Source organism: Dreissena polymorpha, chromosome 14 (assembly GCF_020536995.1).
Source record: "Dreissena polymorpha isolate Duluth1 chromosome 14, UMN_Dpol_1.0, whole genome shotgun sequence".
Taxonomy (NCBI): domain Eukaryota; kingdom Metazoa; phylum Mollusca; class Bivalvia; order Myida; family Dreissenidae; genus Dreissena; species Dreissena polymorpha.
The window spans coordinates 17,020,375-17,092,463 of record NC_068368.1 but is presented as its reverse complement, the minus strand read 5'-3'; the positions used below and the strand labels follow the sequence as shown (position 1 = coordinate 17,092,463).

Here is a 72,089-nt window from a genome sequence, read left to right as displayed (position 1 = left end):
CAAGGAAAAATATAGTGATCAAGAACAGTAACTGTTTATAGTCTTCTTTTTTAATTACCTCCCTTTCTTTCGTTTCCATATATTTTATTCTCTACAGCATAAGCCCACCACTATATAACTAATTGATCCTATGAAATATATTTAGGATTTTGGTAAGGTGACAAAAACATTTGTTGGGTTGTTCAAAAATAGGTCCGCAATTACTGAAGAGAGTGAACATTTACATTAATTGGTTAAAATTGTCATTTGAAAGAGGTTACAGTGCTTGTTTATCTAGAGGCTGAAATGTGTCATTGTAAGCATTTAATTTGGAATGTTATTCATTAATCAAATGTCTTAATAGTTTATGAATAAACCGTATGCATTATATTTTTTTTAGAAATTGTAGACGGTAGATTATACATGGATCTTCCCGTAGATAAAAATATACAGTTAAACTGTGTATTAAACTGTGAAAATTGTTCTACAAGTACATGCTATGTCACATAATTAATAGTTATATATGCCTGAACAGTTAATGTTTTTTGATGTTGTCTGATGTTTTGTGTTCAAATTGGTATGAATTCTTTCCATTTTTAGCTCACGTGATCACAACGTGCTCATGGTGAGCTTTTGTTATCCCATTTTGTCCATCGTGCGTCGTGCGTTGTTCGTCGAACGGCGTCAACATTTGCCTTGTTAACACTCTAGAGGCTACATTTATAGTCCAATCTTCAAGAAATTTGGTCAGAAGATTGGTCTCAATGATATCTTTGATGAGGTCGCAAATGGTTACGTTTGCTTGAGAAAAAAAGGCTGCCAAGGGGCGGGGCATTTTTCCTTATAATGCTATATATGGCTATAGAGAAACCTTGTTAACACTCTAGAGACCACATTTTTTTTACCGATCTTCATGAAACTTGGACGAGTTCGAAAATGATACCAGTTAGTTGAAAAGCATGGCCGCCGGGGAAGTTGATCATTTTCCATATATGACTATAGTAAAACATTGTTAACACTCTAGATTTATTTTCCATTCATCATGAAACTTGGTCTGAAGATTTATCCCAATGATATCTTTTACAAGTTCAAAAATGGTTCCGGTTGCTTTAAACATTGTCAAATGTGGTGGGGCATTTTTCCTTATATGGCTATAGTAAAACCTTGTTTAAACTCTAAAGGCGACATTTATTGTCCGATCATCATGGCACTTGGTCAGAAGATTTGTCCAAATGATATGTTGGATGAATTGAAAATGGTGCCGGTTGGTTGAAAAATATAGCCGCCAAGGGGCGGGGCATTTTTCCTTATATAGCTATAGTAAAACCTTGTTTACAATCTAGAGGCCACATTTATTGTACGATCATCATGAAACTTGGTCAGAAGATTTGTCACAATTATATCTTGGACAAGTTTGACAATGGTTCCGGTTGTTTTAATACATGGCCACCAGGGGGCGGGGTATTTTTCCTTTTATGGCTATATTTGGCTTTTGTAACACCTTGTTTACACTAAAGAGGCCACATTTATTGTTCGATCGTCATGAAACTTGGTCAGAAGATTCATTATAATTATATCTTGGACGAGTTTAAAAATGGTTTGGGTAGGTTGAAAAACATGGCCGCCAAGGGGGAGGGGCATTTTCATTATATGGCTATAGTAAAACCTTGTTTTTACTCTAAAGGCCTAATTTTTTGTTCGATCATCATGAAACTTGGTCAGAAGATTTGTCCCAATGATATCTGAGATGAGTTGACAAATAGTTCCGGTTGGTTCAAAAACATGGGCACCACGGGGCGGTGCATTTTTTTTTATATGGCTCTATTGCTTTAATTAAACCTTGTTAAAAGTCTAGACGCCACATTTATTTTCTGATCTTCATGAAACTTTGTCACAAGAATTCTCCCAATGATATCTTGGACGAGTTCAAAAATTGTTTCAGTTGGTTTAAAAAAAAGGCCACTAGGGGGGGGGGGCATTTTTTCTTATATGGCTATTGTAAAAACTTTTTAATACTCTTTATGTCTTATTAATTGTCCAATCTTCATGAAACTTGGTCAGAATATTTGTTTAAAGGATGTTTTGGTTTCGTACACAAATGCATAAGGTCTGTTGAAAAACGTGGCCGCAAGTGTTTCACTTTTCATGAAAGTTGGTTAGAACATTGGTTCGTGTATGACATCTTGGGCACGAGCGACTTTGGGCCTTTAAGGCCCGCTTGTTTATAATATATCTAAGAATTTATTAAATCTTGAATTGAGCGTCGCTTTGGAAAAACAGTTTGCACAGGCTAATTTGGAAAGGTCACTTTCTGCCTGTATGGTATTTTTCATTTGAAGGATGTCTTATCTAAGCGACTGCACCGACTTATATTTTGCCTCCACAAAGTGAATGGGGTTAAACATTGCCCTTGTCCATACAGATGTGAAGTGAACTTCTTTTTTACTTTTGGGTGGATTTCGCAAAAACTTTGAGAGCTAAATGTCCATAATTAAAAGATGATTTGAAGATGATTCTAAAGAAAATGATTTTGTTGCGACCAATTTAGGCAGAATTATGGCCCTTTGCTTTTTTAGCAAACCTAAGCGCAACGTTTGTTATCAATTTCTATCCGTGTTACATCGTGTCTGTTTGTGCTTAATGAAACTTGGTGAGATTATTTGCCCCAATGATATCTCATTTTTTCATAACCTGTTTCATGTGGGGTCAAAATCAAACTTACTAGGTCAAATCAAAGTTCAAGCTTTGAACAGTCTTGGAGGTTACTTTTATTGCCAAATCTTCATTAAAATTTGTCGCACAATTTGTGTCAAAATCTCTTCCTATTTTGAGACAAGGTCATGTGCGATAAAAATAGGTTCAACAGGTAATATTTAAGAAAAAGATAGTGAACACTAAATATATCACATTTATTTCCATTGTTCGTAAAAGTTGGTCAAAAGATATGTCATTATGATTTCTAATCTGAGTGGAAAACTAGGTAACATCATAGCAAAAACTAGATCATACGAAGGATTGAATGAAAAGATTATGAATACTCAAAACATTACAATTGTTGTCCATTTTTTATGAAATGTGGTCGGTAAAATATGTCTCAGTAAAATTCGAAACACGCTTTTTGAGAGGTTAAATAACAAGGTCACAGAGTTAGAACTAAGAAAAATATTATGAACACTCTAGAGGCCACATTTATTTTTCCAATCATAAAAAAATTGCGAAAAGATTAGTCCCACTCGCCAGTGGGTCACATTGGGTCAACATCAAGGTCAGTTTCAAGAACAATCGTGTTAACACAATATTGTGCATATATTGCCAAATCTTCATTTAACTTACTCAGAGCATGTGTGCCAATGGTATGGGCTCGGATCTGTGCGACGTGGGGTCAAAAACAAGGTATCTATTCAGAATAAATGAAAAAATAATACTATAGTTTCAACATTTATTTTCGAATCTAAATATAATTTGATAAGAAAATATTTTCTTTCACAAATTATATATGAGCCAAATGGAAACTGTGTAACATGTGTAAAAACACAAGGTCACTGGGTTAAAATGAAAGCTTATTTACTCTACATATTTCGGGGAGGGGGGCGGGGCAACAGTGTTTGTTTGTGACACATACATTTTGTTTGCTGTCTTTGAAGTGTTAAGTGGTTTGTTTTTGTTTTCTCAACTTTTCTGAGACTGAGCCGGCTAGTTGATTGAAGGCTGAAAAAAAACAACTATGAGGATTGTTGGTATATTTCGTTTAAAAATGCTCTTGGGGTCTGTTCGTTTGCTTCATTTGATTAGATTTGCCCACGCTGGTAATGCGGATACTTCGATAACACATGGCACTTTGATTACAGAGAGCAACAAAAGGCACGCGCGAGAGGTAAGTTCCTCAGGGTTATTTAAGTTTATATCCCAAAGATAAATGTTTTAGAGAAGGCACATGGTCGATTTGATAAATGGTGTATCCTTTTCAATTTGGAAGAAAAAAATCACGGACTAACAGAAGATTTTTGTCAAAGATAAAAAATTCGGGCGGAAAACAACATGAACTGAATTAAAAGTAAACATTTCAACGAAATTAAACTACTTAAAAATGTTGCAAGACATTTTTTTTTGATATTCCAGCATGTAGAGTAATCACTGTGCTTCAAAAACTGAAATTTTGATAGTATTCAATAAAATGTCAACGAAGATAAAGCATGTTCTAATAGATGGTATTCATGAACTTGCAGACACTTTGATTCCCGATACAGGACACTTCGGATAACAGAGACTTTCAACTAATTGGGCACTTTGTTAGCCGAGTTTAATCTTCTACTTGAAATGTATTTATGTTTATTATGGCTATTTTTACCAAACATGTTGAAGTATCAATTAATGTGCATATTCAAGCGCGACACATTGGGAAAAAATAGCATAACTTAATTTCAAATACACGTTAAATATAACCAATTGCGTTGTTCACAAATATCATTACTATTAATTAACACTATTAATGTAAGCATTGACATTTTTAAATAAGATTTAAATGCTTATTTTTGAAGAAATATATTTCAAGTGACGACCGGAAATAATTGTCTTAACAATGAACTTGTGTTTATTGGTAACTTGAGATCCAGAAAGATGAAAATAAAACGGGTCATGTAGATCAACACAATCGTGTTAAATGTTACTTATAGCAGGGCTCTAAATAAAGGGCGCGAAGGGGTCTTTAAAAGGCAAATACACATTTGTTCTTCATAAAATCCTATGTCGTTGGTGCTCATAAGAATCGCATAATCAAGACGATAAAATGAATAAGAGAATGGAAAACTCCCTTTATCTCGAACTTTAATTAGAGGGAGCACTTACTTTTGCACAATGATAACGTTAGCTCGAAGTGTGATTCACCTGACCCTAACTCACTTTATTGGTTGAGTTAAAAGAATTTCGACCTGAATTGCCGCTGATATATCTCTAAGTAGCAGTTTTAGCAGAGGCCTTAGAACCTTCATTAGTACATAATGCAACATGCTTTAGAGCAACCGTTCCGCTACAAAGAACGTTGGTTAAAAATGTTTAAGCTCATGTACTATGCGAAGATCCGGCAGTTGGGTGACTCGACAACTGGATAAAATATGGGCATAAAGACTTCTCATCAGACATGTTGAATGAGTTTCACACTTTTCTTTCACATTTATACAATATTATTATCATTTTCCAAAGGGGTGAGAAAATGTTTCAGTAATTCGTATATAATTTACGTCAGAAAATACATGTTTATGTATTGCCTGCACACTGTAACAGTATTCCACAGCGAATTCTGCATGTCTGATGCACTAAAAGAGAGTTTTATATCTGGTAAAAACTACCGAGTAATCGGGAACAGATGTGCCATTGTCATTGCAATGTTCGCCTCAAACAGTGTCCATGAAAATTTTGCATACGCCTCTTTAAACATTTGGATTTTCTAAAATGCGTTAGTAAACTGAAATGTAACATGGTGTAACATTTTATTTGGTATAGTAAGCACGTTCTTTATTTATTTCGAAATATTTTTATTTTGCAAAAATATGTACTTATCATCCAATTCATGCTGATTATCGCTGGAATTTTATCATTTTTTTTAAATATAATCCACCATTTTTTCCGCGAATTTATTTCTTCTTAATACGAAGTGCTAGACCATAAATCGACCAAACAATATTCCGTGTCTGAAAACCAAATGAACAGAAAATAAATGCAAAATGGCTGAAGAATTCTTCTCTCGCGCGTGACGTTTGTTGTTCTCTGTTATCGAGGTACCATCTGTTATCAAAGTATCCGCATACCGTTGCCATTGATCACTCTTATTTGACACAGTATGATGTAAAACAATGGTCCAATATATTCACACGAATTTCAAAGAAACCAATTGCCAAAATAAAAAGAGACATAATGTTGTTATTTTGTCTAAGTTATCTCTTTAACATAAATATGAGGATAAACAGTGCACACACATCTCGATCTGTGCTTTAAGACACACTCCTTAAAAATGTTTTGTGTTCATTTCAAACTTGCGATGTAAAAAGCTTAAACATAATTTTGAAAACTGAGTTGCGTCTAAGATTATGCAATGGCGAAAAACTCCAGTGCCCTAAGCGCTTTGATTATGACATTCAATTGTGTGCGAAGCAGTTAAAGCAACATTATCGGAATTCCATAGGATTTTCGAGCACTGACATTCATTAACATACTTTGTCTAAGAAGTACAATGATCGAAATACTTCCTGTAAAGACAGTTGTATTGGGGACATATTTTCTGAAATCCCTCACAAAAACAACAGCACTTTCATAGGGACATACTTCTGACTGCCATGGCAAAAAAAGAACTGGTTTGTAAACGCTTTTATCTGGCGTATGTTTTACGGTTACTTGTAAAAACATGTATATACATCATCAACATATTTCTGTTGTGGAAAAATACAGAACAGGACATACATTTATTACGACTTGTACATAAAATATTGTCAGTCGTAACACACATGTCATAATACACATATCAAAAGGTCCTGTTCAGAGGAATTGTGGATACAGTAATGAGTAGTGTGTATTCAATCTAACGCAATACAGGACAGGAGTTTGGAAAACAAAATCGCCTTTTTACAAAATATATATGCGATAGGGTGGCTATCATGCTTTTAATATTTAGTGATGTCAACTAAAATGTAGAATGTCAAATGTATTATCTTGCCCATACCATGCGGATTATATGTTTACATGTATATTTCTTGGTCAAAGGTCGTATGCAACTTACTCCTATAAATATGAGGTCGATATATATTCTGTGTATACGAATTGATTTGAATGTAAAATATATCTGTTTAAACCTGTATCTCTTGATAATGCAATATTGTTCTATCGAAATGTGATTTTTTTTATTCTTAGCACTTTGCTCGTTCGAGAATTTTCCTGTTTTCATTTTTTTTTCGCTCGCCTCTTCAACTTAAAAAAAATCCGTAGACCAACAAATCAATTATACCGAATTCGATTGATTATCATCTTTAATGTTTTTAACATTTATCTTAATTGGAGTTTCAGGAATGTTATGTGTTCTTGTTTAAACATAATGCATATATAATTTTTAAATATATGACAATTACTTAGAAATCGTCACTTGCCCAAAATGTGAACAGGTCCTCATAAAATATTCGTAGAACACTTAACAAGCTCAATTGTTGTTTACATTATGCCGATTGTCACACACGTTTAAACATAGGCATATTGAACATATTCTTCCGTGTCATACATGTATTCGGTTTCGTACAGCTTTGATAGTACATAAATATAAAATATGCTAACCGCACGTTGGGTTATCATCCTGTTTTGGGCAGTAGCACCGAAGAAAACACATACTGAACACAACAACTGTTAACAATTGAAACAAAAGTCCACTAGCTTGTCCGTTTCAGTCGGCTATTTGCATAATCTGTAATTAATAGTGAAACAACAAAATATAGTCCAGAATTTCGATATTATAATTCTTCAATAAAAGTCTAGCAAATGAGTTTTTCCATTTAATGTACAGTACCTGCAGCCCACAATCTTTAAGGATTATAGAATACTTAGAAAACGTTAAGAATGGTCGCCGTGGCGTAGTGGATATGGTGTCCACATAGCGATCGGGATGTCACGGGTTCGTTCCCCACTCGTGTAGCTTCTTTCGATCTCCCCCAAAGACACCATGTACCCAGGTCCGAAGACTCATTGTATAGTCAAAGTGCGTTGATGCTCCAGAAGAGCTCTGCACTTTATTGGATAGAAGAAGGTACTTTACTTTGAAGAGAAAACATACGATCCAACTAAATAAATCATAACAGTTAACATATTGATTAATATAAAATCTAGATAACGTTCAGAATAAGTCGTACAAGAAAATCAATAAAAGCAGAGTTTAATAACAAATAATGTTCGTTTGTAAACAAAAAAACAACACTAATTCATGTACAAGAGCATGTAAACATTTAGAAAATATACTTTTCTGTGTAGTTATGTTCATATAAAGCCTTTTATACACAAGTGTTTGATGCTAGTGCGAACCAAATAATGCGAACATTTCTTAGAAGATTGGGGCGTCATTGCTCGACTTAGATTGTACATTTGTATTGAAAACAAACAGCTCATGGTTTGCTCAAAGAATAACAGTATGCGTATTATTGTATTTATAAGTACACATTTAATTTATTTTCAACCAGCACAATAATAAATCAGTTTTCCACAACATCAATAATTGTATTGCTGTACATTTTCAACACACCACAAAAGCAAGTGATACACGTTGGCTTTTAGAATATTTACACATGGCGTATATTTCAAGTGCCGATGGGCGTATTCCGTCACCATCGCTTACCATGTAGGATGGATTATTGTGTGTACATTATAGACAATTAATGTGGTCTGTTGAACTGCGCCTTTCAATTTCTAATTGGGTCACGAATAATATAGCGGCGGGTTTGAGTGAGTGACAGCCGATGGCTATGGTACATCCTTGACAATGCCTAGTGGATTGTCGGTTATCAAACGAGCAATTACATTTAAAATATTTAGCGTCGGAGTTGAAGATTGATATAAATGAGATGTTAATGAGTTTTAATTACGCTAAAAGTTCTTAAGCACCCAATGTTTACAACAAAATACACATTTTAAAAAACATCATAAGCGTTCTGAATAAAAAGACAGCGTTATGTAATGTAAACATAAATCATCAACATAACCAAAAATAAGGTAAAGGATATATGATCGCAGTTTTCCGTAACACAAGAATCTGATGTACTAAGTAATCACGTTTTCGCCTACACATAAAAGGTACGAGAGTACCGACGGCTTGGATATTTATATATTTAATTTGGTTATCAATGTAAACGTATTTGTGTCTGGTCGCATTCTTCGAAAGCCTTGTTGAAACATACTCAAATCAGCTGCCTGGGAAGAAGAAGTTGTGCGTATTTTAGTGGAAGATTTGAAAGGCCCCCTATGCTGCGGATCGAACCCTGGTCCAAGTTATCGGTATGCTTACACATTATACACTACGCCAAAGTTACCTGACATACATTTGCAGTAAGGTTTATAAATCATGTAGAAAGTATGTAAATTTCATTCAATAACAGATGTTTCTCAGCAATTCATTTAAATTATGGTTCATATGGCCTATTTTACGTACATGAATTACTAAAAAATAAATATTTGTTAAGTTTCAAAGCAACAACTGACAAAACACATGCACGAAAATGGCTGTGAACTTATCAATAGCTTCCTTCAGGATTGCTGTTAGACATAGCGTGTTTTGTGCCTGTACAATTAAGTTGCCGCGATGCGCTGCGTATTCGTGAGTGTCAGATTCTGTACAATGGACATTTTACCAGGGCAGGTCCATTCATATACAGGAAATTGATAGCTTTCACTAGTGCTTGAGATCGTTAAGTATCTCATTGTATTACGCTTATAGAGTAATTAATGGGATTTTCAAGATACTTACATTATGATTTTCGGGGACTGTCTAGATAAACTATTTGACCGACATTGCGGCAACATTATCGTCAAGTCTCGTTTCGCTTTCTTAAAATAGTTTACGTAAATGTCATACAATAAACACACACAATGTTAACCATCGTATGCCTTGATTCTACGCGAACGCTTATACTTTGAGTTGCGAAGTGTAAGTGTGCCGTTAAAAATGTACTTGACCATAAATTTTAAACGAGAAAGTGGTGATGTGATGTCCTTTGCGTTGGCCCTGCTTCCGGTCTAATATTGAACCTTTTCAAAAGAGTTGGGGATATAACAATAGGTGTTGAACAGAGAAATGGACGGCATGTTATTGTCTTGAGGCATGGTCAAGTAAGATACAGAATTTTCCTTGCATTAGTATATAAGACCAAAAACTCAACCACATCCATTAATTTATTTGTGGGCTTAAGTTACACACTTATCTTTAACTATATGTAATCACTTTATAATAAAAACCATTTTATAAGGACTGAATGCTTTTTTATTTTACAATATTAACTAAATGAAAGTTGAACAAATATTAACATGTCAAAAATCACAATATATATGTAATAATTGTCAGTAAGGAAATACATATGAAGAATGGAAGTATGATCTTGATATTGGTATTTAGAAGTCTAACACAATATTAAAATCACAACACAATAATGGAACACATACGGGTTCGTATTCAAAAAGAATAAAAAAACAAAACAATATCAATTTATAGGGCATTTCCATTTACTAGAACAAGAAATTTAACTCTTAAAAGGCTAACTTTACGCAGTGCATTACGTACTATTATTTTGCGACTCAAATGCAAGGCGGCTTAATTTTTTAATGTTGACGATAGTCGTTAAATTTTTGGTAGATAAATAGCAGTTTTGACAAGGAAGGCCACCTAAGATTTTATTTAGGTTAGTGTTGATTGTTTATATCTCTATAACACGGCCATACTCATAAAATTTCATTTTCGTTTTCAATTACATTCATATTACACTAGGTGAACATTATTTCATTACTAATTTTTCTTGTTCCAGTAATAGTTTATGAGATGAACAATTGAACTTTAACATTAACACTCTATCATTATCCTTAACAGTAATTTGTAAATACCTCTCAAACTATTATTGTAGTCGAAGTCTATTATTTATTTGCCTTGTTGAAAAGTACCCCAAGAGCTCGACTATTTACTTCTGGTAATGTGTTTGCTTTTTTCCGTCAAGTATCAGTTAAGATACATCTCAAGTATTTTAGCAATTATCTACGCTCATAATATCGTTTCCTATTTCGAATATGAATTATTTTTTATTATGGCTAAATTTTCAAAAGTGCACGACGTTTTTTCGACAAAGCTATTTAGCCAAGCTTTTCACCTTAACTGACCTTTTACATTACGCCAGCAAACCCGAATGAATACACTTTATTTATTATCTTGGCTGATTTTTAGCATAATCCCCCAGATCGTTGGCAACATAACCGCGTCGTTGTTGTATAGGATGTAACACTGTACAGTGTAGGGAGATGCAGACTTATCTTCATGTTCAAACATGATAGAGACACATATTTTAGCCTAGTTAAAATTACGTAAATTCCATCCCCAAGACTTTCAGGGTCATTGCAGGGTCAGAAAATCGCAAGAGGAAGGCGGAATTTACTTTCGATTAACGCTTTATGTTGATAACACATTACTTCTTTCAAGGTATCAAATAAAACGAATTTACGGGAAATGAAAACCTATCGGTAAATGCCGTTTGTCATGTGTTGTGAGAAAATACTACCGAAATAGTATAGTGTCCATGATATTAGGGGAATCGTTTACTTATCTAGCAACACATATATTACGTATGTAAGCCAAAATAGGCTTCCGACACGTGTTGCCAGTTTGTTACAAATAAGACCGTGTGACCAAAATGGAAAGTATCGCGGTTCGATGTTCAATTAACAAGACGCAATAAGATTATTTAAAACCCGCGTCAAGCGAAAATGGGTTTTATTCAAAATGCTGCCAGTGCAGCTCCGGCCCGGCCAGAGCATCCGCGCAGTATTGTCAGGATATGAATATTAAATGGAGATACAACGAAACCTTTCATGCTTTCTATAGCGGAAAGCGTAGACCCTTACCAGACTTCACAAATGCGCAGGCTGGACTTTAGCTACGCTGGCCGCATATGACATAAGACCGATTTTCGCCTGACAGTGTTATTTGCACGTTTGGAATTAAATATCAACATACCGTATGTTTCGATGACGAAGAAATAAATTCATAATAAAACATGTGAGGACACTCAACCACATCCATTAATTTATTTGTGGGCTTAAGTTACACACTTATCTTTAACTATATGTAATCACTTTATAATAAAAACCATTTTATAAGGACTGAATGCTTTTTTATTTTACAATATTAACTAAATGAAAGTTGAACAAATATTAACATGTCAAAAATCACAATATATATGTAATAATTGTCAGTAAGGAAATACATATGAAGAATGGAAGTATGATCTTGATATTGGTATTTAGAAGTCTAACACAATATTAAAATCACAACACAATAATGGAACACATACGGGTTCGTATTCAAAAAGAATAAAAAAACAAAACAATATCAATTTATAGGGCATTTCCATTTACTAGAACAAGAAATTTAACTCTTAAAAGGCTAACTTTACGCAGTGCATTACGTACTATTATTTTGCGACTCAAATGCAAGGCGGCTTAATTTTTTAATGTTGACGATAGTCGTTAAATTTTTGGTAGATAAATAGCAGTTTTGACAAGGAAGGCCACCTAAGATTTTATTTAGGTTAGTGTTGATTGTTTATATCTCTATAACACGGCCATACTCATAAAATTTCATTTTCGTTTTCAATTACATTCATATTACACTAGGTGAACATTATTTCATTACTAATTTTTCTTGTTCCAGTAATAGTTTATGAGATGAACAATTGAACTTTAACATTAACACTCTATCATTATCCTTAACAGTAATTTGTAAATACCTCTCAAACTATTATTGTAGTCGAAGTCTATTATTTATTTGCCTTGTTGAAAAGTACCCCAAGAGCTCGACTATTTACTTCTGGTAATGTGTTTGCTTTTTTCCGTCAAGTATCAGTTAAGATACATCTCAAGTATTTTAGCAATTATCTACGCTCATAATATCGTTTCCTATTTCGAATATGAATTATTTTTTATTATGGCTAAATTTTCAAAAGTGCACGACGTTTTTTCGACAAAGCTATTTAGCCAAGCTTTTCACCTTAACTGACCTTTTACATTACGCCAGCAAACCCGAATGAATACACTTTATTTATTATCTTGGCTGATTTTTAGCATAATCCCCCAGATCGTTGGCAACATAACCGCGTCGTTGTTGTATAGGATGTAACACTGTACAGTGTAGGGAGATGCAGACTTATCTTCATGTTCAAACATGATAGAGACACATATTTTAGCCTAGTTAAAATTACGTAAATTCCATCCCCAAGACTTTCAGGGTCATTGCAGGGTCAGAAAATCGCAAGAGGAAGGCGGAATTTACTTTCGATTAACGCTTTATGTTGATAACACATTACTTCTTTCAAGGTATCAAATAAAACGAATTTACGGGAAATGAAAACCTATCGGTAAATGCCGTTTGTCATGTGTTGTGAGAAAATACTACCGAAATAGTATAGTGTCCATGATATTAGGGGAATCGTTTACTTATCTAGCAACACATATATTACGTATGTAAGCCAAAATAGGCTTCCGACACGTGTTGCCAGTTTGTTACAAATAAGACCGTGTGACCAAAATGGAAAGTATCGCGGTTCGATGTTCAATTAACAAGACGCAATAAGATTATTTAAAACCCGCGTCAAGCGAAAATGGGTTTTATTCAAAATGCTGCCAGTGCAGCTCCGGCCCGGCCAGAGCATCCGCGCAGTATTGTCAGGATATGAATATTAAATGGAGATACAACGAAACCTTTCATGCTTTCTATAGCGGAAAGCGTAGACCCTTACCAGACTTCACAAATGCGCAGGCTGGACTTTAGCTACGCTGGCCGCATATGACATAAGACCGATTTTCGCCTGACAGTGTTATTTGCACGTTTGGAATTAAATATCAACATACCGTATGTTTCGATGACGAAGAAATAAATTCATAATAAAACATGTGAGGACACATATGATGTGATATCACGCAGTAAAATGTGTATCTACGAACACTATTATGGGGTTTTTTTATACGTACATTTCATAATAAACATTTCATGTGATGGATATGCGACTATTAAGTGAACAAACAACAACAACAATACTACACCTTTTGTTTATAATCCAATAACTTCAAAACGTCAATTGTGTACCTTCATTTCACATTCAGGATATACTCCGAAAATCTTTTTAAAAGATATTTCTTGTTTATGTAGCGTCTATTTTCATGCCCGATTTAGTACACCATTCGTTTACATTATTAAGCATGAATTGTGCGTTTTGCTCATTTGCTCAGAAAAATAATGTCTTTATAATGCAGAAGAATGCATATATTTCGATTCTGATAATAAGCCCGAGGTACATTTTATTAAATGAATCATTAATATGCAGCCCGAACAAGATTGGTGAGCTTTTAAATCCCTGTTCTACCAAGCATTATATGTCATATTATTTGTTGCATTATGAGTACATTAACATCAACTCTTGCTCGAGACATGATTAAGAAATGTCGAAGAATTTTTGGAACTGGTCTTGCATTCCGACGGACAACAGTTATGCAAGCAAGCAGTCTTTATCAACCCGGTAAAAAGCTACTATCGTGTTTATGAAACATCCATATGGCGGTTGGCTGTTAAAATTTCGAATTTTGTGGCATTACGTAAATAGTTGGTTTGTACAGGAACACAATGTCCGGAATCCATCGTGTTCATCTACGAATATATTGTTAATGACTTAGACAGCATAAGACTTATCGTTCAGTAGTTAAGCGGTATGCGTCGGTTACTCGTGTGAGTTTTTGGTATCGGTTTTATAACAGACATTGGTCAAACCGAACCCAGAGATTACACATTTAATAGAAATTTCAAGAAATTACCTTATTTATTCTAATATTCTAGCAATGAAGTCCTCACACCATGCTTTTCCCTTTCTGTTAGCAATACAACCTTTTGTTATTCGAAGCTTAATTTAAGTTTCACATGCTTTTGATTTTTTGAAAACAATTTTAAATTCAGTCTTTCATGTGTTAAGGACAAAAAATGATGGGTCGTTTACAATAGCGCCGATTTCGACAAGGGCTTAACTCGACATAGACGAGTCGCGTTTTTTTCCTAATACGTAAATGTGCTGCAAAAATACATAAAAATCCTCTGCGCCTGTAGATTCATTGCTGATGTCTCTCATACGTTTACGAATGTTGATCTCTCGATCCGTATAGTCTTTGTTGCTTCCGATACAGTTGTCTAAGTTGGATTTGTTTATGTTTTGTCACGTTGCATTTCAAAAGGTCTTCACTTTAGCTTGTTGCTTTGTATAATACATATTGCTTGTTATCCCACCAGGGCCAACATTTATTTCGGAAGGATTTTCTTAGAATTCTGTATGTGTACTTAAGTTTACTTTTTCGATGAGTTCATTGTAATAAAAGTTCCACATATTATTTAAAAACGCGTACACGGTACTTTGATTGCCTAGACAGTTTTGAACGTGTTAAATTATGGTCGATAATTTATAAATATCATTGAAATCAGCAGCGAAAATTTCCCACTAATTGAATTATTGTTGCTCATTCCATATTTATCACTCCTACTTTTGACATCGCAATGTGTGTTTGTTTTGTGTGCATATGTCGATCATTGACCAGTCCGGTTTTACAAAAAAAGTCACACATAATTCATTTGAAATAAGTTCTTCAAATGATTTTAATACTTAACAGTTTAAGTTTCGGTGAACTCATAATCTACAACCGCTTTTTCTTTCGTGCAAACAGACGTGGAAGTGTCATTTTCCGGTATTATTCTTTTATTTAATAAACATAATATTCTATATTTTGAATCAACAATTGACAGAAATACACTATATTGTACTTTAATTTTATTTCGGAATCCAATATGAAAATAATTATGTACTTTATTTATTGACAACCACACGAGAATTGTGTTGTCTAATTTAATGGAACATCTTTCAGGAATTATGCTTTCAAGGGTAATTTTTTTATAAGTGTTGACGTGGCTTATGACACCTTTTAGGCTAACATTTTATATGTAATAAACTTACAGCAAACTTATCTGGATAAGTAATAGCCGATTAAACAGAAATAAAGAACTTGCACAGAAGAGGAGCTAATAATTGTTTACAAGAAAAACAAGTACAAGCAGAAATTTCACCACTAGATCTATTTCTTCTTTTCAAACTACAATCGCCCAGAATACTTCTTCTATAACTTATAAGTTAGAGTTTATAATAACTGTAAAGAGTACTTAAAGTACTTAAAGTGGACACACAACGGTCGAGAGGTAATAAGCAGAAAGACTGAATTACTAAATACTCAAACTTAAGATAATAGATGATCATAGTTTTTTCTTAGATTTTGAAAAACCGGGAAAAGGCATACAGGCAGTATACGATTGTCTATTTATACGAAATACATTTCCGAAGTCACTCACGTTCACCATCTATCAAGCCTTACAACCAATTGACATATCATTGTTACAGTCGTGTTAGACAGCACATTTCCACATGATCGTTCATGGATGCAATTCACTTAAAATAATGATGATGTGTATTAAGATTTGGATTGATAAATAGACATTTAATTTTTATTAAAGCCAGAACAGAGTGTAATGTTCTCACAATGTATACACTTCAAACAACAACTTTGTTTTTCTTCGGATTTTTATTTAATTCATGCAAAGGCTCAGGTATGATTTCAACTTTCATGATTGTTATTGGAACTTGTATCATTTTCAAGACGATGAATACTATTCATATTCACGATAATATTAATTGCTCGGTGTTAATATGAGTAATACTAAATTTCATTTCAAGAAAGGGTTTTGTACTATGTTTCCAAAGTTTGTTTTTTTTAGAAAACTCATTCTTCATAAAGCCCCCGATGTCGTTAGAATGTCATTGAATTACTTAAATGCAATCCGTGTTAATAAGTTTAAAGTAAATTTGTAAATACCACTTAATATAGAGAAATATTTAGTTATTCGCCTACAAAGCGGCTTGTTAGAAGGTATCTCATGTTAGTGCTCGTTTATATCAACTAAATATGATTTATCATCGATTAAATTACGCTTGTCATTCATCATCTCGTTAGTTCGAGATAATTCGCTTAATGTGTATTGTATATTTGTTGTTAACATTAATGTTTTATAGATGAAATGAATGGCGAATTAAGCCGTTACTGACTAGATATATTTACTTTAGCCAAACTGATTTGACTGATTTGTTGTCGCTTTAAAACTGATAACATGTAAATAGTAGAGCAGTTGTAGAAGGATCATATGTTATCGAAGTGAAGATAATTTCATCAGACAGTAATTGGTAATTCAGATCATATTAATGTACAAACATGTACATTTTTGAATGCGGTATACTATCTTTCCGTTTATATGGCTTTCAAGTGACTATGTAGACATGCTATGGTTTAATCATTCAATTAAATCGAAGCTGTGCAGTCAAAGTAAATACATAATTGGATTAATAATTAGCTAAGTTGTACTAATAGTATTGTCATTGAATCGCAAAACTATATAGTAACATACATGATATATACACTAAGGGCGCAAAAATACGACATAAACCGTTTTGCAATATATTGCGATAAAGCAAACCCGTATTGAAAAATAATGTATTTATAAAACGGATAGTAACTTGATTTTATTGTATAATTATTGTTTTATTCTTATTGTATACGCTTCTTCTTTACTTCTTCTGTGAGTTTCTTTTTTTAAAAATGCTGATGAAAAATTATAAGATTTATTTTTGCAAGTTGTCATAGTACGTATCTATAAAAGGATTGTGGCGTCAATAGAAGCATGATTTTCATGTATCAACAGTAGCAAAACAGTATCCTTTTACACATTTTACATATCATTATTCTACTTTTGATGTGTGTAATGTAATAGTGCAAAATACAAAATAATTTAGCGCCTACTGATCCAAACTATTGTTCTGTAATTAATAAATCAATCAATGGGCTTATTAAAATGAAGTTTCATAATAAAAGCATTTTCTGTATATACAAGATATATTATATGTTTTAAGTCTCCATGATACAAATAATTATTATGAGCTCGCCATGTAACAAAATGGCAGATTTCTTAATAAGTCTTACATAAGTCAGTCTACAATTTAGCCTCTCGCTCCAGATCCATAAAGCATTCAACTTGGGAAGGGGTGCATACGATTTGTTTCACTGTTGGACTGGGGGCTGTAAGTGAACAATGAATTGTCATATTTAAATAAGTTGATTTTAACAAATGGTGCTTTCAACATAAAGAAGTTAAATTAAACGCCGTGTTTTAAATATGTATAACCCGTCTGTTTAATGTTTATATTAATGTCTATTGAGTTAAAACAGTTAACCACACCATTTGCACTATCAAGAAAAACATTAAAAAAATTCACAACATTCATTTGTTGTTTTCTAACCTAGCAAGGCTGTTACATTCAAATGTGTTATTCGGTTATATTTAGAATTTAAACAGTTTGACAAGTTATTTAACCTGAGGATAAAGTTTTAAATTTATTACCAATATCCATGTCAAACATGGTTTTTGAATTGTCTTTAAAAAAGTAATTAATCAATTAAAGGTATTCATGTATATGACGTAATCGCCAGTGACATGCAAAACGTACAAAAGCTAGCTTGCTTAATTATTACAATGTTTTTATAACCACGATTTGCATATTAATTACCCTCAGATATAAACTTGATTGAATTTTGTATCACCTGGTATGCAATTGCATATTCAATTAATAGTATCCACATTTTCTCACGCTTTTTAGAAGCGCCAATAAACAAGGGTTATTCAAATATAAATCAGAACACCAGTTTTAATGTTTATTTTGAAAACTATTATGTTTGCACAATACATTGAATTGAATTCAGTGAATAAAAAAAATAGTCTTTTGAACTGGATTATACGTTGAATCTTTAAAGTGATCATTAAATTTTACTTCAACATTTTTATGACTGGTCTTTACAGTGTGTGGCGGAGTTCTGACAGATCCATTTGGCGTCATTACGAGCCCTAACTTCCCGTCGAATTACAGTAACAAAGTTCAATGTATCTGGATCATCAACGCACCAGAGGGCTACCAGATCAATGTGCATACTTGACATTTTAATTATTGTTCAATCAACTAACAACAATTATACCGTTTAAATCTATGTGTAACATTTAATAATGAAAGTGCATTCTATTATCATAATATTTTACATCTAAAATTAATCCTGTAATTTTCATTTTTATTACAATGCTATATTTACAAGCTATTATTAACAATATGTACTGCACGCTGAAAAATCTTTTACACGCAAAGTTTCACTACAATAAAGTCACACTAAATTACTTGTATTTTGTGTTTTCAGGTGAACTTTACAAACTTTGCACTGGAGGTACACTCCACTTGCCGTAATGACTACCTGGAGCTCTTCCATGGACCAAACGACTCCTATCCATCCGTCGGGAAATTCTGCGGAACAACGCCACCAACGGGATTTAAGTCGCGGTCGAACTCTGTCCGTATTGTCTTCTCTACAGACTCCGGCGTTAGTGCAAGGGGTTTCAATCTAACGTACACATTCTCCGTACAAGGCAAGTATCATTATAATGATGCTCCCTTTTGCGCGTCGATTAAAAAAAGTTATACATCAACATCTGCACTGATCTGTATTACCACTCAAATGTCTTTTATTACATGTATGTGTAATATATTTTATACTTCTGAAATGCATACGCACAGATCCGTTACATCGCGGTTCTCGGGATCCACGGATCATGATTACATTATCACCTTTCAAGTCATTCATGTAGAAAATATGCATAAGCATAGTTTTGCCGTCTCAAACACGATTGTACCTACCTTTTTGTTGCATCAAGTGTTATATCCATATGTTTAAAATTATTCAAAACAGATATAAATCTTTATTTCAAATGCGTGTTTTTCAATTTTTTGAAATCCGAAATGCATTTCAGAATTTGGTTATTGTGATGTTAACAAAGTCTATATACAAATAAACAGTTTTCCATAATTTTATGTAAATAATTTGTATTGAGTCAAGGCAGGCGAAAATTATGCTTCATAGACAACGTCTCATCATCCTTGAGAAGAGCGCAGGCTTTGATACTTGACTACCGAATACAAACTGCACTTTGCAGTGCATTTTTATGAAATATGGCAAACCATTCCTCTAAATTTAAAGTAATCTTTAACGCTGTCTATATTGCTACAATGACAGAGGTAATTATTTGATCTTGATAAATAGCTACCGTGTTTCGTTCAAAGTGAGCTACAAATACTACTTCTTGCGATTTAACATATCGTTTAAATGATTTCCAAGGCTCCCGTGTTTGCAGACTATTTTTGTTATTTGGCATTTAATATTTCGTAAAAGTTCTTTAGTTAGTTTGTTCAAATTAAGTATAAATTAAGGGCCACTATTTCATTTTTATTTTAATAAAGTTTAGTTGCAACAGTTGCGTGTAAAACTCCAAAGTGGAGGTTATATGTACTTGATGTACGTCATTGTGCAGTAAATACATTTAACAATTAAGACATGTTCTTATTTTCTACAATATACAGAGCTTAATAATTTTTAACGCAATTTTGAATATTAAAATAACATACAAATATGTACGACGAAAATACATGGAATTTAAGCTATTAAACTAAGAAATCGTTTTGACGTTTAGTAATGCTGTGCATTCAAAATTTAATGGGCCCATCGTGAGGATCATTTTGATTAAAATAACACAGTTGCTCTTAATCACATTTATTTATATTTACATGACCAAGGTATTTGTTACTTGGTGGTTAGCTTGAATAACATGTTAAATGAGTTGAGTGCCGTCTGATTCAACATTTACAGAACAACGCTGCGTATGTTATTGTTTAATTATTACTATATTTTTAAATAAGAAATAACAATTACTAATCTTAACCACTTCTACTTATACCAAGAAAACTGCATTTGTAATAACCATTCATAATTGTAATCGTGTCTAACGGACTTGCTAATAGTTGTTCAAGTTCTGCTACTGACTCAAAAGAACGCTGTATTATCCTGGGCATCGGTTGATGTATTAAACTTAGTGAATGTCCATTTAATATCACATTTTTCAACGAATCCTCCATATAAGCAACAAAACCAGAGTAATTGCAATGTACATTAAGAGGCGGTAAAACACGGACCATTTGCAAAGCAATGAAGGTTTTAAAATATGATGAAATCGCCCGAATATTATGTGGTATAACAAAAAAAAAAATGAATAACATTCTGTTAATCGATGTGTTCATTACTTATAACATGATATTATCGATTTGGCTTTACAGTTCATTAATGAATTTAGGATCGTTAAACATTCATTTACAGGTATCAAATATATGGGCTGTTATGAGGATAGCAGCAACCGAATCCTTAGGGATTATGATTACTTTTCTGATTCGAACTCGCCAACCGAGTGTTCAAAAAACTGCAGCAACTCACAGTTTTCCGGAGTCGAGGTTGGTTTCAGATTTAAAATGGCACATGTGTGACGTACACATTAAATCAACACAAAGATATAAAATGATAAAATCCTTAAGCTATACACATTTAATGTATTAGAATGATTTATCCCTATTTGTTCGCTATGTGTTGTGCATTCTGTGTTTAACCTTTTTTTATCATTATTGTGACTGTATAAAGTATAACATACGAGAGGAGCCCATTGTATATTTGAACAAAATCGGTATATACGTTTAGATTGACTGCATTAAAAACATGTGTAGATTGCTTTTACTCTATCTTGTTCAATCATAATTTTGATCTTTTTACATTTCTATTCGAAATGTATCGCATATTGCGTCAAAAAAGTAGTGATACGATTGGAAGGGTTGTAGGTGTAATACGTGTATAGGAGTTTTCAAAATGAATGTAAAGCAATATGGTTTTTCAATTCTTTATGCTCAATCAAGAACGTTCGTGAAAATAGTGAACATAAACTCCAAAATAACAATCATTGCCTTCCGATTCCAAAGTTTAGATATCGTCTAAATGTAGCCACCTCGGAAGTCATCAGAAAAATCAATCGCTTGATCGCCAAAGATTATCTGCCGACCCTTCTTAAGATGTCGTCCTTAGTAGGCATCTCTTTACAAACTCACTGCGGGAATCACGTGATCACAAAAGTACATCGTACGCACGAAATGGCAGAACAAGCTCTTGCTTAATGACAAAAATCAAGGTATTTTCATACTTTATTATATCAAAATAAAAGATAACTAATGCGCAGAGTATCCGCTTAGTCGCCTATGTTCTCTGGTAATTGTCGTTTTTCTTAGATTTCTGTAGTTTTCTGAAACCTTCAGAAACCATAAACAATGAAATTGTACATCCTCTGAACATACTTTATTTTGACGCTTTTGCTATTCAAGATGACAAACAACTTTATAAATACATATTTTTGCTTTATAACATGCTTAGAATATTTCGTGCGAGGTTTTGCATGTTGTTTAATCTTTTTTTTTTTAGATATGTGGCGAGGATTTTGTTTGAGTATATCGTCTAAACGGTTTTTGGTACATCATCTGAATGCTTGTTTTTTTACTTTTAATGTGATGTTTATAATAATATAATTATAATAACATCTGTGATCAGTCAAGCGAATTTTTGTCCAAATGACGTTCCGTTCTATGATAAGAAAACACAAAAATCCTGTGTAATTTAAATGTTTACACAATGTTCAATTTTATTAAATTACATTTATTAAATTAAATACAAGTCACGCTTGGAAAAGGTTGTTATATATAAATAAATAAATAAATATATATTTATATATATATATATTTATTTATTTATATAAATATATATAGGCATGACAGTATTGAAATACGAGGAATGTCATTTGGACGAAAGATCCTTGGCTTTTCACATATTTATATTTAAAAAGACCAAATGAAGTTTGCATTAAAACTTAACAGAACTTAACATTTCTTTTTACATACTCGGCGCTTAATGTGAGTGCTTATTTAAAATTGAATGCTCGGCTCGAAAAAGTGGCAGCTCTAAGCTTGCGATGATTTTAATCAAGCTTCAATAATATATGTAGTATAATAATAAATGTAAATGTCAGTCTGAATTACATATATGTTTATATCGATATATAATTATTTTTGTGAAGATAAAATATTGATGTCATCAAATAAATTGGTATAATTACATGTCTGTTATATATAGCAGTTTTATTAATTGAGAATGCGCAAAAAGTCAAGTCTATCGCTTTAGAAGAGAAAGCGCTCGAAACCATGATAAACAATACGATTAGTTACACCAAAACGCATTTCATCAACTGAATGTCCCACTGGAGTTTGTCTACAACAAATTACACCGCCGCTAACGCCCATTAAGAAGTCACCATTTCGTTCAACAGTGTATAAAGTATCTCCACCTTAAAATTGAGCAAAGAAAAGCATTTCTGCAAGAGCTCTTTTTGAGGAGCAGCCATCTTGTGAAAAAATATTCCTAGGCATTCATGACGCTACTGAATCAGATGTTCTTCTGTACATTAACAATGGATCAGTCAAAAGGAACAGCGAACGGTTAATCGATATCCAAGAAGTGGACTCGATATCGTGTGATATATTTCTAATTAAAATTTTCGTTTATTTTGATAATATGGGAATCATCATTTTAACACACGCGAGCGAGCAAGACTGTGTGGGCGTAAAAAATAGGAACGATTTCACTAGAACGGAACGTTGTCCACAAAGGAGCTGTGGATGTACGATTGGCAAAGGCTCGCTGTAATCAGGCAAAGCTATTGCCAGCATCAACAAAGGGAATTGAGTAAAATGATGACCGAATGAACTTGTACACCAACTAACATTGTCACAAGTGATAAATGCTGGACCCTTTTATATGTGCCACGGTTATTAGAATCAGTTATTTGAGATATTTACTTACCACTGAACGCTGATTATAATTTCAAACGCTTCCTCATCAACAGGTTTTATCATGCATTGTCAATCTTCATATGTCTACCATGAACAAAAGTTAACAATGACTGAGACAAAATAAATACTTATTTCAAACAAAAATAATCTGACATTGTTGGCCAAATTGTTTAAAAAAATCTTTACAGTTTATACTTTCTATCATAAATTACAATAGTCTCTGCAATTGAAACGAACGCATACAATAAGATAAATGATTTTATTACCCTGTATAACTGTACAGTATTAAAGCACATGATTTATATCATGTGTGTAAACAACTAAAATAGATCTACAATTACATGTATATTTAATGACCACATATCGTGCTACATCTTCAGCACACATACGTACTTAACACACGTCCATATTTTAATTTATAATAAACAGTGTTCTACTGACAAAACTCACAGACAATATCACATAAAATAAACTTAAATATACTCAACAATCTAAATTCATATCACTGCACTTTCCTAGTGGACAATCAAACGAGATCAAATTGTGTCTTAACACAATGAAACGCATTGACTGGCAAGTCGTACATCTTGACATTTTTCAATAATCGGTAAACTATTTGTAAACAAGCCTCATTAAACTAACAGAACAAACGGACAAATACAATGTAATTTAATGGAATAGAAGTAAAACAATTGAACTTAAACATCTAATGTTAAAGTCCCTGATTAAGTAATTTCAAAAATACAGTCAATATTATGTACACATTGTATCGATTGTCTGGGATATAAACACATATATCTTTTAACCCACAGCCTAACATTATTAATGAAGTACTGATCTATATGGCTTGTTTCTGAAACACAGTACACACTCATACAATCTTAGTTTAGATTCTTAGGTGCAAAGTACAAACACATATGCTGATACAATAATAAGTCAATATATTTTTTTTTAAATACTCCTTTTAGTCGAAATGAATTGATGATGCATAAATATAAGCTTAAGTTGCCACCATGCTACTTGTTTATCCACAGGCTGAATCGGAATCGGATTGACACTTAACATCGGTAGAAAAGAAATAAGCTCAGGACTTAAGTTTAATGTTGTGGAGAAGCAATGTTTACGATAGTTTTGTTTCTAACCGATAGCAGGAAGTTTACGTCGCTATGACATGACCGATGCTGACAGCATACGGACGACTTACGCCGGAGAGTCCGCTTATACCAAAAGCAAACCGAACACTTTGTGCTCAGATGAGTTTACATAGACAGTTGTGTACAGTCTATACTATTTCTAATTGGCGTACCCATATTTCATTTGCCACCTTGACTTGATATCCTGCACTTGCATTTATGGTTGCTCAATCCCTGACTATTTGTGAAGGATTTCCCACAAATGCAATTACGTTTCTTGTCACCCGTGTTTGAAGACAGATGGTCGATTAGCGCTGCCCTCAACCTGTAAACCTTGTGGCAGTCATCGCATCGCCATCTAGGTTCCGAATGGTGCACCATGTGAGTGGTTAGGTCATTTTGTGTGGCAAACATGTGGCTGCAACTCGCAATATGTATATATAAACACAGTACTATTTGTTTAATCCCATTATCATAGCAGCCTTTACGAAGTAACATCCGTTGTTTTAATAATACAGTGTTGAATAAAGCAAGCACGTTCTGTAAATTGACATCATTATGATGTTTATAAGAAAACAATTTTTGTTCGCTGTATATAGTTTGTTTTATTGTGTTTATTTTGACAAAATCATTAAAAAAATAAAGATATAAATATAATACTAGGTTGGTGTTGAATATATAGTAGTTTATCTTGCTCAGCTTCCGGTGTTGGCCTCGCAAGATAAAGTTCTCTATATTCAACATTAACCTGGTACGATCTGTATTTTGATCTGATCATTATTGCCATTTTGATGCTGCTTTAATTAAATTAAAATGCCATAATGACTAAAATGTAATTATTTTATGATATGTTTTTTATTTTAATTTTAAAACCACAACCATGTGCCTTGCCATTTTTGATTTGCTGTAAAACAGTTTTCCACAGCGTCGGTAGAGCGGAATTCCTTCATGTCTTTTTTCGTGCTGGTACAGCCCAGATCTGCCTTGATATTCTTTACCGTAGTGGCAACAAACGAACGTTTTCCGAGTCCCCAGATTCCTAAAATGATGAAGTATCAGTGAATTAAATTTATTATTATTATTTTTTAATATTGTACATCTTTTATTTTTTTGTCTAAATCATAGCCTTCCCCAGGCCGTTCAAGAGCCCCGGCACCCTAATTGTTACTTGAACGTCTCCGGAAACGTATGTTGCGCTTTAAATCCTCACACAGGTGCTTAAATTTCTAGCAGACCAATAATTTCTGCAAATTAAACGTATAAGTAACAAGGACATATTCTCGCTCTTTCTTCACAAAGTGCTGGAGGAAATCTTACCGGCAAAAACACTCATTATTGATTTCATTTTTTCTCTACCTATTAATTTGTTTTATTTATGGACACGTTTAGATTGGGTTTAACATTCGTATTCAAAAGCGAGGTGAGAAGCAGGGTTTCAAAATGACGTCATTGCGCAAAATCTGACGTGCACTGGAAATAAACTTCCCTTAGGAATAATGATTCCTTAATTTTCGATGCAACAGCAGCGTATATTGACAGCGAAATTATCAAATACTGTACTTTAAGCTGTGTTTCATACATCCATAAAGCTTAAACGTTGTTAAATAAAAATAGACACTTATGCAATATATTCGGAACTTAAATGCACTATATTACATCTTTTGAAATTTTAGAATAAAGGAGGAATAGAGGGGAACCCCGACAAAATCCATCATTATCGATATCCGTCCACCTGACAAAAATCAAAACAAAAACCTGCTAACGAAAAAAAAAATTGAACATTATAAATGTTCTGCAACCCATACAGAGTTCATTGTTCAGATAATGTTCTAATAATAAATATAATAAAAATAATTTCATATAAAAACCATTCAGACGATGTACTGAGACCGTTCAGACGATGTACTATTTTCCAAAATCCTCGCCACAAATCTATAAAAAAAAGTTTAAACAGCATGCAAAACCTTTGTACAATAAATTCTAAGCATGTTTTAAAGCAAAAAATGTTGTACTTATTTCGTTGTTTGTCATCTTGAATAGCAAACGCGTCAAAATAAGGTATGTTCAGACGAGGAACAATTTTCATTGTTTTTTTTTGTTCCTGAATGTTTGAAAACAACTACAGAAATCTAAGAATCAAAGTACTGACAGTACTGGTGTGACGATGCTTTTGAGAGGATGGATATAAAAGCATCAAGTTAAGTTTAGCTACATCACCACAATCACCACAATTGTGTATGTTGGTACAAAAAAAAATTGGGTACAAAAATTTTGCAAAAAAATTTGGGTAAGAAAACACATTTGGGTACGAAAAAATATTTGGGAACAAAAATATTGGGACCGAAAAAATTTTGGGTACGAACAAAAAATTGGGGATGAAAAAACATTGGGTACGAAAACAAAATTGGGTACGAAAAAAAATTGGGTACGAAAAATTTTAGGTACAGAAAAAAAATTGAGGGAACGGGAAAGTAGTACCTGTGGGGAACTTGACCCACACTCGCACATTTTCGGCCCTTTCCGTCAAATATCAGATAAGTTCCTCGAAGGTAATAGTATGAATACACATTTCGGAAGCGGCAATGCGGTCCTACCTACGCGCGTCAAAATGTAAGCGAAATATGTACACAAGTCTGTCAGGAATGATTGAGTTAACGAAGAAAATCGTGTATTGATGTAAGTTTGTTTAAGAAATGTGCAGCAAATATATTAAACAAGAACTGTGTTTGTGAAACACAATGCCCCCTGCTGCGCAGCTTTGAAGCCATATATTTTACCCTTGACCTTGAAGGATGACATTGACCTTTCACCACTCAAAATGTGCAGCTCCATGACATACACATGATGCCGAATATGGAATTGCTATCTTCAATATTGCACAATTTGACCTTTGACCTTGACCTTGAAGGATGACCTTGACCTTTCACCAATCAATATGTGCAGCTCTATGAGATACGCATGCACGCAAATATTGAAAAAGTTATGGCCAATGTTAAGTTTTCGGACAGACAGACAGACGCTTTATATTTGACATTTGACCTTGAAGGATGACCTTCACCTTCCCCTTTCACAACTGAAAATGTGCAGCTCCATGAGATGCACATGTATGCCAAATATCAAGTTGCTATGTTCAATGTTAAAAAAGTTATGGCCATTAAAGTTTTCGGACGGACGGACAGACTGACACACTGACTGACTGACTGACAGTTCATCTGATATAGGCCACCCTACCGGGGGCATAAAAAGCAATGACGATATTTTTCTCATCCACATAATTGTGTATAGTTTGATATCACAAAATGAAAGTGAAAGTAGAACTGTCAAAAATGACAACCTGTCAACGTGTTGTTTTTGCTGGCACGAGAGGGCGATTATACTCAATGTGTTTACATTTTGACCATAGGCTTTGTCAATGACCTTTTTAGTATGGGTAGCTTTGCTATTATTTATTGCTATCATGTAACTGCATGATTGTGTATATGTTTACAATACACAAAGCATAAATAATGATATAAATATAATACTGATTGAGCTTATAATAATCTGAGAACTATAGCCAGGTCAATTAAGGACTTAAAATACAATTTTTGTCCTGATTTCATGAAGAAATGACCATGCATGTCCTAGATTTCAAATTCAAGGCCCTGGTGTGACACATTGGTAGCATTACCGTTAAACTGTTACCAGGCTTATGAAATTGTTTTTATTGAACTATCTAAGGAAATCTAAATCAGGCACTGATTTTTCTTGTTTTAATACAGTCATAAATCAGTTGTGGCCTCTGGGTAAATATCCAATTTTTGCTTACTTGTCACACCCTTAAAACTTTCCACACGTCTATAATAGCAAATCTGGATGTAGGTGATCTTTAATGGTACATTTAAACTTTAGCTCTGTTACAAAAGTGCTGGTAAAGTCCATTCACATATTTAAATCTAGGCCATGTCAAAATCAAAGTGTCAAAGACAAATGAAAGATGCGTTCATTAATTATTGTCCAGTTGTTTACTACTGCTGTAAGTTTTTATATAATATGACTGACTGATGAACATCATGTGAGAGAAAATTCACATTATCATTGTAAATCAGGTTTAGCAGTCTTTTAGATAACAAAGTATGCTAGTTTCCAATGTCGCTTCTGGGGATCAAACCAGTAGGGCTTTTAGGAAGATTCTGAAATTTTCGATCCCTCGAGAGCAACCAAACCAAAAATTAAGTCAAATCTTGCCGACTCGGTTTTTTGAGCCGGTTCATGAGGGATAATGTAGCTTGATTGGTCATTGTTGGCTCTGGTACTACTTACATGTACCCCGGGTACTCTTAAGTATACTTACATGTACCCTGGGTACTCTAAGTATACTTACATGTACCCCAGGTACGGTAAATAAACGTAATTGTACTCGGTCCATATTAGACTGTACCCGAGTTGTATTCGCGCCCAAAATCCGATGTCGTAAAACGCGCGACTGATTATCTTAAACACACTTCTCTTTAAAAAACACTGCATCAACATGCTTTTTGAGTATGTGTTCCGGTAATATAGATGCCATTCTACAGAAAATTGACATAAATGTGTATATATAATTATTACAAAAAATAGTCGACAACGACTGATTAAGGGTTAAATTTTCCGGGTACATTTTTAGTATATTTACCTTACCCGGGATACATGTAAGTATACTTAAGAGTACCCGGGGTACATGTACGTAGTACCCGAGCCGACAATGAACAATCGAGCGATACTGGAAGGTGCAACATCTCTCACGCCCCCTAGCATCGCCTTTAGCAGTATTCAATTCTCAACAGGAAAGTGCTGGAGTCATTGATCCCGAGGGACAAGAAAAACAATTGATTAATGTTCGAAATAAATAATTTGATTAATGACAATTCTATTATTTGAGCCAGGTCACAGGAAAAGCGCAGTCAAATCCGTATCCATTTAAATTATTTGTTATTGTCAGAAAAACGCTTTTAAGCAAACAGCTTTCAAGCGACTGCAGGCTGATCTAGATCCAAACTGGCCACAATCGCCTTAATGTCTCTTTTACTGTGACACAGTTCATTTAACTTTAAAATGATAAAAAGTACAAACACTAAGAAAGAGTACGAACCAGTAAAGAGTTTGAAATCAATGTTGAATTTCAGGACAGCTTGGTGATTTGCAAATCCCCGATGAAATGTTGATATCGGGTATCATAGTCATTCAATAAGTCGCAAAATGCTCGAATACAATTTATAAAGCTTAATGTGACTTATATTGATAAATAAAAATACCAGTATGCCAGTTTTGCCGTGTCAAGCTATTACGATCCAGAAAGTCCTTCATTCACATCGAGTATATATCCTTCGAATTCCAACTATTGTTGTCATAAGCGGAGATTTAGTGAATAAATAATTCATATATCCTAAATGACAGCTTCTAAATAGCGAAACAAGCCAATTTATGCAGTAAGAAAGTTTTGAATTGAGACTCTCATGGGGGTGGCCATTGTTGAATGTTGAAACACGAACGACAACTCTGCTAGGAGAATGTTATCAATGACGAGCAATCTCCTCAATCTCTTGCATATGGAACGCCTTCACTGTCTTATAATACTAAAACTTGTGATATTACGTCAATCTGACTGTGTATGAATGCCTGTAACCATTATATATTTGCATAATCACAATATATAAATACATAATTTGAATATATACAGATAAAGCATTAATGTATAAAGACATAATTTCTTATATATAGATAAAATGTAAAAATATACAGATACGAATGTATTATAGACAGATAATCTTCCATTGTATAAAGGCATTACTGCTTTATATGAAGGCAAAATATCTTTATATGAACATAAATCGTTATTTAATAATGATAACGAATATTTTCTCATTATATATAGGCATAACTTGTTTATATAAAGGCAAAATACCTTTATATAAACATGAATCGTAATTATATAAACCCATATCGTCTTTATATGCAGATAAAATTTGAAAAATACGTTAAAAATCTTAAATTAATTTATGTAAATATGTTATTTCAACACGTAAAGATAAATTTTTAGTACAGAAAGATTTTAATGTTTTGTATGTGCATAAATAGTTGTTTTATTAAGATAATTACGTTATTACATAAATCCATACAAAGTTAAGATGCTTATGAACATCGAAATAAATTACATTAATACCTAATTTCGTAAGCAATATATATAATCTAAATGATTTAAAGATAACATTAAAAATATACGAAGCTTTTATTACACACGGGAGAATTTTTTTTGCATTATTTCACAACAATGGATATGGATTTGATACTTGAGCGTATTGGAGTGGAAGAAGGAGTGATACGGCGCTTCAGACAAGAGAAGATAACACCGGACATCATATCACTTATGTCACTGTACGACTTTAATTGCTTGGGTGTAAATGACAAAACAACTATCATGAAATTTCGTGTTGAATGTGTTTGTTAACGGAGTAATCCGTGGTAGCATAATACTAACTTATGTTCATATAAAGATCTTTTGCCTTCATATAAAGAAGTAATGCCTTTATATAATGGAAGATAATATATCTATATATAAGAGAATTATATCTTTATATATTAATGCTTTACCTGTATATATTGAAATTAATATGTATTTATATATTGTGATTATGAATATATATAATGGTTACAGGCATTCATATAAAGATCTTTTGCCTTCATATAAAGCAGTAATGCCTTTATATAATGGAAGATTATATATCTATATATAAGAAAATTATATCTTTATATATTAATGCTTTATAAGTATATATTCAAAATATGTATTTACATATTGTTATTATGCATATATATAATGGTTTCAGGCATTCATATAAAGATCTTTTGCCTTCATATAAAGAAGTAATGCCTTTATATAATGGAATATTATCTGTATATAATACATTCGTATCTGTATATGTTTACATTTTATCTATATATAAGAAAATTATATCTTTATATATTGATGCTTTATAAGTATATATTTGAATAATGTATTTATATATTGTGATTATGCATATGTATAATGGTTACAGGCATTCATGCACAGTCAGATTGACGTAATATCACAAGTATTAGTATAATAAGACAGTCAAGGCGTTCCATACTTGCACGACGGTTACATTACATTCACCTCTGTGTTGAGCTCAGAACGGACTATAGTTATGAAAGCGTCTCATTCATGTCATGATCATACCAAGCGTTCATCATTGGGGTTACAGTATACTAAACAATCTCTTGCACGACGGTTACATTGCATTCACTGCATTAAAGAAAACCATCTCATACCATGATATCTTATATCAGTCTTAATTCATAATTATAAAACTGATATGTTTTTTTGATGTTAAGAAACCAACATACATACACACGTCGAAGCAATTTCTAACGTCACTCAATAAACATTATGATCAATTATTTACATATGTAAAGTGCGTGGAATGATTCCATCTGCGTAAATGGGCAATACAATAGTTCCAAAGAGTTGCATTAAAACTCGCAAGTATTTGCACGATTTATCTTACATTTAAAAGTCATATTTCTTAATTTAATGCATGCGATCTTAAATATCCAATCAAATATACATTGAATGCTTTTGTTCGGTTTTAGCTATTTTATAGACAAAATGGCGTGCTGAGCCTTTCGCAGAGTTGTATGTGAGAGTAAGGAACGACAACTCTGCGTGGTGATTGCAATCTCCTACGCAGTAGCGAATGCAAAAGGGAAGTAACTGAAAAAACGAGTTATCTCAATCGGACTGGCTCGGTCTTTTACATAGGTCGCCATTGTGATTTTTTTTTGGAAAAGCATCGTCAAAAACGACAATTTCCAGACTAAATAAGGCGACTAAGCGGGAACTCTGCGCATAGTTAACATTTATTTTGATATAAGATATAATAAAATATGAGAATACCTTCGTCATTGAGCGAGAGCTTGTTTCGCTATATTGTGCGTACGATGTACATTTGTGATCACGTGATTCCCCGCAGTGAAACTGCAAATAACATTATCAACACAATATTGGAAGCAAAACAAAGACAAAAATTCAAAACTCATCAAGTTAATGTATCGCAAATTGAAAAGCGAAGCACATGATCATGGCAGTTATAAACGACGGTTACAGGCGGGAGAAGGAAGAACTTTGGTACTTCTGATAAGTCAATTTCCTATTTAGGTGGATCGTACGGCGTTGCAAAGTTTTCTACATGAGAACATGCAAAACTGTTTGCGACAAACTTAAGTTCGTTAAGAGTGACTATTTTGCTAAGGGTTTCATGGCATGGGCTGGTGTAACTTATAGGGGAAAACCCGAGATTCGTTTTATCAACCAAGGGACTGAAGTACATTCCAAGTTCTATATAATAAGGTATTGAAGATGTTCCTTTGAAATGATGTTTCGAAACTGTTACCAGAAGGTCAGAAGTCAATGATGTTCCATCAGGAGAGTATCTCAAGTAACACATCTAGACATACATTCAGTTTCTTAAGAAGGAGAAAGTGAATTTTATGGACCGTGTTGTTTGTATGCCTAAGTGGCCGTATGCTGCTCCATTGAACTTTGGTATATGGGGAATCCTTAAAACCGTCTGACGAATCGCGACGTTCACTCTTTTATGGGCGAGAGAACAAGACTTTATCAGTATATTATTAACAAGAATCTTGAATCCTGTCTTAAAAAGTTGAAAGCTTTGAACGCATGTCATTGTTATCATATTCAATTTGATGTTATAATTCAAGTTGTGTCATGTATTGTGTTCAGATATAATCTGAGCGCCTCTCGTATTTCACAGTCATAGTGTCTTCAATCAGCAGTTTATCTCAGCATGCATACATTCAGTTAACAACAACTTTAACAGTTGTGATCCCATTGAATAGTACGGTGCAAAGACAAATTTTGACTGTTATTCGTAAACAACGGCCATGCTGTAAATATATAATTGTTTCTGATTGCAAAAAGTCGTGGACGCATTGCCTCTGTGGTAATGAGCTTCATTCTGCAACCCAAAGGCCGGAGTCAGAGTGTTTTGCTATTTGTCCGGGCGACAGAAACCAGATATGTGGCGCTCCTTGGAGGATTAACATCTACAAAAATTGGGGTAAATGTACAGTTTTATACCAGATATATTAGTGCATATGACAAGTATAATCATGTGCAAAAATACATTTGGTTAAACGCTTGTCGATATAATAAACATATTAAGGAATATAACATGTACTACATGTATTCTGATTTAGACAAGACGCATTGAGGCGTTGAATTGCAAATTATGCTACATTTATCAATACTGCTTTTTTTGTTTTTACTTAGTAGAACTAAATAAAGTATGCTCAAACCGGTCTAGAAAGTATTTTACAGACTTTTGAAAGATTTTTTTATATACTCAGTAGCAATTTAATTGGCGAACAATAATGGATATTTATTGTAATCAGATATGAGCTTATTTGCAAATGATTGCAACATGATTCCACATAGTATATTTTATTCACTTAATCTGGAAGACGAATTATCACCAGGTTAAATAGACACTTAATTGTTATTAAAGCCAGGACATAGTTTAATGTTATCTTAATCTATAAGCTTCAAACGACAACTTTGCTTTTCTTCGGATTTTTGTTTAATTCATGCAAAAGCGCAGGTATGATTTCAACTATCATGATTGTTATTGGAACGTGTGTAATTTTCAAGACGATTATTACTTTTAATATTCACGATAATATAAATTGCTCGGTGTTTATATGAGTAATACTGAATTTCATTTCAATAAAGCGTTTTGTACTATTGTTCCAAAGTTTTTTTAGATAAACACATTCTTCATAAAGCCCCCGATGGCATAGTGATTAAGGTGTCATTAAATTACTTGAATTGCAATCCGTGTTTATATGTTTAAAGTAAAGTTGTATATAACACTTAATAGAGAGATATATTAAGTTATTCGTCTTTTAAGCGGCTCGTCAGAAGGTATCTCATGTTAGTGCTCGTTTATATCAACTAAATAAGATTTATCATCAATTAAATTACTCTTGACACTCATCACCTCGTTCAAACGTGATAATTCGCTAAGTGAGTATTGTATATTCGTTATTTACATAAATGTTTTCTAGATGAAATGAATGACAAATTAAGCCGTTACTGAATAAATATATATTTACTTTAGCCAAACTAATTTGAGTGATTTGTTGTCGTTTTAAGACATGATAACATTATAATAGTAGAACAGTTGTAGAATGTTCATATGTTATTGAAGTGACAATCATTTCAACAAACATTAATTGGCAACTCAGATCATATTAATGTACAAACATGTACATTTTTGAATGCGGTATACTATCTTTCCGTTTACATGGCTTTCGAGTGACTAAGTAGACATGTTATGGTTTAATCATTCAATTAAATCGAAGCAGTGCAATCAAAGTAAATACATAATTAGAATAATAATTACCCAAGTAGTACTTATAGTATTGTGATTGAAACGCACTGTAAAACTTAATAGTAACATACATGATATATACACTAAGGGCGCAAAAATACGACATAAACCGTATTGCAATATATTGCGCTAAAGCAAACCCGTATTGAAAAATAATGTTTAAAGTTTTTATAAAACGGAGAGTAACTTTTTTATTGTGTAATAATTGTTTTATTCTTATTGTATAATGTGCTTCTTTACTTCTTCTGTGGATTTCTTTTCTTAAACATGCTGATGAAAAAGTATAAGATTTATTTTTGCAAGTTGTCATAGTAATTATCTATAAAAAGATTGTGGCGTAAATAGAAACATGGTTTTCATGTACCGACAGTAGCCATTTACACAGTTTACATATGATCATTATACTTTTAATGGGTGTAATGTAATAGTGCGAAATACATAACAATTTAGCGCCTACTGATCCAAACTATTGTTCTGTAATTAATAAATCAATCAATGTGCTTATTAAAATGAAGTTACATAATAAAAGCTTTGTCTTTGTTTGTTTAACAATGTTCCGCAAATAAGTTTAAAGCTCTGCTATATCGATTGGATGGAGAGAAACAAATTGATGCTCGTTTCTTGATGCTTTGCTAATAACAAATTGAGTGCGGCTAGATTTCTGAGCATTTACACTTACAGTGCTAGGTATAAATAAATTTCTGAGCTTATTTACGATGTTTTTATTAGAAATGCGATTCAGTAAAACCGTACCACAATATATATTAAAGAATTTGTTATTCTCAATATCTTTTAATGTACAGCGGTATATCAATATACAGGTATTTTGTTGCAAACTTATATAATCAACTGTAATGAGAGCCATCACATTTCATAATATTGTTTAAATGTTTGCCTAATAATATTGTTTAAATGTTTATCATTACTTCTGGTTCGCAGATTTTAATTCCATGTGTAATATTGTTGTTTATATATCAGTGACAAACGTGGATTACATATATAAAGCGTAAGTTAAGGAGTAATACCTTTAACCAGCGTCATATATACGTAGATAAATCCTTTTTGTATCAAGTAACTCGTCGTATGTTTATTCTGCATATTTTATGTTTATCCTCAATTTCCAAAGAGTAAATAATCTATTTGTTTTTGTTGGTAATAGAACAAAAACTGTGCCTTACAGAAAACATGCATCAAATTGTTGTTCTCATTGTTTAATATTGTTGTATGATAAAATATTATGATACTATTGATATGCTTAGCTATTTTAAAGGGTGTTATTTCTTTTTCGGAAGATGTATGTACTTTGCACTATGTTTATTTAAAGCTTGCTTCCTATTGGTCAGTTTACTGACATGGTTCTTGTTTATTGGTCACTTGTAGTGACGTCATAATTTTCGTAAGTCCTCTAGTGCGTTCTATAAATACTAAGAACGCTGAGCTTTCGGGGCTTTTGTTACCATCTTGGCCAGGGTTCAAGTCATCGTCCAGATATCATTGAACGTATGTAAAATTTCTTTATCGGTTATATTTTAACGACAAGAACCTCTAAATTGTACAAGTACTTTAATATTATAATATCTTTACGCATATGGCATCGGAGTTAAACTCATAATATTATGTTGGGTAAATAAATGTTATTAAATCTTTGTTGGTTTTAATTGTAATTTGACGACGACGACGTCGACAACTGCCCGTCCCGCTGTAGCACGTTACACAAACATAAACGTCTGATTTACATACAACGAAATTGAAAGGAACCTTCTTTAGCAAACTGATTACACAATATATATCCAAGTTATATACAAAAAATATTATATGTTTTTTTAGTCTCCATGATACAAATAATTATTATGAGCACGCCGTTTTACAAAATTGCAGATTTATAAGTCTAACATTAGTGACTATACACTTAAGCCTCTCGCTCCTGATCCATATATCATTCAATGGGGGGGAGGGGGCGCATACGATTTGTTTCACTGTTGGACTAGGGGGCTGTAAGTGTTCATTGTCATATTTCAATTAGTTGATTTTCACAAATGATGCTTTTAACATAAATAAGTGAAAATAAACGCCGTGTGAAAAATATGAATAACCTTTCTGTTTAATGTTTATATTAATGTTAATGGAGTTAAAACAGTTAACCACACCATTTGCACTATCAAGTAAGACATTAAAAAATATCACAACATTCATTTGTTTGATTTTTTCTAACCTAGCAAGACTTTAACATTTATTTGTGTTATTCGGTTATGCTTAGAATCTAAACAATTTGACAAGTTATTTAACCTTAGGATGAAGTTTGTAATTTAGTACCAATATCCATGTCAAACATGGTTTTTCAATTGTCTTAAAAAAAGGTTATGAATCAATTAAAGGAATTCATGTATATGACGTAATCGCCAATGACATGCAAAACGTACAAAAACTAGCTTGCTTAATTAATACAATGTTTTTATAACCACGATTTTACATATTAATTACCCTAAGTTATGAATTTTGATTGAATTTTGTATCACCGGGTACGCAATTTCATTTTCAATTTATACTATTCACATTTTCTCACGCTTTTTAGAAGCACCGATAAACAAGGGTTATTCAAATATAAATCAGACCAACAGTTTTAATGTTTATTTTGAAAACGATTATGTTTGCACAATACATTGAATTGAATTCGGTGAATTAAAAGAAAATGATATATTCTTTTTGAACTGCATTATACGTTGAATCTTCAAAGTGATTATTCAATTTTACTTCAACATTTTTATCACTTGTCTTTACAGTGTGTGGCGGATTCCTGACAGATCCATATGGCGTCATTACGAGCCCTAACTTTCCGTCGAATTACAGTAACAAAGATAAATGTATCTGGGTCATCAACGCACCAGAGGGCTACCAGATCAATGTGCATACTTGACATTATAATTATTGTTCAATCAACTAACAACACTTATACGGTTTAAATCTATGTGTGACATTTAATAATGAAAGTGGATTCTATAATCATGATATTTTACATGTAAAATTAATCCAATATTTTTTATGTTTACCACAATGTTACATTGACAAGTAATAATTAACAATACGTACTGCACGCTGAAAAATCTTGTACACGCACACAGTTTCGCTACAATAAAGTCACACTATATTGCTTGTATTTTGTGTTTTCAGGTGAACTTTACAAACTTTGCACTGGAGGTACACTCCGATTGCCGTTATGACTACCTGGAGCTCTTTCATGGACCAAACGACTCCTATCCATCCGTCGGGAAATTCTGCGGAACAACGCCACCAACGGGATTTAAGTCGCGGTCGAACTCTGTCCTTATTGTCTTCTCTACAGACTCCGACGTTAGTGCAAGGGTTTTCAATCTGACGTACACATTCTCCGTACAAGGCAAGTATCATTATTATGATGCTCCCTTTTGCGCGTCGATTAAAAAAAGTTATACATCAACATCTGCACTGATCTGTATTACCACTCAAATGTCTTTTATTACATGTATGTGTAATATATTTTATACTTCTGAAATGCATACGCACAGATCCGTTACATCGCGGTTCGCGGTACCCACGGATCACGATTACATTATCACCTTTCAAGTCATTCATGTAGCAAAAACACAAATATGCATAAGCATAGTTTTACCGTCTCAAACACGATTGTACCTGCCTTTTTGTTGCATCAGGTGCTATATCCATATGTTTAAAATTGTTCAAAAAGATATTAATCTTTATTTCAAATGCGTGTTTTTCAATTTTTTTAATCCGAAACGCTTTTCAGAATTTTGTTATTGTGATGTTAACAAAGTCTATATACAAATAAACAGTTCTCCATAATTTCATGTAAATAATTTGTATTTATTGAAAGCAGGCGAAAATTATGCTTCATAGATAACGTCTCATCATCCTTGAGAAAAGCGCGGGCTTTGATACTTGACTACCGAATACAAACTGCACTTTGAAGTGCATTTTATGAAATATGGCAAACCATTTCTCTATTTTTTAAAAATCTTTAACATTTCTATATTGCTACAATGACAGAGGTAATTATTTGATATTGATAAATAGCTACCGTTTTTCGTTCAAAGTGAGCTACAAATACTACTTATTGCAATTTAATATTTCGTTAAAATGATTTCAAATGCTCCCGTGTTTGCAGACTATTTTTGTTATTTGGAATTTAATATTTCGTAAAAGTTCTTTAGTTAGTTTGTTCAAATTATTTAAGTTTAAATTAAGGGCCACTATTTCATTTTTATTTTAATAAAGTTTAGTTGCAACAGTTGAGTGTAAAACTCCAAAGTGGAGGTTATATGTACTTGATGTACGTCATTGTGCAGTCAATACATTTATCAATTAAGACATGTTCTTATTTTCTACAATATACAGAGCTTTATAGTTTTGTAACGCAGTTTTGAATATTAAAATAACATACAAATATGTACGACGAAAATACATGGAATTTAAACTATTAAACTTAGAAATCGTTTTGACGTTTAGTAATGCTGTGCATTCAAAATTTAATGGGCCCATCGTGAGGATCATTTTGATTAAAATAACACAGCTGCTCTTAATCACATTGATTTATATTTAAATGACCAAGGTATTTGTTACTTGGTGGTTAGCTTGAATAACATGTTAAATGAGTTGAGTGCCCTCTGATTCAACATTTACAAAACAACGCTGCGTATGTTATTGTTTAATTATTACTATATTTTTAAATAAGAAATAACAATAACTAATCTTAACCAATTCTACTCATACCAAGAAAACTGCATTTGTAATAACCATTCAGAATTGTAACCGTGATTTACTTTTACGGTTGATGTATTAAACTTAGTGAATGTCAATACAATATCACATTTATCAACGAATCCTCCATATTACCAACAAAACCAGAATAAATGCAATGCACATTAAAAGTCGGTATAACAATGACAATTTGCAAAGCAATGAATGTTTTACAATATGATGAAATCGCTCGAAAATTGTGTGGTATAACATACATATGATAAATGCTTAACATTCTGTTAATCGATGTTCTCATTATTTATAACATGATATTATCGATTTGGCTTTACAGTTCCTTAATGAATTTAGAATCGTTAAGCATTCATTTACAGGTATGCAATATATGGGCTGTTATGAGGATAGCAGCAGCCGAATCCGTAGGGATTATGATTACTTTTCTGATTCGAACTCGCCAACCGAGTGTTCAAAAAACTGCAGCCACTTACAGTTTTTCGGAGTCGAGGTTGGTTTCAGATTTATAATGGCACATGTGTGTGATGTACACATTAACTCAACACAAAATATAAATTGATAAAATCCTTAAGCTATACAAATTTACTGTATTAGAATGATTTATCCCTTTTTATCGCTATTTGTTGTACATTCTGTGATTAACCTTTTTATCATTATTTTGACTGTATAAAGTATAACATACGAGAGGCGCCCATTGTATTTTTGAACAAAATCGGTATATACGTTGAGATTAACTGCGTTAAAAACATGTGCAGATTGCTTTTACTCTATCTTATTCAATCGTTATCTTAATCTTTCAAATTTTTATTCGTAATTTATGCATATTGCGTTCAAAAAGTACTGATACGATTGAAAGGGTTGAAGGCTAAATACGTGTATAGGAGTATTCAAAACGAATGTAAAGCAATATGGTTTCTTTATGCTCAATCAAGAACGTTCGTGATAATAGTGAACATAAACTCCAAAATAACAATCATTGCCTTCCAATTCCAAAGTTTAGAGATCGTCTAAATGTAGCCACCTCGTAAGTCATCAGAAAAATCAATCGTTTGATCGCCAAAGATTATCTGCCGACCCTTCTTAAGATGTCGTCCTTAGTGGGCGTCTCTTTACAAACTGCATATAACATTATCAACACAATATCGACGCTTAACAAATACAAAGATGCAAAACTCATCTGCTTAATGTATCGCAAATTTAAAAGCGAAGCACTAGATCATGGCAGTTATAAATGTCGGTATAAACAGGTGTGAGAAGGAAGAACTTTGGTTCTTTTGTCCTATTTAGGTGGATTGTACGGCGTCGCAAAGTTTTCTACATGAGAAAATGCAAAACTGTTAGCGACAAATTTAAGTTCGTCAAGCGTGACTATTTTGCTAAGGGTTTCATGGCATGGGCTGGTGTCACTTGAAGAGGAAAACCTGAGATTTGTTTTATCTACAAGGAGACTGAAGATAATTCCAAGTTCTATATAAATAAGGAATTGAAGCTGTTTGTTTGAAATGATGTTCTGAAACTGTTACCAGAAGGTCAGAAGTCAATGATGTTCCATCAGGAGAGTATCTTAAGTCACACATCTAGACATACAATCAGTTTCTTAAGAAGGAGAAAGTGAACTTTATGGACCTTGTTGTTTGTATGCCTAAGTGGCCGTATGCTGCTCCATTGAACTTTGGTATATGGGGAATCCTTAAAACCGTCTGACGAATCGCAAAATTCACTCTCTTAAGGGCGAGTGAACAAGACTTGACTAGTATAGTATTAACTATTAACAAGAATCTTGAATCCCGTCTTAAAAAGCGTTTAACGCATGTCATTGTTATCATATTGATGTTTGTATTCATTTTGTGTCATTTATTGTGTTCAAATATAATCTGAGCGCCTCTCGTATTTCACAGTCATAGTGTCTTCAATCAGCAGTTTATCTCAGCATGCATACATTCAATTAACAACAACTTTAACAGTTGAGATCCCTTTGAACAGTACGGTGCAAAGACAAACTTTGATTGCTTATTCGCAAACAACGTCTATGCTATAAATATATTCTTTTATCTGATTGCAATTAGTCGGCGAAGCATTGCCTCTGTGGTAGAAGGCTTTATTCAGCAACCAAAAGGCCAGAGTCAGAGTGTTTTGATATTTGTCCGGGCGACAGAAACCAGATATGTGGCGCTCCTTGGAGGATTAACATCTACAAAAATTGGGGTAAATGTACAATTTTTTACCAGATATATTAGTGCATAGGACAAGTATAATCGCGTGCAAAAATACACATGGTTAAACTCTTGTCGATATAATAAAACATATTAAGGAATACATGTATAACATGTACTACATGTATTTCAAATTTAGACAAGGCGCATTTCAGACGTTGAATTGGAAATAATGCTACATTTATCAATACTAGTTTTTTTGTTTTCACTTAGTAGAGCTAAATAAAGTATGCTAAAACCGGTCTTGAAAGTATTTTACAGACTCTTGAAAAATGTTTTGATATACTCAGTAGCCATTTAACTGGCAAACAATAATTGATCTTTATTTTAATCAGATATGAGCCTTCCCCATAGTTTATTTGATTCACTTAATCTGGAAATCAAATTATCCCCTGGTTAAAACTACATTTATGTCACATGAATACTCGCAAACATTGGCTGGCAAAAGGTTTAAGGTAATTATTTCGAATAAAAATACATTGCCCCTTTGATGTCGGTAATAGTTTTTACCTAATGCTACTAGTGGAAAAACAGTTTGTCACGAAGGTAAACAAATCATTGGTGTTTTGTGTCCAAATAATATTTCGACAGCCTTTTCTCAAAATGACGCTTTGTCGATGGGCCATAGGTAAGTATCGCTTCATGGTGAACAATTTTCTTCGAACGCGATCTTTGCCGAGGAAATGCTTATACTACACGAAAAAATGTTTGTACGGTTTACGGGGTCAATCAATATTAACCTTTTGGCATTTGTTTGATATAACGACAATCAAGAAATATGCTTTAACGCTGATTGTTAACTGCACTTACACTTAGCGCAATAATCAATGCGCATATTGGTGGACGCAATTACAGCATTGTTACAACGCTGTATGTTACTGATTATATGTGTCTTGTTCTGAGAAAATTGGGCTTAATGCATGTGCTTAAAGTGTCGTCCCAGATTAGCCTGTGCAGTCCGCACAGGCTAATCAGGGACGACACTTTCCGCTGTTATGGTATTTTTAGTTTCAAGGAAGTCCCTCCTTGCCGAAAATCATGTTTAGGCGGAAAGTGTCGTCCCTGATTAGCCTGTGCGGACTGCACAGGCTAATCAGGGACGACACTTAACGCACATGCATTATGCTCAGTTTTCTCAGAACACGACTCATATACAGTCGTGTCCTTTAATCTTGGACATCCGGTAATCTTGCGCACTTCAAAGTTTGGCATGTTTGCACTATGCGATTATTGATTTACATTTATTTGTATCATGCCTTTAACCGACCGATGTGATGATTAAATTTCATTTTACAAGACATTTTTCGAAAGCAACTATTTCAATTTGCAATCTGAATTTCCAAGCAAATTTCATTTTCTCAATATTTAGTTAAATACTATCATATATTTAATAATAATCGTATTATGTCCTGATTCAGTTGTGTAATAGACTTGATCTGATTTATAGATTTGACAGTCATACTGGTGTAAAACAGGGTGAGCCTTTATCACCATTGTAATGACGATTTGTATAATTATTGTACTGAATATGTAAATGTCGACAACATAGATTTATCCACGTGGCTAGTTGGTGTTGATACAACTGTATTCTTTTACTCAGAAACAGCAGCAAGACTGTTGTCATCGTTTTTAACAAAGGCAATCAAATTAAAACTGTTAATTCAAAATATAATTATTTTAAGCTCAATGTAGTAAATACGTTTTCTTTTCTCGGTCTGACATTGCTTTTTATACCAAATTTATATAGCGCCTTTTTCATACTCGAGATGTGCGTTAAAAGGCGCTTTACTCATAGTTATGAGTAAATTTATTATTCTCTATTCTCAAAATACTATTAAAATATCATCATCTTTATAACCCATATCATCATCATTATCATACAAATAATAAACCAAAGACAAAATAGGAGTGAGTGCTTGTATTTGACAGGACTTTCAACATATAAATGCAAAAAACAATTCTTCTGACGCCCGTATGTGTTGTATGTGCAATGGATATAGACCTCAACGGCACCGCTCAATTGATGAGCCTCGAGACGACTGGAAACGGTGTAACATCTTCAGGTGTATAAAGAACTGAAACGATACTATTTAAATGCTGTAGGGCATGTAATTATGAATTCTTCACATGCATATGTGTGTCATGTGAAAAAATGCAAATTTATTCATAACAATTAGACATCATGTATATATCTCAAATAAAGAGTTACTGTTTGAATAAACTGATCCCGGCCGATGCCCAAAGTGCACACAGGACGCCCCCAATGCCCATCAATCACGCTAACTTGCTTAAATATTATAAATTAACAATTGTGAAACATTAATTTGTTCAAAGAAGCTGCTAATATCTGCAAGATTCATCCATCACCACCAATCAAGAGAAGTGTACATGACTTCACGTACACCCCATACAATAATCAGTAGTAATAAACGATTCAGGTAAAACCGCGAGCGGGATACGCAACCCTACTGCCATTTTTGTTTTCTTATTTTTTCTTTTAATGGCAGGGGGACGTATGAGGACCCATGGCGCGAGACCGGTGTCTAGGTGCCTTCATCACCTCCCGAAACCTCTAATTTTAGAGAAATATACAAATAAGCAGCTATTATTATACTGTAAACATTAAGTATTATTTAGTAAAAAATGTAATTAAAACATTATAAATTTCATTGCGCAAATTAACATAACAAACAAACATCAAAAGAATCCCGCACACACTCCGGACATCAACATAAAAACAAACAAATCACTCAAACCATAAAATCCATAAAGCACCTACAAGAATGTTGATAAATCATAAGTATTCCGAGAAATATATAAATGCATATGACGAACAGCTATATTAAACCGACTTCAACATCTAACCAGTCTCACCAAAATGAAAATATTAAGTAATCGTACAATAACAATGTCTTAAAAATTAAACGTTCATTACGAAAGAAAACAAAAAATAATAACACTGAAATTTAAACATACCAATATTTCAATAAATATGCTGGAGGTACTATCTCCAGGAAGTGAGAGTCTCGAAAAACATGACACCCATAACTTAAAAAACCTCATTCAAACACAATATTAATTAAAAAATGAGTCAAAATAATCAAGAAAACTTAGCTGCTTCAGACTTAAATGAAAATACACCCATCGTCTTTCCCAGTAAAGGAATCGGTTTGTGTTAAGATCCCATCTCACATGGACTAAAAACCGAACTGAAAATATACTAAATATAGACTTTATAATTGCAAAATTATAAACATAAAAGCAATGTAACCAATTATTTAACCATACACTTGCTCATTAAGGGCGGGCGGGAGGGGTTATCACCCTTTCGTTTTCTTGTTCCATAACGTTTGCCTGTCAAATACACCCTCGAATGGCGACTCAATAGATGTGCAAATCATATATACCCCAAAACGAAAAACTCGTGCGCTTTCGCGCTAAAACATGCACACAAAACCCGTGCATTATTCGCGCTAAACCATTACCATAATCTCTCTTCTAAATAACACGCAATAAACCATACTATACCGTATTTATCAAACCGATAATAATTTCATTTACTCATAGTTATGAGTAAATTTATTATTCTCAAAATACTATTAAAATCTCATCATCTTTATAACCCATATCATCATCATTATCATTATCATACAAATAATAAACCAAAGACAAAATAGGAGTGAGTGCTTGTATTTGACAGGACTTTCGAATAAAACAAAGAGAGAATACAAATAATATGAAACATAAAATGAATACCCAAATATTCTCCACCACGTTATACCTCTCGAACTGTGTTTTAACTGAAAAGATACAATTACAAACATTTGTAAAAGCAATAACAATAATTCAATCAAAATAGGCACACTATGGCCTTCAACAACGGTCAACTGACCACACAAGCCAACTGGCTTATCAACATCAGGCACACTCTGGCCTTTACAAACGGTCAAATGACCACACAAGCCAACTGGCTAATCAACATCAGGCACACTCTGGCCTTCACAAACGGTCAAATGACCACACAAGCCAAACGGCTAATCAACATCAGGCACACTCTGGCCTTCACAAACGGTCAAATGACCAATCGAATAATGCACAAGAGAATTAAACAGATATAATAAAACAATATTTACAAAATTAATGATAAACATTAGAACGGAAATAAAAAATATCATCATAACCCTTATAATAATAATAACATACTACATAAATCATACCATTATTTTCTCCAATACTTAATATACCATTCGTACTGTCCAGTTACTGCACTGCAAAAAATAAACTTGCAAAGATTGTTAATTCCATGTGGACACGCTTTTTAAGAAAATAAGGTCAACTCACAAAAGCCAACCGGCTTTCACACATCAGATCAACTTGCTTTAAAAAACGGTCAACTGACCATACAAGCCAACTGGCTTACCAAATGAGGCCAAATGGCCGTAAACAAATTGGTCCAATGACCACAAGGATCATACACACAACACAAACACAGAACTTAATAATACTCAAAAGCATTTCCAAACCATTTATATAATAATATATTATAGTGTCTTTAAATGTGCAACGAACAACACATTATACATTTCAAATCACACATATATTAATAATGACTTTTCACAAATCTAAATTTAGCGACACCGATAATCTGTCTTTCAAAGACTCTTTTAACATATCCGTCCTTAGTGGAAACACTTTTTCATCTACCATGTCTTTGCCAAAGTCTATCCACAGTCTTATTATTGGCACTTATAGATGCTCCACCAGCACGAAAAGAATGAAGTCCATATTTAGAAGAAACATAACCCAATAGACTTAACTTCTTCTTAAAACTATCATTTATAGTAGAATAACTTATATGCTTATTATTAGAAATCAATTTGAAACAGTGTTTAACATTACACAAATAAACTGGTCTATACACATAATTAGTAGATGAACATGCAATATCTGCAACACACAAATACTTTTCAAACAATTTCACAGGACATGTGTCTGTATTAGTTTTTGCAATCAGAACAGTATTACCCCCTCTTAAAATGTCCGTTTTTGACTTTTCAACTTTCATATCACAATGCGTATCTAAAAATACAACATCTGATCTTTTAACAAGACAAAATTTCACTTATCCTAAAAAACCAGCATAAGATAAGAAAATGATTGTAACGTCTCTTAAATACCCCAAAGAACAATCGCTCTCAGAAACAAAAGTGTGATAAAATTGCTTTAATATATCTGATGTAATAGGCTCTATTTTAACTACCGGCTTTGCAATTCTCCGAATGCACCCAAATAATACATCATAATAATCCTAGTAATAATAATAACATACTACATAAACCATACCTTTATGTTCTTCAATACTTAATATACTATTCGAACTGTCCAGTTACTGCATTGCAAACAATAAACTTGCAAATATTGTTAATTCTATGAGACTTTCGTTCTAAGAAAGTTCGGTAACCTGACAATACAAGCCAACAGGCTTTCACACATCATATAGACTGGCTTTAAAGACGGTCAACTGACCATACAAGCCAACTGGCTTTCAAAATCAGGCCAATTGGCCTTAAACAACTTGGTCCACTGACCACAAGAGACATGCACAAATACCAAAAAACTTTTTACTAATGTTCTCACAATCAATACGTATGTTCTGCTCTTAAAATTAAAACTATCGACTTAGCATTTGTTTTTAGGTTCAATTCACCAACACAGACATACTTTAAGCTACTGATCGAACCCTGGCTCAAATTTTCATGGCAATAGCATAAGCTCAATTGATATACTAGAACACCGTATTACTTTTGATATACTAATTTGAAAACAACAAAATGCTTAACACACTCAAATACAAAGCTATAGGTACTTGGTCGGCTGCAAAACTCGTCATTTTTTGGAATTTTAACCCATCAAACAAATCTCAAAGAAAACCGGTATTGATGCAAAGTTGAATTTCTGTGACTCTAAAAGGAATACATGTACCATCTGAGAATAATCCCTGTTGCTGAACCGTTACTTGTTTTTGTTCAATTAAACGCAAAACCTAGAAACTCATTCATTTTTATGTGCTAAACCATAACCATACTCTCTTTCTCTTCTAAATAATATGTATAGACCAACATCATTCGGTATTTATCAAACCTAAAATAATTTCATTCACTCAAAATTCGTTAATGTAGTATTATCCATTCACAAAATACTGTCAACTATTCCTCCTCCTCATCAATAACGTTAGCATCATCATCAACATTTATAACATCATTATCAATAAAATCATCATTATTAATCTTAACAAGTTATTTTCTAACACATAATTACACAAAAAACAAATTATACCTTTCGAGCTGCCCTCTTACTATAATGTTACTATTCATTATTTATTCTTCGAACTGTCCAGCTTCTGAAAAATAAACTTCGCAAACATGTGTAAATGCAATTTCAACATGTGTTTTGAGACATTTTAGTGAACTGACACGCAAGCAAACTGGCTTATACGCATCTGAAAAAATCTGCTTTCAACAAACTGTCAACGGACAACCCGAGCCAACCGGTTAATTTACATTAGCCAATCTGGCCCTTAATAACATACATTTAATGTTCTCCAATATATATAATATCCTTCGAACAGTACAATCTTAACATTAAATAAAAACAAAAATGTAAATGTAAACGCACGTTTTAACAAGTTTGGTTAACAAACTACACGCGCTAACTGGGTTTATCCACATGTGGTCAACTGGCTTTCACCAAATCGATAAGCAAATTAAAGATGTTAACTGGCATTCAAAAAACGGCCAAACACCATAAAAGCAAAATGTCTTTACACATCAAGCCAACAGGCCACCAAACAAGAACAAAAACTATCACGAAAACAAAATGACTTGTATTGCAAATAAATCCGGTCTACTTTTGTTATCATTACAGTACCTAATCTTTAAAAATGCATTTAACTATTACGAAACTAAATTTAACAAAACCGATAAATGCCTTTCATCTAAATTTAAAACAACAGTCTTATTGTCAACGCTCTTTTCAAACCAAATTTATACCACAGTTTATCCAAAATATCGTAAATTAATTAGCACATACGCATGCACCATTATTGACACAAACATTGCAGGGAAAACTTAACGTCTTAAATTATTATGAAAAATATATTAACTCATAATGTTTTAATTCAATTTAGAGAAGTTTTTTAATTGTATACAACAATAACACATAAACTGTTTATTCAATATCCAGCGAACGAGATGTAATATATGCAAAACACGAAACATGTTTCGAAAAAAGTTTACAAGACAAGTCTCTATAGCTGTTTCATAGATGAATAGCATATATATTTCCGTAATGTATCGATTTATGATGTTACATTCTTAATTCACAATCGGAATACCTGAATAGTTTAAATATATGTTCGCCTAAATTTTCATCCGCTCATTATCATACCACGTCATATATCGCACACAACCATCGTGCTGAATTATAAGGAAAACGGCAGTTAATTGTTATTAATCGTTTGTTGAATTATACGTTTGGAACTAATACACAAACGTGTAACACATGTATTACCATATAAGGTGTTATATCTTAAAAACAATAAAAATAAAGCAAGGTGTTCGTAAAAACATGAGGGAGAGTGATCTAACTCTGCTATCAAAACAACCTGGAGTGACACACTATGTGGCCTTACCTATATATAATCCTACCAGACCATTACATTGCGACCTCTTTTTGAACTTAAATAGTTTCATATTTACCCAATAATCAAATCAATTGATGTATCTGAAAAGTTGGAACTAAACAAAAACAACAGCACAAATAAAGATATGGAGCATGTTGAATATACTTATCATAAAAGTTAACAAGGAACACAACCTGTGTTAATTTCAATCGGAATGTTGTTGCCAGTGTTATTACAATAAACAGAACTAACAAGTCTGACCTTTGTTCGAAGTTCCAGCTAACCATTCCGCTTCTAGCAGAGAATCAGTCCTCTCATCGAAAATCTCCTTCCGAATACTATGTATTTCGCAAATGAACGCCTAAACTACTTTATCACCCTTTCGTTTTCTTGTTCCATAACGTTTGCCTGTCAAATACACCCTCGAATGGCGACTCAATAGATGTGCAAATCATATATACCCCAAAACGAAAAACTCGTGCGCTTTCGCGCTAAAACATGCACACAAAACCCGTGCATTATTCGCGCTAAACCATTACCATAATCTCTCTTCTAAATAACACGTAATAAACCATACTATACCGTATTTATCAAACCGATAATAATTTCATTTACATTTTGTCCCTGATCACTGGGTCATAAGTCGTCCGTTAACATCTTGGCGCAGTATGCAGCAACGGCACATTGGCTTACTTCCCTCACAGGTACACATTTATACACCCGGGTGGAGAGGAGCAGATGTGGGATAAATTTCTTGCTAAAGGAAATTCTAGTGGTCAGGGCGGGATTCGAACCCGGGACCTCTTGATCCCTAAGCCAGCGTCCTACCATTAGACCACTGCTTCCACAATCGTCTTGCTCTTGCACGGCCCCTTATTACGCGTTTGTAACCTTAGCGAAACAAGCATTTTGAGCAATGATTTCACTAAATAAGCTCTTTTCTATCATTTCATTCAGTATTGCTGATAAAATAAGTTTTTTTTGATGCTATTGTATTGCCAATATTGACCTACGGTACTGAGATATTAGGATTTCATCCAGCCCCGACATAGGGGAAAGTCCATCTAAAGTTCCTTTAACAGACACGGTCTATTCGACCGCAAACTACGTCCGCGGCAGTGGACGGCGAGCTGGGTCGTTTTGCTTTAGAGTGAATAGGAAAGATGCGTTTCATTAAATGTTGAACAAAATAGAGCGGAATCCAGATTCCTTACTTAATAAATTGTTGCTAGATTTAGATGACTTAAACTCGTATATTACCAACCGGGGTAAATGATTGTCTTTTTATATAATAAATCTGATATATCATCCAGTGATGTTAATTGTATCGGTCAACGTATAAAGGAAATCAGTTCACAAACATGGGTTGCTATATTAATAACTTGCCCAAAACTGGAAATTATCTTGTATTTAAATAGAATTTTATTTTGAAAACTATTTAGATGTTGCTGTAAGAATTTGGGAAAGAATTTGCTTGACTAAACTACGCTGTTCTTCACACTAACTATTCATGTAAATGATGTAAGTATTTTCAAATGCGAATTATTCAATTTTTGAAATCTGAAACGTATGACCGGATTTTGTTTTAATGAACAGTGGTTAACACATTAACACATTACTGACCGAATAGCTACTCAATAGTTCTAGATAATTTATGTTAATAATTTGTCCCGATTAAAAGGATGTGAACAGTCTGCTTCATGTCCAATGTCGCACCATCAAAATGTTTATTGCATGTATAAAAAATAAAAAAAGACAGACATATTCTAAAAATTAAAATACCTCTTTATGCTGTCTATATAGCTTCAATGGTTGGTATATCACAGTATTGATATGTGACAAGTTCGCGGATTGTATACACCTCCATGTGAAATGCATGTATTTGGGGGAGCAGAATATATTGACAGCTAGCATCATGTCAAATTCGAAGACATGATTTTGTCAAGTGTAACCCGCGTATTTATGTAAACCTGTTAATGTTTCATGTTTGTGAAAGTATGAATATTCCTTGTCGCACTACACAAGCTAACGTACAATCAAATCATGAATATATATATATATATATATATATATATATATATATATATATATATATATATATATATATATATATAACGTTGTTGGAACCAGATTTCCCAATCGACTTTAAAAGCGTAAACTGTGACAGATTTGTTACATCGCTGTTCGCGGGATCCAACGATCGCGATTACGATATGATTTGTCAGGTTATTAATGTAGTTATAAATGGCATACATAAGCTTTCCAGTGTATCAGAGGCACCTGGAACGCTGCTTCCGTTGCAGTCTTGCCATTATTGTTAAGTGGTAATATCTTTATATATCATATCCCTTCGTAACTGTTTATGCGTGAGAACGAAATGAGATATGTAAAATAAAAGTTATTTAACCCTCGCGTTGTCTTGGTGGAAGGTTTCCATAAGATTTAACTTTAAAGACTGTATTAGAGATAAACATAAAAAATCTTACGTTTAACATAGCCTATACTAAGGCATTTAAAACTTCGCTATTCCAGAAGTAAATGATCCGAATTAAGGTATACGAAATTATGGCCTCCGAATCACGAACTAATGAGATGTTTGTTCCTCATTCGGAGGCCTTTATTTCGGACGATCACGTTTTCTTAATGTTTTTAGATGTTGTGTGTGGTATTTCAGCTTGATCATCATCATGTGTCATATCACATTTCTAATGTATAGTTTATTTGCCATTCAGCACTAAAACAAGTGTGATGAAGACGGAAATAAGAAACATTATATATATATATATATATATATATATATATATATATATATATATATATATATATATATAAATTATAATTAAGCAAAGCGTAATTCATATATATGAAAATAATCAGGCTATGTGTACGTTGTAATACCCCCGTCACGCCGGACTGGCGTCCTTACTGCGTCTTTACGGCGACCCAGGTCGCAGTGAGAACGCCATAGACGCCGGAGGGACGCAGTAAGGACGCAAGAGGACGCAGTGAGGACGCCGAAAATTGCTCAGGACGCGAGCCCACTACGACCGCTTTGAACATGTTAAAAGTAGTCGCCGAAGTCCTGCGTTTTACGGCGTTCTGTTAAGGACGTCGTAAGGACACCGTAAAGACGCAGTAGTCGTAGTAGGGACGTGGTAGGGTCGCTGTAAGGTCGCCATGGACGTCGTAGGGTCGCCGCTCGAACCCACAGAAAATGATCATTGAATGCAAGGCGACCGTACGGCGACCTTATTGCGACATTAGTACGTGCTTTGTACGTCTATTGCTTCCTTACTACGACAATCTGAAATTCCCAGAAACACAGTATTAGGTCGCCAGTCCGATGTGACGGGGCTATAAATGAGAAAAAAATCAATACGCTTCTACTCAGTTTTTTCTAAAGAGTTTCTTTTTCGAGGTTTATTAAGAAACATAAAGCCAATTCTTCATTCCTTATTCAAGCCGAATAAGGAACTGACATATTATAATATCTATGAACCATAGTGTAACACATAATCTGTATTCAAATAAGAACTACTACTACTACTACTACTACTACTACTACTACTACTACTTCTACTACTACTACTACTACTACTACTACTACTACTACTACTACTACTACTACTACTACTGCTGCTACAACTACTACTACTACTACTACTTCTACTACTACTACTACTACTACTTCTACTACTACTACTACTACTACTACTACTACTACTACTACTACTGCTGCTTCTACTACTACTACTACTACTACTACTACTACTACTACTACTACTACTACTACTACTACTACTACTACTACTACTACTACTACTACTACCCCCACTATACTACTACTACTACTACTACTACTACTACTACTACTACTACTACTACTACTACTACTACTACTACTACTACTACTACTACTACTACTACTACTACTACTACTACTACTACTACTACTACTATACTACTACTACTACTAACTACTACTACTACTACTACTACTACTACTACTACTACTACTACTACTACTACTTCTACTACTACTATTTCTACTACTACTACTACTACTACTACTACTACTACTACTACTACTACTACTACTACTACTTCTACTACTACTACTACTACTACTATTACTACTACTACTACTACTACTTCTACTACTACTACTACTACTACTACTACTACTACTACTACTACTACTACTTCTACTACTACAACTACTACTACTACCTCTTCTACCACAACTACCACCACTTCTACTACTACTAGTACTACTACGACGACTACAACAACTACTACTACTACTACTACTACTACTACTACTACTACTACTACTACTACTACTACTACTACTACTACTACTACTACTATTGCTCTTCAACTACATTTAGAGATGTTTTTAACGCACCACTTTGCAAACTTGAATATCTCAGTAATTTGTTATGATTTTGATTTAAAATTGCACGTATAATTACTGAACTTAAAGTGATATTATGGGCATCTAACATTTTATAGGTGTCTATCGCAACCGTTGTTAATTGTTCGTGTTTTCACTTCATCTACACTTATATTTGTTAATGCAGCATCAACATACTAAAACAATATCCCGGAAATAGAAAAAGAATGCATTTGAATATCATCCGTACTTTCGTTTTGACAACTGACGACAGAAATGATTCGATTTGCGATGTGAATCTAAATTCAGTTTTAGTGAAGTTTCGTTCATACGACACAAAGACACTATTTTGTTTTACGGCTAATGTTGGCTTAGAGGACTAGGTGAGTCATTTACAATATTGATTATAAAATATATTTTTTTTAAACAATTGGTAGCAAGATGTGTTGCAGATAATTGGTCAGTTACAACATTTTTACTAACTCTTTTGACTTGTCAATTCTTTTTAGCTCATTTCAACAGTGAAAAATGCCCATAATATCACTTTAAGTCTATACAATATAAATAAGTGAAACTCAAGCTGCTGGAGCAGCATTCCATTCTTGTTATATACAATGTTGTGTCCCTTATTTTAATCAAGTGACCAATTGCTCGATCTCACACTCTCCCGGCAATATGCATGATACATATGACTGTACATAAAATTAGAAACAAAATTAATCTCACAGGATTTCAACTCAAGTTAAACAGTAATAAAAAGGAATTAAAACGCATGCAATTTAATTACCATTTAATTACTCAATGGTAGGTAGGAGACCAGAGGAACAATGAAATGAAAGTACGAACAAGTGTCAACTACATCTCTCCTTTTCACAAAAAGATTGAAGAATATCCCAACATACAGTTAAAATCTCTATAACGCTCAAAATCAATGAACATTTCGTAAAGTTTTTCGTAAAATAAAGTTAACACCTAAACAATCAGTGCTCCTTATAGCAAACACCACAATTTCAACGCTAGATGTCGTATGATTACATTGATTTTTGTAGATACGAAATGCTCGCTTTTATTTATTTGTGACACTATTAATTCAATTTTAATTTCCCGTGAATTTATCTATTCATACGACCCTAAAACAGCATATTAGTTTTCATGTGTCCTATGAATAGATATCATTGCGGGAAATAATTAAAACAAACATTTTATATCTACAAACATCTACTTTATCATACCAAATCTGGCGTTGAAATTTCGGCAATTGCCATAAGTAACATTGATTTTTAATTACTTAAGTTTATTTTACGAAATTTGTACGAAAGTTTCGTTGATTTTGAGTAGTAATGTTACTTAAATATTTCAGATCACCATCGTGCAAATACTGAAAGAAGCAGCAATATTTGGTGTATAAACGATAAAATCATTTATCCTAAACAATATGGCGCTTTTGCACGTGGGGTAGGTGTGGTTTCATCTTTTTGCACGTGGAAATGGTTAAACGCGATATGATTATAATTCTATTTAAAATTCTTAATTCAAGGTGGGTTACACCAGGAAAATATAAAATTAATTTAAAAATCAAAATGTCTCGTATACAAATTCGCGCAATCATCATGTTGCAGGCTACCTTCCCCACTTGCTAAAGCATCCGAACGTCACTGATGAATACTTTCATCGTTTGCTTACACATACTGTAGTCTCATGATTTCATGTACACTTTTAAATCAAAATATGTACTCATAATTTAAATATTAAGTTTGAAAAATGTTGCGTTATTGTTGTGTATTTAGATAATGCCGCTACGCCACGCCTACTTGTAAATGCCTCGCCCCATGTTCTTCATAACTGCATGTTGACTTCTGATTTGTGTTAGTTAGTTGTAAGGCATTGATTGCTTCTATCGTTGAATGGTAATAAAGTAGCCAGTGAAATTATATGCGTTTCACTTCGTTTGTTTACCCAAACACAACAGACTGGCGACGAGGATAAAACTTTGTGGATTATATTTCGAGAATTTTATCCGTTTGATAAGAGTGTGCGTGAAATTCTGGATATAAACACAAAATGGCAACGGGCCTGATTGGGAACATTAACGCATATGACAGCAATATCGAAACATGGACTTCCTATCAGGAACGACTTGAGCAGTACTTTATGGTCAATTACATCGATAATAAACGAAAAGTGGCAGGACTTTTAACACTCCTCGGTGAAAAGACGTTCGGGTTGTTAAGGAACCTTACCGTGCCAGCGAAGCCGTCCGAGAAATCGTATGAGGAACTTTGTCAGCTTTTACAAACTCATTTGTGCCCGAAACCGTTAAAAATCGCGGAACGATTCCGATTTCACAAGAGGAAACAAGCAACGGGCGAAAGTGTGGAGATGTTACATAACTTAACTTCGGAAGTTGGCAGAATTCTGTGAGTTCGGATCGAACTTGAACGATTCTTTAAGGGACAGGTTCGTTTGTGGACTTAAAGATGCAGGAACACAGCGAAGGTTATTGTCAATCGCTGATTTGACACTGCAAAATGCCATAGAAATAGTGCTGCACATAAGGACGCCGCTGAGTTACAGTTTTCGGCAGCCGCCGATGTGCCCGTCAACCGAGTTGGACATTCAACAAAACCCAACAAATGGAAGCAACACAAACATGCCAAAGAGCGCAGCAAGTTCATCCATTGTGGGAAAACTAACCACCCCTCCGAGAAATGCAGACTCAATGATGCAGTTTGTCATCAATGTAAAGCAAATGGACATATAAAGGCTATATGTAGGAAGCTTAAGTCGGTGTAGTGTATGGAGGAAGACGTTTCCGTGATCAACACTGTGAAAACAGGAGACAGCGGGAAATTCATCCTTAGGCCGAAGATTAACGATGTCGAGGTACCCATGGAGCTTGATGCAGGATCAGCAGTTACCCTCATATCAAACAAGGATTTCCGAAAACGATTCGGAAATATAAAACTCGATCCTGCTCATTCCATACTGAAGACATATTCGGGCGATGTCATAGAGCATTAAGGTACAGTTATGGTGCATGCCAGTTATAATGGACAATCGCAAACAATGCAACTTTGCGTCGTAAAAGGTGATGGGCCTGCACTGTTCGAAAGGGACTGGCTGAGTCACATCAAACTGAACTGAGACACACTTTTTAAAGTGAACTATGTGACAACTGAAGGCCTGAAGGTACGTCTAAGTTCTATACTTGACAAACATAAAGACGTGTTCAGTGACAGAATAGGACAGGTGAAGGGAATTAAGGCAAGGCTAACCCTAAATGAAAATGCTCAGCCAAAATTCATAAAGACTAGGCCGGTACCGTACTCTATTAAGCCACAAATAGAGAAAGAACTGGACAGTCTCGAGAGTCAAGGAATCATCTCGAAAGTGAACGCCAGTGAATGGGAATAAAAGGAAACGGCGATTGTGCCGTTACAACCGGATGGTATATGGGGTTTCTTCTGCTCCAGCTAAATGGCAACGCACAATGGACCAAATTCTTCAAGGAATCCCTGGGGTGCAGTGCATGCTTGATGATATGGTGATTACTGGTGAAAGTGATGATGTGCATTCGGATAACTTACAAAAGGTGTTGTGTAGGTTGCAGCAATATGGAATTAAAGTAAATAAGGACAAGTGTGAGTTTGTCGTGCCAAGGATTACATTCTGAGGTTATGAAATCGACGAACAAGGTTTATGGAAGTGTAAGGATAAAGTAAAGGCGGTATTGAATACACCATCTCCATGTGATGTTACATCACTTAGGGCATATCTCGGGGTACTCAATTATTACCATCGTTTTCTGCCAGATCTCGCGACCGTAACAAAACCCATGCACGCGTTGCTTGAGAAACATCGAAAATTTGTCTGTTCAAAAGAATGCCAACGCGCGCTCGAAAAGTCGAAAACACTTCTCATTACGGAACCTGTCCTTACACACTACAACCCGGAACTTCGGTTAGGCTCGCGTCGGATGCCTCACCGTTCGGTATATCCGGTATATTGTCACACGTTATGCCAGATGGCTCAGAAAAGCCGATCGCGTTCGCATCAAGGTCACTTATCAAAACTGAAATGAAATATGATCAAATCGATAGGGAAGCATTGGCAATTTATTGGGCAGTACAAAAGTATTACCCATATCTCAATGGTAGAAAGTTCACATTGGTTACTGGTTGCCAACCCCTCTCTTCAATATTCAGCCCGAGCAAAAGCATTCTGGCAACGACTGTCGCACGCGTTCAGAGATATGCTATATTTCTCTCTGGATTCGATTACGATATACTGTACAAAAGTACTAAAATGCATACTAATTTTGACGGATTGTCGCGTTTACCCGCGCCGTCAACGGAAAAGGGTAAAGAAATTTCAGTTGAAGATGTGTTCTACACTTCTCAGTTAGAACAAATTCCGGTCACGAGCGCGGAAATCAGCCGTGAAACTAGGCGGGAACGCGTTATGTCACGTGTATTTACAAGTACAACAAGGTTGGAATACTAATCATAATTACCCTCTTTTGAAAGGCTACTACGCGCGACGAAATGAATTGACGATTCAACACGGATGCTTAATTTCTGGGCATAAGGGTGATAATTCCCAATAAGATGCGCACCGTGTGCTTGATTTATTGAACATCAGCCATACAGGTATCGTTAAAATGAAGGCAATAGCGCGTAGTTACGTCTGGTGGTCTGGCATTGACACTGACATCGAACAAATGGTTAAAAGATGCGAACCGTGTCAGATGCAACAGAAATCGCCCGCGAAAGTTCAGTCTAACCCGTGAGAATGGCCTACGTTGGGAGCAAATACATGTAGATTTCATAGCTCCCACTTAAACGAATGTTTTTGGTAACAGTTGATACTCATCCTAAATGGGCAGAAGTCATCGAAATGAAATCGATAACTTCTGAAAGAACAATTGAAGAATTGCGTACAATAATCGCAAGATACGGCTTGCCCAAGCAATTAGTATCAGAAAATGGTTGTCAATTTACATCTGAAGAATTTTCTCTGTTTATGAAGAGAAACGGGATATGTCAATTCAGAACTGCGGTAGCAAAACTGTCCACAAATGGTCTTGTAGAAAGGTTCAATGGCTCTTTCAAATCTGCGATGCGCGCTTTAATGCATGAAAACACCGATTTCTATTCGAAGATCAACTCTGTCTTGTTGGCATATCGTAATACGCCACATTCTACGACGGGAGAAACTCCTGCAAAACTGTTTTTCGGTCGGAATTTGCGCAGTAATCTTTAATTGATGATACCCAACGCGCATACACTAATGGTCAAATGCAATTGTCAATGGCTGACAATAGAAAAGTTCGCGAATTCGAATTAGGCCAACGTGTCTTAGCGCGAGATTTCAGACTACTTCAAAGGAAAAATGGATCCCTGGGTCAATAGTTTCTCGAGATGGTCCACTTTTATACAAAGTAGATATCGGGAATAGTATAACATGGAAACGCCATGTTGATCAGCTTCGCATCACGGAAATTCAGAATTATTCTGGTATAAATGAACCGGTTCTCACACCCTTAAAAACTACTTTAAATGCCGCGAACACAAATGTCAGTTAACCTCAGCCGGCACCGAATTCGATGGAAATAAATGAGTCCCAGAATAATCGTAGTAATGATACGGATTTACGATTGCCAGAAAGACGCTATCCATTACGCAATAGAAGGCCACCCGAACGCCTTCAGGACTGATGACACTGATGGTTTAATGTTAAACCAATTACGTTTTATAGTAGCATACAGACCTTAACCTTAGTTGACAGGAGAGAGAGACAGGTTATCGGTTGTTTTTACAACCTGTGTCGAATTCGGACGATCACTAATGTTATTTAATTGCATGCTATGATGAATAAAAGGTCATGCTTAGTTAAGTGGTCATGAACTTGAAATGGTCAATGTTTTATTGAATATTCATTCCAATGGTTAGAATTGTGTACATTGATATTAACATGTAAACGCATTTGTTTGTATGTTCATTTTTATTCACATGTATGATCAATGATATTAAAAGGGGAGAATTGCTGTGTATTTAGATAATGCCGCTACGCCACGCCTACTTGTATATGGAGCGTAGCAACGCCCCGCCCCATGTTCTTCGTAACTGCATGTTGACTTCTGATCTGTGTTAGTTAGTTGTAAGGCATTGATTGCTTATATGATCGTTGAATGATAATAAAGTAGCCACTGAAATTATATGCGTTTTAGTTCGTTTGTTTACCCAAACACAACAGTTATAAAGACATCAACATTATATAATGCCAATTTAATTTCAATTTCATCATTCTAGGTGAGTTTTTACCTCAGGAAAACATTATATTAATTAAAAACTATGGTTCGCATGAATATTCAGGAGCTCACAGTTTCAACCCAGTCGGTCATTAAGACCTTTGTGAAAATGCGTTTTACTTTTCACATTATAATTTTACGTTGTACGATTTTGAGAAGTTTACTTTTCTAGTTTTTTTTTTAATTGTTGTGTTTAATTTTTATGTTGATCAATTTTTGCAATTAAACTTGAACGAAGTATTATATATGCTAAAATAAGGGAGCTATATTGATTTGATTAGGCGTTGCCAAGTGTACTGTCTGCCGGTTACATTATAGTTTATGCTTTCAGAATATGATACAAAAGCAATAGCGAATTTTCTTGCAATCCTTGTGACGATACTGGTTGCCATCGTAATTGCCTTGACTATTTTTGTCTTCGTGTACGTAAAAAGAAGTAAGTAACAAACATTATAAAATGCACTTTATGATATGTTCTGAAATCTTATCTACAAGATGGGATCGAGATGATGCATGTATTAATGTCACTTCATTGTACATTAACAAGTTGTAATTAAGGTATTCGTGTATATTGTTACCATTTAAGTATTAACATGCAAGGTAATCAACTTATATCTCTCTTGTATTGTTTTATTTATAACTGCAAATTTATGATAATAATGTTGTGTTTTGGACACGTGTGTGTTTGTGGTTAATATCGAGCTCAGTGTGTTTAACAATAAATCGATTTAAATCCCTAATGTTTCGGACTTACTGTTCAATTACCGTAACCAAATTTTGAGGCCGTGTTTTCTTTTAATATTTGTATTGCACGTAGTATCGTGTATTGTATAGGCGATTGTTACATAAATAAATAGTCGAGGTTATCAAACAATCTCCTCTAGGTTTCCTTTTTTTCTATTATAAACTTAGTGTAACAACACATTATCACTTTTGACCAGCTATTGTATTTTGTAAGCAATATTTTCATGAATGTCTATAATAAATAATTATTGTTTAATATTGTTAAGAAAAGTCACTCTTTTTTATTCAAAATACAGAGAGAAGGGCTCTGGAAGCCGTTCAACTGTAAGTACCTACGTAAAACGCTTACTAATATTTGTTCAAATTGGAGTTTAAATATAAAATATTTAATAATTGTATTCAAATATTTGTTATCGATAACAGTAGTTTACAATATAATGATAACTTCATTGTGTCATGTTCAGGAATCAACTTCAATCCTCGAATAGTCCGCAAGGTGAGTTCTTGAAATTATTCCTGTACCAAGTTATTTTTAGTAAAATTAAACCGAAACGTCGTTTCTTAAATGATGCATGCTTACGATCATGTCTTAAATGATGTATATGGCGGGTAACTCAATGGGTTCAATAATTACAACATACACAAACTTCTTGTCAAAGTGTACTAAAACAACAATACATCTATTAAAACATGAAATATGTTTTATAACCTTTAAACACATACAATGACAATATTGCTATATTTATTGCTTTAAAATTGAACACCAAATCTATGTTAATAATGCAGTTTTTGTTAACACGTGTATGTTTGTGGGAAATGTCGAGCTTAGTGTTTCGATGTGCTGAACAATAAATCGATTTAAATCCCGAAGGTTTCGGACTGACTGTTCAATGGCTGTAACCAAATTTTGTTTCCGTGTTTTCTGTTAATGTTTGTATTGCACGTAGTATCGTGTATTGTATAGGCGATTTTTACATAAATGAATAGTGGGGTTTATCAAAACAATTTCTTCTAGGTTTCTTTATTTCTTTTTTATACTTGGTGTTACAACACATTATCACAATTATGCTAGCTATTTTATTGAGTGAGTAGCATTTTCATTAATTTCTATATTTAATAAACATATATTATACAGTTAAGAAAACTCATTTTTTATTACAAATACAGGGGCGAGGGCTCTGCATGCCATTCAAAGGTAGGTACTTACGTAAAACGCTTATACATGTTAAATTGGAGTTTGAATATAAAATGGTTAACACTTGTATTCAAATATTCGTTATCGATAACCGTATATAGTTTACAATATAATGCTAACTTCATTTTGCCATTTTCAGGAATCAACTTCAATCATCGAATAGTCCCAGAGGTGAATACTTGATATCATTCCAGTTCAAAATTATTTTTAGAATATTTGAACCCAAACGTCATTTCTTAAATGATACATGCTTAAGATCATGTTAAAATTTAATGATATTTATGGCGGTTTACGCAATAGGTTTACTTATTACAACATACAAACACTTTTTGTCAAAATGTATTAAAACAACAACACAGGTATGAACACGAAAGATGTGTTGTATTTCTTAAACGAATTCAATGGCAATTGTGACATATTTATTGTTTTAATTTAAACTAAAAATCTATGATAATACGTCGAACTTACGGCCCGTGTTTAGGTTTCGAAATCTGCACTTAGGTTTCAAAAAATGCTCATAACGTCTATGTCGCTTCAGATGTAACCTTCATAATTGGTATGCATGTGTGTTTGGACAAGGCCTTTCCATACGCACACGCATTTCGACCTTTTGACCTTGAACTAAGGGCCCGAGTTTAGGTTTCGAAATCTGCGTTTAGGTTTCGAAAAATGTTCTTAACTTCTATGTCGCTTCAGATGTAAACTTCATATTTGGTGTGCATTTGGATTTGGACAGGCTTATTTCATACGCACACACATTTTAACCCCATTGTCCTTGACCTCGAACTGAGTGTCCGCGTTTAGGTTTCGAAATCAAAGCATTTTTCGGGGACATATATCATCCTATGGAGATAGCTCTTGTTGGATTATGTTGGATTATAGACTTAGACCCGATGGTCACACCGGAGGCCAAGTCAGTGATGAAGATGGGATATTCGAAGAAAGCTGTCCAGCAAGCCATTCAGGAATACATGGCAACGAGTGAGTGATTCCATTACTCTATGAAACATAGTAATCCAACCCAGTATAATCATCCAAAGAATGTTTTTAACTTAGGATCATATAAGAAAGTCATCTTTAAAATTTTAAAGATTATGACATTTAAAAGATCGTAGGTCAAATTTCCAGAGGCATACAATAATATAAAAAATCTCTTAAAATTGCACATACTGATCACTTGGCTGCAAGTCACTTAGGGGAATGGCAGGTTAAAAATTAAACAGTTTTCAGACATCTTTTGTTGATTAAAAATTTAAGATAGGACTAGGTTTGAGATGGAGAACTACATTTGAAGTGCGTAATATTGAAGATAACTGACAGAAATAAGTGTTATGTTTATAGTACTCATGTTATTTGATGTCAAAATAAACTCTGTGGCTGCTCTACAGATCCTGACAAGGATTTGCTGAGTTTTAGTGCTGCTGATCTGGTTGAGATCTTGATTGGCCGCCAAGAGCGCGAAGAGGAAATACCACAGAACATCCAGTCTGATGAGCTAGGTGAGTAAGATTGTGTAACTTAAACTGCAGTCGGGCAAACCTTAAAACATGGTTTGTTTGTGAAGTTGCCCTCTCTGAATTTATATTACTCAAATTGTACACAAACGAGTAATGAAATGTTCTTAAAACTGTCCCGATTCTAAGATAATGTTTATATGAATTTTATTTAGATGCCCCGAAAGTGGGTATATAGTGATCGCACTGTCCGTCTGTCTGGTCGTCCGTCTCTCTGTCTCTCTGTCCGTCATACTTTTTTGAAAAATATTCATAACTTCTTTGTCGCTTCAGATGTAACCTTTATATTTGGTATACATGTGTAAATGGACAAAGCATTTCCATACGCACACAGATTTTGACCAATTTGACCTTGACCATGAACTTAGGGTCCGTGTTTAGGTTTCGAAATCTGCGTTTAGGATTCCAAAATGCTCACAATTTCTATGTCGCTCCAGATGTAACCTTCATATTTGGTATGCATGTATATATTGACAAGGCCTTTCCATACGCAAACAAATGTTGACCCCGTTCACCTTGACCTTGAACTTAGTGTCCGCGTATAGGTTTCGAAATCTGCGTTTAGGTTTCGAAAAATGGTCATAACTTCTATGTCGATTCAGATGTAATCTTCATATTTGGTATGCATGTGTTTATGGACAAGGCCTGTTTATACAATCACAAATGTGTACCCCTTTCACCTTGACCTCGAACTTACGGTCCGCGTTTAGGTTTTGAAATCTGCGTTTAGGTTTCGAAAAATGCTCATAACTTCTATATCGCTTCAGATGTAACCTTCATAATTGGTATGCATTTGTATATTGACAAGGCATTTCAATACGCACACATATTTTGATCCCTTTGACCTTGACCTTGAGTTTAGGGCCCGAGTTTAGGTTTCAAAATCTGCGTTTAGGTTTCAAAAAATGCTCATAACTTCTGTGTCGCTTCAGATGTAACCTACATATTGGGTATGCATGTGTATATGGACAATGCCTTTTCATACGCACACATATTTTAACCCCATTGACCTTGTTCTTGAACTTAGGGTTCGCGTTTAGGCTTCGAAACCAAAGTGTTTTTGGGGGGCATATGTCATCCTATGCAGATAGCTCTTGTTGGATTATAGGATCAGACCCGATGTCCACACCGCAGGCCAAGTCAATGATGAAGATGGGATTTTCGAAGACAGCTGTCCAGCTAGCCATTCAGGAATACATGGCAACGAGTGAGTGATTCCATCACACTATTAAACATTGCAATAAAACCCAGTAAAATCATCTAATAAATGTTTTTTACTAAGGGTCATAAAAGAAAGTTTTCTTAATGTTTTTAGGCAAGGACATTGAAGAGGTCGTAAGTCAAATTTCCAAAGACATACTAATATTAAAAAATCTCTTGAAAATTTCACATAATGATCACTTGGCTGCAAGTCACAAGGGGAATATTGGGTCATAAAAGTTTAACAGTTTTCATACATCTTTTGTTGATTAAAAATTAAATATAGGACTACGTTTGAGATGAAGAACTACATTTGAAGTGCCTAATATTAAAGATAACTGGCAAAAATAAGTGTTATATGTATAATATTCGTGTAATTTGATTTCAAAATCAACTCTGTGGCTGCTCTACAGATCCCGACAAGGACTGGCTGAGTTTTAGTGCTGCTGATCTGGTTGAGATCTTGATTGGCCGCCAGAAGCGCGAAGAGGAAATACCACAGAACCTCCAGTCTGGTGAGCTAGGTGAGTAAGATTGTGTAACTAAAACTGCCGTCGTGCAAACATTAAAACATGGTTTGTTTGTAGCGTTGAATTTCTGAATTTCTATAATTAAAACTTAAAACTGTCCCGAGTGTAGGATAATATTTATTTGAATTTTATTTTTATACCTCCGAAGGTGGGCATATAGTGATCGCACTGTCCGTCTGTCTTTGTGTCCGTCTGTCCGTCCGTCTGTCTGTCTGTCCGTCACACTTAAAAAAATGCTCATGTCGCTTCAGATGTAAAATTTATATGTCATATGCATGTGTGTTTGGACAAGGCCATTCCATATGCACACACATTTTGAGCCCTTTGACCTTGACCTTGAGCTTAGGGTCCGCGTTTAGGTTTTGAAATCTGCGTTAAGGTTTCGAAAAATGCTCACAACGTCTATGTCGCTTCAGATGTTACCTTCATATTTGCTATGAATGTGTATATGGGCAAGACCTTTTCATACGCACACAAATTTGAACCAATTTGACATTGACCTTGAACGTTCGTGTCCGTTCTTATCCGTTTAATGTCCGATTCATATCCGGTGAATCCGCTCCTTGTTCGGCGATGTCTGGTGACATCCGTTCCGTCCATTGGGAAGTTTTGAGCATGTTCAAAATTTTCAAACGGATAAATCGGACAGAGACCTCCGTTTGATTTGCGGTCTGTATACGTTAGTTTACTATTTGTTCGGAACTCGTGCGTTACAACTCCTGTACGTATCCGGTTTATGTCCGTTAAAGTCCGGTTGTCCTGGTCCACCACCGGACAACTACCGGACTAATACCAGACTTGCAACGGATAAACCGTACCGTTCCGGACACCAAACGCATGTTCACCAGATAATAACGGACAGCTAACGTATGCAAATGTTTGAGAAGTGTGGCTGAACAAAACTGTTGACATACATTTAGCCGTACATGTAATTAGCCTGTGCGTTGAAGTATCATTTCATTTTGGTACGCCTTGTCCGAGCGGAGGCGTCAGCTCGGTCTGTACGGCCAACTTATGGTCGATGTACGACGAGAGGACCAACGAGCATTCATCAATGCCGCCTGAGATGTTTGATGAGATTCTCGCACGAGTTGGCCCAAGGATAACGAAACAGCGCAACACCTATCAACTTCCAATTGAACCAGGATGAAGTTAGCAATTTCGCTGCAGCATCTTGTGTCTGGTTCAAAGTACCGTGATAAGCGATTAGGTTGGAGGTTACCCTACAGCACTATTTCTCTTCTCGTGCCAGAAGTAAGTACCGCTTAATTTACTATAGTGTTAACATTAATTAAAAAAAGGCTTCTGTTAGTCATTTTAATATTTTTATATCTTTTAATGTCTTCTTGTCATCATTTTATATGAATTGCATGGTGTTTAGCTATTGGCATAGGATTAAAGGCAAATAGATGAGTGCGCGCACTACAACACTAACCTCCTAAATTGTATATTACCATAATTACTGTCTTGCGCGCATATCTTGAAATGCACACAGTTATAAGCACTGTATATCAAGTAGTATAATTTTACCTTATCATCCACTCGCTAAAAGTCGTGGATTATCTACTATGTCATACACTTATAATCCACGCTAGCTTATCATACTGTTATCCTTTACACGTCAGGTTTGTGGAGCAGTCATAGATGAATATGCTGACGAGGTGGTGTCGTTGCCAACAGCAGCTGCCGATTGGACGCGAATAGCGGACGGTTTCAGGGGCAGCTGAAATTTCCCCCATACTCTTGGTTTTATTGATGACAAAGATATTGCCTGTGTTCGACCGGCCAAGATTTATTTTATTGTTTGCATAAGTGTACATAAACAAACAAAGCAAATACAATTATAACCCTTTAAAATATAAATAAAGCATGACATAATATTAAAAATCCATGATTATACGATTTATAAAGATTAATATCAACTCGCCCAGTCTTAGGTTATTGTTTATTTCTATGAGGGTTTTTTGTGTTGCGAGGCGTCTCCATAATAAGTTAATACACAATCTAAAATAAACGGATTCAGCTATATTATAGTATGTATGGACGGATAACTAGATAAATGCATGCATTTATGCATGTATGAATGTATGTCCATCTGTCTATCTGTATGTATGTATGTTTGAATGTACATTATTATGTGAATGTATATTATGTGATCAAACATTATGTAGAGACTTGTGTGTTTTAGCCACTTTCAGGCGACGACGCATTTGGCTTGCGTACGTACATGAAAAAGCCCTACAGTCAAAGAACGTTGTCCAAATACGAACGGATTTTCAACTATAGGCTGCCCAGAGCACGAAGAGGCGTTTGGAACGCGTTTGGCATCCTTGCGAACAGGTTCCAAGTCCTGATATGAGTACTATACCGTATCGACCATCAACCATCAGACTCATTGTAACCACCTGTTTGGTTCTCCACAACATAATGCGAATTAAGTTTTGGCGGTTGCAGAATCGCCGCCTAGACCGTGATAACAGAAACCAGCGCTTGATACCCAGTGAGTGGAGACGTGGCCGCCAGATGTTGGATTTCCGTGCTTTACAAGGGCCGAACAGTGACAATCTTGGGAGCAAAAAGCTACGCAACCTCTTAAAGCATTGGATGAACTCGCCGGCATTCTCAGTTCCATGGAAGGACAACATGACTGACCGTTTGTCGTACGTTGGTGTTCGGTACTTTTCCGTTTCTCTCACGTTGGGAGAACGTTTTGTCCGGTACTAATGAGTTACACTGCCGTTTTGTCCGGTAGAAGTCCGTTACTCGCACGTTAATATCCGTTAGCCGACCTTTAATTATCCGGTACAGATCCTTTAATCGTACGTTTTTCCCCGTTACACCACCGGTTCTTGTGCGGTCATTGTGTGTATTCTACGCTTCACACACCGATTGCGAGATTCTTTAGCGGCAGAGCAGGTACATAACATCACCGGATAACAAAAATCTGCATAATTTGTCCGTTTTCTCTCCGTTACATATTCGTTAGTCGGTCTGACCGGGCCTTAAAGGACATACCCAGTTTATGTTTTGAAATCTGCATTAAGGTTTCGAAAAATGCTCCTAACTTCTATGTCGCTTCAGACAAGGCCTTTCCATACGCACACAAATTTTAACCCTTTCACCTACACCTTGAACTTAGGGTCCGCGTTTAGGTTAAGAAATCTGCGTTAAAGTTTTTAAAAAATGCTTATATAACTCTATGTCTCTTGAAGTATAACCTTCACTTTTGGTATGCATGTGTATATGGAAAAGACCTTTTCAGACACACATAAATCTTGACCCCTGTGACCATGACCTTGACCTAAGGGTCGGCATTTAGGTTTCGAAAATTTGTTCTGTTATATAGTTGTCTAACATAACTATCAAAGCGTTTTTCGGGGGCATATGTCATCATATGGACACAGCTCTTGTTAATCCGTATATTCTGCTAATGTTTGTATCGTAGTTTCGTGTATTTTATAGGCGATTGTTACATAAATGAATAGTTGAGATTATCAAAACAATCTCTTCTAGGTTTCTTGTTTTTTCTATAATATACTTGGTGTAACAACACATTATCACTTTTGACAAGAAAAATTTTACTAAATGACTATAATTAATAAACATATTTTTATATAGTTAAGAAAAAGGACTCTTTTCTTTCCAAATACAGGGAGGAGGACTCTGCATGCCATTCAACTGTAAGTACCTACGTTAAACGCTTATTAATGTTTTTTAAATTGGCGTTTGAATATCAAATGGTTAACAATTGTATTCAAATATTCGTTATCGATAACAGTTTATTAATGTATATTGTTTACATTTAAATGATAAATGCATCTTCTACTGTTCAGGAATCAACTTCAATCATCGAAAAGTCCCCAATGTGAGTGCGTTATATTATTTCAGTACCAAGTTATTTTTGTAAAATAAAACGCAAACGTCATTTATTAAATCAGATATGCTTAAGATCGTTTTTTTAAATGATGTATAGGACGGCTCGCGCAATGGGTTTACTTAATACAACATACACATACTTTTTGTCACAGTGTAATAAAACAACAACACAGGAATAAACGATGTTTTTTTTAACCATTCAACGCATTAAATGACAGTTGTGATATATGTTGTTTCCTAAATTTAATGTAAACAGTTTATTCATTTTGAAAAAAACAAACTCGATGACGCCCATGACGAAATTATCAAATTTTGTAGTTGATGAAGTTCGAAGGGACGACATGCAAGTGGAGACATATAACACAGAGGCCAAAGAGGAGACAAATGACTACGGGGTGGTCAATTCCTCAGACTTTGAACTGTAGGAGAGATAAAAGGGAGAATAAAAAATTCGTTAACGAAGAATTCCTTTTTTGTAGTCAAATATAGTATATAGGAATTACGTCCAAAAAGGCATGTTTTATATAGCTTGATTTTTGTTTCAATTGTTAAATTCCTGAACGCAAATTTACATGTTAGTTTGAAAATGTTAATACTTACATCCATCATTGGGCGTGATTAAAAAGAATAAACGGCCGATAAAAAAACTGCTTGATTTGAGCATTCCTGGGGTAAAGCTGTAACGAACAAAAGAAGGACGTATGTATATTACATGCCGTCAATTGGTGTATATGGTATTCGTTTATTTTGTATTTTTATGGGAGGTTGGCAAATTCTTAAGTTTGTTGTCTTTTTGATATAAAGATCGAATATTTTGAGGACACTATTAGCTTCAAAAGAATATCTGGGGATAATGTCAAACAGGTTTATTTACTCGGCACGAATACATATACCAACAGCCAATGCTTATGGTTCAGGTTTTCTTAAACCTCTGTAACTAAACTTATAACAGTACATTTTCTATCATAAGTTTATAAACATTTGTATATGGAATAAGACGGCCTCTGCGAGAATTGTAACGGACTAATAGGGCGTATTTAATTACATATAGTAAGATATGTCGACTGGAAGTTGTTAAAGCTTCTAAAGACTTTTACGTCAATTGATGAATAATGTATCATTTCGCTTATAATAATCTTGGTCATTCAAACAATAAGGTTCCTATGAAAACACTTAATGTTATCTTACATATATTACAGGAGAAAACAAATCCCAACATTTTAGTTTTGTTCGTATTGCACAAGAAACTAACAAAAGTTTGTTTTTAAAACTATTAATTTTAATAATCTCAACAATTTCAGAATGCGATGTTATTTTTTCTTTAATTTCTTTATCTTTACTATTTGAGGCAAATAATAATTTATGATTGTAAAGTTAGGTCATACAATACTAAAATCTGAATGTCTTTCCAAGTATATTTCTGAGGTAAGAATGTTAATTTTTGACAGTTATGTTACTCCTGTTTTATATTATATACCGTTAGTCCTATTTGAAAATGCTAGCCATTAAAACGTATTGTATTATATAGTTTTTGTCTTATTTGAATATTGTTAACATTATATTGTATTTTATTATTAAGCTTTATTTATAATTGAATGAGTTGACCTTGAAATAAATGCAGAAGTCGTGTGGTACTTATTATTTTTATTGTTAACTTACGTTTTGCGGATGTTTGTAAACCTTCAAGAGACCTGTCTGTAGATAGACGAATAGTTTCCATATTTTTAACAATGTTTCCAAAAATGTTATTACAGTATATATAAACAAGCACGGTAGCACTGTTCAATATAAGCCATGTACATAGTTTTGCAATTTCCATGCCTTAGAAGGAAGAGAGTTTTATTCATGAGCCTTTTAAGTGTCATTTGCTTTTCACCATGTTGGTGTATCACAGTTTTGTATTTCTTTTGTTATTCTGTATGTCTTACAGACTTCGTAGATTTTGGTAGAGCAAAATTCTAGTTCTATTTAAATGTATGTCTGTTATGTTTTATTTAGCAGTGTATCCATCGTTTGGTTCCAGCATTTCTTGTGACACAATAACAAGTTAGTGTTTGAGCATATGATATACTTTTGATTTATTTGTTGATGAACATCAATTTAAATGCAATTGTAGCAATCTAACGAAGCAACCATGTATCGAAAGCTTTGTTCCCATTATTCTCTTGATTAAGATTTGTTTTTCAATACAATTTCGAATATGAATATTTGGTTGGCCGTATAAATTATCATAACACCCTGTTTAGTCTCTAGCTTATTATTTTTGTGAGTTTTGTAGGGTATCATAAAGTTTTGCGATGTTTTTCTTCGACACATTTTCAAATTATAAATAACTATACTATAATAACATGAAGCATGAATAACTCGCTTCGAAAATGAAATTAATGTGTTTTTGCGCATATACGTATTCCGAAAAATATATATCGAAATAGACGTAAGTGAACATAAT

The 72,089-nt window shown here is 34.1% G+C and overlaps 1 protein-coding gene across 3 annotated transcripts; it reads left to right on the top strand.

The window, feature by feature from the left end:
• The first annotated feature begins 16,182 nt into the window (after window positions 1-16,182).
• LOC127858626 (uncharacterized) lies at window positions 16,183-71,096 on the top strand. 3 transcript variants are annotated; one of them, XM_052395833.1, is made up of 18 exons: window positions 21,080-21,206; window positions 33,747-33,885; window positions 37,998-38,119; window positions 38,386-38,611; window positions 40,341-40,471; window positions 42,048-42,186; window positions 60,913-61,017; window positions 61,622-61,649; window positions 61,790-61,821; window positions 62,493-62,520; window positions 62,660-62,691; window positions 63,403-63,501; window positions 63,909-64,019; window positions 65,143-65,241; window positions 65,648-65,758; window positions 69,417-69,444; window positions 69,598-69,629; window positions 69,959-71,096. In XM_052395833.1, the coding sequence occupies exons 1-18, from the start codon at window positions 21,087-21,089 to the stop codon at window positions 70,063-70,065; spliced, it is 1,689 nt and encodes a 562-aa protein (XP_052251793.1). In that variant the 5' UTR covers window positions 21,080-21,086; the 3' UTR covers window positions 70,066-71,096. The 3 variants fall into 3 exon arrangements, with proteins under 3 accessions (XP_052251794.1, XP_052251793.1, XP_052251795.1); XM_052395834.1 differs by lacking the exons at window positions 21,080-21,206; window positions 33,747-33,885; window positions 37,998-38,119 and adding exons at window positions 16,183-16,387; window positions 18,686-18,807; XM_052395835.1 differs by lacking the exons at window positions 37,998-38,119; window positions 38,386-38,611; window positions 40,341-40,471; window positions 42,048-42,186.
• Window positions 71,097-72,089: the final 993 nt, after the last annotated feature.

What these genes read in the sequence shown, in the direction of transcription:
- LOC127858626 (XM_052395833.1), top strand. Translation starts at nt 21,087, where the DNA reads ATGGGCTGTTATGAGGATAGCAGCAACCGAATCCTTAGGGATTATGAT. An exon ending in GCTCTGGAAGCCGTTCAACT is followed by an intron (nt 61,650 to 61,789) that starts GTAAGTACCTAC and finishes TGTCATGTTCAG; the next exon opens with GAATCAACTTCAATCCTCGA. An exon ending in GCTCTGCATGCCATTCAAAG is followed by an intron (nt 62,521 to 62,659) that starts GTAGGTACTTAC and finishes TGCCATTTTCAG; the next exon opens with GAATCAACTTCAATCATCGA.